General features: G+C 36.5%; 1 protein-coding gene across 2 annotated transcripts; it reads left to right on the top strand.

The window, feature by feature from the left end:
- The first annotated feature begins 1,751 nt into the window (after window positions 1-1,751).
- LOC132118509 (nuclear factor of activated T-cells, cytoplasmic 2-like) lies at window positions 1,752-43,856 on the top strand. Of its 2 annotated transcripts, none has more exons than XM_059528393.1 (10): window positions 1,752-2,168; window positions 7,232-8,153; window positions 9,053-9,221; window positions 18,714-18,916; window positions 19,013-19,185; window positions 21,212-21,352; window positions 28,163-28,218; window positions 28,357-28,489; window positions 29,192-29,920; window positions 43,415-43,856. In XM_059528393.1, exons 1-10 carry the CDS (start codon window positions 2,111-2,113, stop codon window positions 43,468-43,470), a joined length of 2,640 nt encoding a protein of 879 aa, XP_059384376.1. In that variant the 5' UTR covers window positions 1,752-2,110; the 3' UTR covers window positions 43,471-43,856. The 2 variants fall into 2 exon arrangements, with proteins under 2 accessions (XP_059384376.1, XP_059384375.1); XM_059528392.1 differs by lacking the exon at window positions 1,752-2,168 and adding an exon at window positions 3,813-4,386.
- The last annotated feature ends 17,961 nt before the right edge of the window (window positions 43,857-61,817 follow it).

Here is a 61,817-nt window from a genome sequence, read left to right as displayed (position 1 = left end):
GTCAGATGTGCTGCTGTAACCCAGACGGCACAGCGCCGCTTCACACTGATGGAAACCTGGAAAAAGTGTGTCTCTTCAGCAAAAGATGGAACTGCAGATCCTGTCTTCTGGAAGCATGCGTTTTTCCGTATTAATTTACTCATTCACATTTTGGGTTGCATAAGAGTGCTGTAACAGTGGAGGAATGTGCATCTGCTAGACGTCGCTCTCTGGCAAAAACTCCTTCCAGGCTGCATTCGTCTTCCTTTACACCTCCAAGAGTCAATCTAAAGCATCGGATGCTCACAGTTTCCTATGCACATCACATCACTGATGCAACCCTGTAGGGGAAAATCTCTAGTGGAGCATTTTAATGTGAGATCCATAGATATAAAAAGGATTGAATTCAATTAAGAAGTGATGCACAGAGTGGCTAATGAAGGCCTGTGTCGAGATGTTTTCCAGAGGGATGCAGTCAGTGAGAGCAGCACTTCATTCATTCGAATGTTTAAACAAGTCAGTGTATCATATCACAGAATTTTCCAGGATAAACTTTACAACAGAGTTTAGCCAAGCAGGCTCACTCGACAGCCCTGTGCAGTTTATTTTGGCATCCTTCGCCTTCCCAGAATGCTTCATCTTTTTCATCTGGGCAGTGGGAGAAGCTGTTAATGTGCTACATTAGATTTTCTTGAAACATTTCCTGCTTAGGTTTACCGAGTCACGCTTATTTGACGTAAGCTGGTATTTTTGAGCATTTCGACTTTCATTAAGCCGGAATACTTGTGGTTTAGGAGTGAAACGGAGTTGATGGTTTCTAAACACACTGATAGGGTTGAGGGAAGTACATCTCGCATTATCTGATCATAAACCCTGATAAGCGCACATTGATAAATAAACCTTATTTTATGTCCTTCTATTAAAATGAAAACATTGAAAAACATTTAAACTTTTCACTGCTGTCCAAGTTAGGCATGTCAAATAAACTTTGAAATCTTTGGATGGATTTCAAAAGTAGCCCGATATTTGGGATTAGACGGGAAAAACTTCATAAATAAACCATGTTATATTTTCCATGGTGCATTTTCTGAGTCTTATTTAACCATAACCTTAATCCACGTCCTTTCTGTTTTGTGTGTGTTTAAATGTGTGTGGTTTTTTTAAATATATTTTTCTGATCCATTTATATATAATTTATTATATATATAATATATATATATATATATAAAATGGTCTGTTTAAATATCTAAAATAAACCTATTTAAAATAATAAAATAAAATATGGATTTATTTATAGCTTCTCCCAAAGGTAATATTTTGTGAGTAATTAATTTTATAATTTAAGAAAGAATGTAGGCTACTATGTATAATAAAAATGAATTAATAATTTTCTAAATTAAAATCTGACTTCTTTTGAAGGTTTTTTTCAGTGAAAATGTGAGTTTTACTATCTTCGGTTAATGTCATTCAAATATTTTAAGCGTCCATCCACTCTCTGTGGCCGTTTTACTGTATTTGAGCCCCATAAGACTCTGCACTCTGTAGGTTACTTAATGAGCCCAGTCCCCTCACAGCCACGCTGTGTGTTCATGCATATGCTTAAACATCGCTCCTGTTTTCATTTTCTCCCCCTCCTCTTCCCCTCAGAGCTCTTTTTTTTTTCAAGGCCACAATGAAGTTCTTGTGCTCAACTGTCTGAGAGAAGCCGCAGAGATGCCTTGGTGCAGAGCCTGGAGACGTCATGGATTCCTGAGCGCGCGCTCTGCAGGAAAGCCCTGAGTCTCTGAGATGGAGCCGCTCCAGGTTTCCATGGCAGAGCGCACAAACAGGAGGAAACACTGAGGGAATCCCGTTATTTTACAGCATTGGCCCATTATAAACACCCAGAGCCGGGGAAGGAAGCCGCTCTTGATTCACAAGTCATTCCTCAGAGCAGGCAGAGGAGTTCATACCACACAGAACCACTGCTGTTGTTGCGCAGCGCTCTTGTTTGCACTTATAACGGAGTATTTGCTTTTTCTTTCTCAGCTTTCTCCATCCAGATTTTTTTTCTGCTATGAACTGTACAGAACGGCTGTTTCTGGACTGTTGAATTCATTTTTTATTTTTATTTTTTTTGTATATTTTGCAAATGTTTAGAGAGTCTTGGAGACTGGTGCCCTTCCACAGCATGAGGTCGATGGATCAAGGTATGGATGGCGCGTGCTGAAGTGTTGTGAATTACTGGTAATCAATAATTTGATTTTTAACGTTTTCTTATAGCTGAACTGTTAATGCTACATGCAATGTAAATGGAATGAACGTAATTAGTGATGTATTAAGAAATGAAAGATGTACAGTATATTACAGTATGTACAGTAAAGGGCAGTTACGTCATGAGGGAACTCTCAATGACAGATGCATGCAATACTGAGACATGAAAATGTAATCGTTTATGCTTCTTAACATATTCCTTTTTTTATTAATGAACTTTAACACTTATTACTGGATTTAGAATTATGATTTATTCAGACTACTGTCATGCATTTAACAGACTATTTAGTTTTCAAAACTTTTTTATATGAAATTGTTTTAGTTTGTCAAACACATGTAAAGTTCTGTCTCTTTGATTTTTATTCCGATTCCGATGAGTTTATTCCGAGAGAGGAGATGCAAGAGTCCAGGTGCACTTGGGTTTAAATAGCATGTTGGTGATGCACAAAACATGAAATTATTTACTACTACTAATAAATGGCCAGCTGAATTTGGATTGCCATACTATACGATGTGGCAGAAATAGTAAGGGTTTCTTATCATGACTCACCACGAGTATTGAATATCATTAGTTATGTAAAATTCAGACTCCTTAGCTATTCATAGATCATGCTGCAATGGAAAGTTCAGGTAATGTTGAATAACCCTAGATACTGCCACCACGTAAATAATCATATCGTGTCATTTCGGTCTATAAGAGTCTGGATTTGTCTGGAAGAACTGTGGGTCTTAAATTGCAGGTTATTTTCCACCTTCGTTCCAAAAAAACTCTCAGGTCAGAGTAAGATTGCGAGGTGGAAAGTGGTTTGATAGTTTAAGGAATCTAAAATAAGTGACTAAGTTTGATAACTGACCAAAAGATAAAATTACTAAATAAAATTAAAGATAGATAGAGAGAGAGAGAGAGAGAGAGAGAGAGGGAGGGATGGAGGGAGGGAGAATGATTAGATAGATAGATAGATAGATAGATAGATAGATAGATAGATAGATAGATAGATAGATAGATAGATAGATAGATAGATAGATAGATAGATAGATAGATAGATAGCAGACAGACAGACAGACAGACAGACAGACAGACAGATAGATAGATAGATAGATAGATAGATAGATAGATAGATAGATAGATAGATAGATAGATAGATAGATAGATAGATAGATAGCAGACAGACAGACAGACAGACAGACAGACAGATAGATAGATAGATAGATAGATAGATAGCAGACAGACAGACAGACAGATAGATAGATAGCAGACAGACAGACAGACAGACAGACAGATAGATAGATAGATAGATAGATAGATAGCAGACAGACAGACAGACAGACAGACAGATAGATAGATAGCAGACAGACAGACAGACAGACAGACAGACAGATAGATAGATAGATAGATAGATAGATAGATAGATAGATAGATAGATAGATAGATAGATAGATAGATAGATAGATAGATAGATAGATAGATAGATAGATAGATAGATAGATAGATAGATAGATAGATAGATCGGATTGTGTTGTGATGAACACTCGGGGGCAGCAGTTCTTACTGGAGGAGGACAGAATGCTCTTATAAAGTGAGAGATCAAGGACTAGAGTTGGTTTTGTTGTCGCAGTTATAACTAGTATCTGTCAACAGGAGGCGCGTGTCATCCATTCTATCGCGTCTGTTTGATTGACAGATAGTTTTATGCCACCTGTAGTACGACAAACATTCAGACAAACCTGTTCAAACCATCACTCTGTCACTGACTCGACGCAGAAAACGCGTCCTGTCCGTTCTGTCGCGTCCGTTGGATCCACTCCTGATCACTTTCTTTGATAGTAATGGTCGTGTTGTGATTTTGTCGCCTCTAGTGTAAATGGGGGTGTGAGTGAAGTTTAAAGCGGAAGTTAAACTTGACTTGAGCGCGTCGGTCTCAGATTCTCATTCATGCGTTTGGCGCTCGGACCCCTGCGTGTCAAACAGCCGGCGTTGTCTCGACGCGTTTAAAAAGTTGCTGTGGTGTCAATAAGTCAGATTAAGACAGATGAGCTCTTTTTACGACGAAAAGGCTGCGTTAGGACTGGCTGAGGAGCTTGGTCAGGTGGACTGTCAGGATGAGCTGGAGTTTGACTATCTTTTTGAGTATGGAAGCACAACGGGACTTCAAGGTTTGTTTTACTAAACTTCTGTATAAGATGTGTGCTGAAGACTATAAATAGCAGCATAACAATGTTCAGCTGTTTAAACTATTGCAAAGAACTCATAAACGTTAAATACAGTATGTATCCATATGTATGATAATGCATATTAAATATAATAGGCTACATCAGTAAAAATATATGGGGTACAGAAACGGTCCCCTGGGAGGATGTTAAAACGTATTAATGATATAGACCTATTAATAGTAGAATGTGATGTTAATATAATAGCCTATATAATTTTTTTTATTTTTTTTTTATTTTTATTATTGAGTATTCTAGTTGTTGTTAAGTAAGCAATTATTTATGTTTATTTACTATTTTTCATTCGTTGGACCCTGTTCCCCGTCCACATAAATATAGCCTATAAAAATGTTAAAATCAGTGATATTTTAATTGGTTTGTTATAGTAAAAACGTATATGATTTTTTTAAATTAATTTGTGATTTATGTCTTGATTATGATTGATTGTTATTAAAAAATCAGACATAAATCTTAAATTATGAGTATGGTATGATCGTGGTAATGACATCAGATTGATCTCTGCTCACAATACTGATGTCATTACCATTACATCAGACAACGATTGCACTTTTCGAAACACTTTAAAATGACGGGAGGCGCGTCTAATCCAAGACATGACACTCTGGACATCAGAAATGTAATACATTTTTGTAACAATGATGAATGTACATTATAATTTCAAAGAAGCAGTAGTAGTTGCTAACACAACATCTCACATTACACAAAAATAGCACATGTGACAGAATGCAAATTTACACAAAAATGTGTAGAATACAGAACCCATTATGCAGAATACTGTATCCCATAATGCAGTGCGACCTTTTATTTCCAATGTGATGAACCAGAACTAACCAAGAGTTAGTTGACTGGACTGCCGAAAATAAAAAAATAAAAAACTTTGTGTCAATTAATACACAGTATTTGATTACAAATGCAAAACAATTGTATTTATTTCCACAGAGTGCAACAGTCGTGATACGGAAGTTAAAATCCCATTAATTTTCTCTATAGGGGAATTGATTGTGAATCATTCCTTAACGAGAGACACCTACTGAGAGCTACAGGGTTGTTAATCGATGGTACATGCTTCTGTTGAAGTCGCACATGTGAACTTATTTTTTATAATAATTATGTTTAACAGTGTAATGAAAAAATATATAGCTACATAAACTACGGTACATAGGAAGTACAGCCAATGATGGATTTGTGTGCAATGAATGTTGTAATGAACATCTTGTAATCATGATTATGTCACAAAGTTTCATGGCATTAGTTGTGAAAGCCTTCGAGAACAGTCCTGTACCTTGGACATGTTGTCCTATTTTCAGATACGCTTCACCACATAGCTAGTTGGTTTGATTCATGGCATTTTAAAAAATCCCTATGGGAAAATTACTTTCGAAAGCAAGGCCGCTGGTAAAGGACATGCACCGTTTCCCGAATATATTGTTGAAACAGAATTGAATTGAAAATAAACACTTGAATTTAACTTGTTTGAACTTTCCACAATTATGGAACACAGCTGGATTGACTTGAGCTGAATAATGACAATATTATCTTCCGTAGAGCTACTTTATAGTTGAATTTAGTTTACTAATGAACTTTGCAACATTCACACTCATTGAGCTAAATTAAAGCAACACTGAACTAAATAGTGATAAATAACACTCAGTGCTGGACAGATTACTTACAAGGTGTAGTCTGTTACTGATTACAAATCAGTGATGAGAATTGTAGTTGCTAATGTAATTTACATTACACATTTTAGGTAATGTATATTCAGACTACTTTTGGATTACTTTTAGAGTACTTTTGACCTAACTTGTTTATAATTTTGTAAATAAAAGAAATACTATATTCCATTCTTTGTTATCAATATGGCATGAAAGGTATTAAAAATTACATTACTCCAGGGTTTTCCAAACTGGGGTCATTTTTTGTTGTTGTCATTGTCGGCAGTGTTAGTAATTAGTAATTTTTTGTCTTATACATTGTATAATTGATTTAGAGGTGCTCTTGTCCCTAAGCTCAGAAGAATGGATCGCAAATTAATTTACATGACATTTACATGTTCAAAGCTAAACAATATAACAGTATAATTTTTTAGAAAGTAGCATTTAATATTTTGGAGAATCAATGAATAATTGACTGTCATTGTGTGAATAATCTGTAATCATGTAAATCATGTAAAAAAGTAACCATAATCTGATTATGAACATTTTAAAACGTAATATAATCTAATACAATACTACATTTTTGGAATCTGATTACGTAAACCAGATGACATGAAATCAGATAATACCCAGCACAGATGACACTATTGTCTTTTTATAGCTGCTTTATAGTTGTACTGAATTTGCTTCACAACGAATGAATTTTGCCATATTCACAGTACTTTTGAACTTAATTGAGCTGAATAATGACACTTTTGTCATCTGTAAAGCTGCATTATAGTTAAACTGAGTCTACTGCATATTGAATGAACTAGACAACATTCCAAATTGGTATTGAACTTAATCTAATAAACTTTGAAATTCAACTAAAAAATGACAGCTGCTTTACATTGGAAACTGTATTTGTATCATAAATTTGAGGAACCTTGCCACATTCACAGTTATCGAATTGAATTGAATCAATACTGAACTAAATTAGGTTGATATAATGACACTATTGTCTTTTAGAGCTACTAGAACACAGTTAACACAGGTGATTTGATTTTAAATAGAAGGCAGCATACATTGGGATTTTGGACAGTCTTACTCATTTTGTGTTTGTTGTTTGTTTGTTACAGATGAGCAAAGCATCTCCTCGCACAAAGACCTCATCTCTCCTCCCAGCCTCTCCTATCCTGTGGAGGAAGCTCAACCATACGGCATCAAGCCGTGTGTGGCATCCTTCGCCAAACTCAGTGCCGAAGGTCTCTCAGGCTACACTCAACTGGAGCCCAAGAGCTTCGTGGGGAACTCCAGACCCAACAGCCAAGCGCTGAGCCCCCGGATTGAGATCACACCCTCCAGAGAGCACTATAGTCACGGTCGAGACTCGCTCCAGAACCATCTGGTGAACATCAGCCCCAGTGCCGGTCTCACCGTGCCCGGTCAAGACCCTCTGGCCTATAGGGAGCCGCAGTGCTTGAGTCCCGCCAGCAGCAATTCATCCACCTCCTGGCATTCGGAGAACTACTCGCCTTGGGCTTCCCCTTGCGTGTCGCCCAGCAACAGCCAAGCAGCTGGAGAACTTTGCCCACGACTCCAAGGCATCCACACGGGTTCCCCTCGAACCAGTCCAGGAACTTCTCCGCGAAGCAGTCTGGCTGAGGACGGGTCCGTGGGGCCACGCTCTCCATCGCCCCGGCCCGGCTCGCGCTCCAACTCCCCTCTATGCAAACGCACCTACGACATGTACAGAAACCTGGTGCCGGTGGCCCGTTCACGCAGCCCATCGCCCAACGGTGGCCACGAAGAGCATCACGCCTCCCATTATGGCTCCAATAACATCTCAGGGGTCATGAATGGGTTCGGCGTCGCCCAAGCTAGTTCAATTCCTACCAAAATCGTGAAGACCAATCAGCAGGCCTACTCGCTTTACACAGAGAACCACACTGAGAGTTACCTGGTGTCATGTGACCAGGATGTAAAGACCAAACATGGCCCTGAACCATTCTTCGTAATCCCTCAAATCTGGCCTAAACAGCTGGTGCCGGCAATATGCAGGTAAATATTTGCTCAAGTGTCATCATTTTAAGCACTAAGCAGACTTTGTTATTGGCCTATACCGATAATCTTAATAAAATAAATAATTTCAATATTAAACCAAAACATTTTATGGATATAAATTTGATATCAATATTAATTTCATATAAGAAATTCTTCTACTTTGTAAGTCGCTTTGGATAACAGCGTCTTCTAAATGACTAAATGTACATTTAAGAATTAAAAATAAATAAAGTTAATAGTCAGTTAGATATTTTTTGAATGTTTTTGAAAAGCATCACTTATGCCCCCAAAAGACTATATTTATTTTATATGAATACAGTAAATACAGTATATACATATATATATATATATATATATATATATATATATATATATATATAATTCAAATAACTACTTTCTATTTGAATATATTATAAAATGTGATTTATTTCTGTGATCAAAGCTGAATTTTCAGCATCATTACTCCAGTCTTCGGTGTCACATGATCCTTCAGAAATCATTCTAATATGCTGATTTGCTACAAGAAACATTTCTCATTATTATTAATGTAATTATTAACAGTTGTGATGCTTTATATTTCTGTGGAAATTGTAATTCTTTGATGAAAAGAATGGATATCTTTTGTAACATTGTTACATTGTAAATGTCTTTACTATCCCTTTGATAAATTTAATGCATCATTGCTTAATGTATAGTACTGTTTAAAAACAAAACCAAAATTCAAACTATAAAGATGTTTCCAGTTTGACCTGGCATCAGTGCCACAGTCTTATTACTTGTATAAAATGACATGTTCTGCAAATCCCTCTGTGGGTCATGCACCTGCTGCTCTTTTCATGCTACGAATCGGATATGTGAAGCAAATGAGCATGAATATCATCTTTCATCTGTCCCAGCATCCCTGTGGCTTCCCTGCCGCCGCTGGAGTGGCCTCTGCCCAGCCGCACCGATCAGTATGAGCTCCACATCGAGGTGCAGCCCAAACCGCACCATAGGGCTCACTATGAGACCGAGGGCAGCCGCGGGGCAGTCAAAGCCCCTACTGGAGGTCACCCTGTGGTCCAGGTGGGTGTTCATTCTGTCTCTCACCTCACTAGACATGCGTGTGAAGGTATTTCCTAGTCATTATGCAGCGCGAGGTGATTTCGCCCCAGGTCAGGGCTATGAAAATGTTCTTCTGCTCTTCTGTGTGTTGTCTTCTTTTATCAGCCCTCACACAAATGAATGCACTCATTCATTAGTAGTGTGTTTTCAGACAACGAGCATCACTCTTGTTATTGCTTATGCTTATGGTCAGGAATTGTATTTAAATTTTTCTCCTTAAAATCCCTAACGCTAAATATTAAAATGTAACCTCATAACTCATTCAGATACAGAAATAAGACCTCAAATAATGGTCTTATAACACCTTATAAACCTCCCAGAACACCTAGCAACAAGGCTTATTTTATTTTATTTTTATTTTCATGTATTTTATGTTATAATGATTATATAAATATATGTATGTATATTAGGGGAGGCACAGTTCAACTTTTTCACGGTTCGGTTTGTTTCACGGTTTTAGAGTCACGGTTTTCGGTACCGTTCGGTATGTGCTATGTTTATAGAAAAACTATACTTTCTAATTTTAAAAAAAGAAGAAGAATATTCTATCCAACTACAAGCAACAACACAAATAAATACAATAAAGTAAAGATACAAACAATAAACAGTGATTTTCAGTTTGTTTGTTTTTTTGTTTTTTTTAGGCGGGTCTAGCATAAGTTTTTAGGTACAGAAATTGAATAAAGTAATCAAATGTAAAACAGCATTGCATATTGGACTGTATAAATTAAAGATTATTCTTTATCAACGTTATAAAAGCTTTTTAATTTAGAGCAGTGAGTTATTTCTCTGTTGTTGCTGTTCGATTAATATAAAGACTGTCACTTTAAGATAAAGCACTGATAAAATGGCCTGCGTTCAGCCGGCTATGTCTGCTGTAGGATACTTACCAAAACGGGCATTTTGACATAATTTTTGTGTGAATTTGTCCATTTAAACACAATACTTCAGAGAGAGCTTAATATTTGCACGCGTTCTGAGGCGCGGGTTTGCGCGCTTTGGGTGAGCGCATTCACAAATCTTCTCACTGCGCGCGCGAGCTCGCGTCCTTTGGCTCCTATATGTTTAAACTGACAAAGCTTAAATACATATTAACGTGTGCTGTTCATGTCTCATCTGTGCGCGCGCGCTGTCAGCAACCGGATGATGGCGAAAGGACTGCTCATATTACAGCATAAGTCATTAACATTGATCAAGAGTGAATGATTTGTCCAGGGTTTCTTTAGGGTTTCTTGTGCCACCCCTAATATATATATATATATATATATATATATATATATATATATATATATATATATATATATATATATATGTATGTATATGTATGTGTATGTGTGTGTGTGTGTGTGTGTAAATAATTTTTTTGCGAAATGCTATTATAAAATAAAATATATAATAAAAAATAGTATAAATTTAAATAAATGTATATGTATATACAGTATATATACAGTGTTGGGGAAAGTTACTTACGTCTGATCCATAGTCTGATCCAGGGGCGTAGCACCAAATTTTGGGCCCTGGGTACAAACCATCTTGCTGGGCCCCCAATACCATAGTGATACCAATGGGTAAGGTATTGCATTTTTATCATAAAAACACTTGTAAACAAAATAGGCCACACTCTGATTAATATATTTTTGTTTTATTGTCGAAAGTACTACTTACTGAGATGACAAAAGGTCTAGCAGGTCCAAACCTGGACTAAATCAAATATACTGTAAAGCAGTTCTGAAAATGACCATACCAAATGAGAAAAACTTTGGTCTGAAACACAAACTAAATAATGTCAGTTTTTACTAAATGCCCATTGACGGGTCTTTGCATGCGCAAATTTGCTGATCAGGTCTTTAAAGTCCAGTTTTTTGCTAGCATTTGAACAATAGTTTTCCTGTGCTTATCAGTAAGAGTTGTTGGCCATAATCCTGGGTCCTCTGCCAATCCCTCTCCAGTATCCCCTAAGTCTCTCATTCTCTTCTCTTTCCTCTTCAGCTCTGTCCTCCTGCTCCTGACTACCTTCATCACATTCTTCACTTTCCCTCTGATCACTTATATGAATATCAACCTCATCTTCTATTTCTGCCTCTGCTACAAGAGGAAATAAGCAAAATGGGTACATTGTTATTGTACACATTTAAACTTTAAACTGTAAACTTTAAACTGTAATTAGTAATTACACTTTAAAGTTTAAATGTGTACAATAACAATGTACTAATTTTGCTTATTTCCTCTTAACACTTAATTACTAATTACTAAGTGTTAAAAAGCTCACCTTGTCTCACTGTCACACTCACATCCACCTCACTGTCACTGCTTTCACCTAGCCATGATGAGGGGCCTGCTGCTGCAGGGTCTGACTCTGAAACTGAAATATATGGCTTCAAATGGTTGCTAAAATATCCTTTATTGTCACAATACCTTTTTTTTAAAGTGTAGGCTAAGTACAAGATAATTGATGATTATTTGTCTGTTTAAAATAAATGCAGACTAGACTATAGAATCACAGGGTAAACTAATCGCCAAACTAGAGATTCAGTCTTTGAATTATGTTTTAAAATAAGTCATTTTTCAATCATTAAGATGTGCATTATTATACTGAGAACAATCCTGTACTTAATGTAAGAGCGTGTGCGAGCTAATTTGCATAACAATGCGGTAAAATAGGCGCTAACGATCGGTGTTTTCGCGGGTGTTAGATTTTGACAATGGAGGGAAATATACAGTGTTTTCATGTAAACTTCTGACTCTGAGAGTGGGGAGAACTGCAGCAGAAGAGGAGACAAGCGTTTAGGCAGCTGCCTGGAGTGGCAGTGTGTTGAGCTCCGTCTGCTTCTCACTCCCTGTTATTTACGTAAGGGATAATGTATAATGTTAGATTACATTATCCTCCGCTTCGTGTCGGGGTCCTGTTCAGCCTGTCGGGGTTGTTATTCGCTATAACGACCGCCTCTCTATACATTATCCCGCTTATTACATGGCTACCCACAAAATAAATAAATAATTTGCCACGAATTATTGATTTAAAAAGGAGTTTATTGATTTAAAAACGATTGTATTGCTTCCGCCAAAGAAAATAGTCCGTTCCGCGTCCATAGCAACGCGCTGTTTTTCATGGCAACGGTCTGTTATACTTCGCAGCGGTCTGTTATCAAGAAATAACAGACCGCATTCTACATTGGAATTCAGCCAAGCCATGTAATAATCAGAAACATTGTTTGCTCGCTATGAAGGGTGTGATACTATAAAGTATTGGTATATTATTCATAAATGCAAACATAAATGTATGCTATTCTACCGGGAGTAGATATTTATGTTAAAACAATGTCAATGCTTGATGATGCATTTGGAGCTCACCTCTCTTTTCAAAAAAATTTGTGAGCAACTGCTTGCCCTCATTTGCCCTTCTCTCTTTATTCTGCTTCTCTTTTCGTTTTTGAGCAGCCCCTGATATTCCTTTCTTAAGGAGAGACATGACTCTTCACGGCTCACTCCAGCTCCTGTCTCATCAACTGATTCAATCACCGCGGGTCCGCAGCAGAAGCACCTGACCTGCAGGTCGTACCATTTGCATTGATTCGAGAGGGGTGTGGGGCCCTGCACAGCATGAAAATGACTTTTTTATACCAAACCAGCGCCTAACTACAAGTTTAGTTTTGCACAGGAACTTTTTTAGTTGTACATAAATGCTATACAAATGTTAGTGCATGTATATGTATGTATAGAAAACTGACTTCTAAGGGCCCCCCCCCTGCCTCGGGCCCTGGGTACTCGGTACCCTTTACCCCCCCAGTCCGACGCCCCTGGTCTGATCACGTCTTTGCATTGACTTTGTATGTAATCTACTCGCGTTAAATCCATGATTTATCTTTCCGTCTGATTGATGGCCGTCAGCGTTTGGGTAGAAGACAACAAATCCCATCATTCCACACTCCTTCTTAGCTTCATCAAACCACGCGATTGTTATTGTTATAGTAGTGTGCCCTCTAGTGGCAGGTCCTACAAACTGTACCTTTAATAAAATGGGATTCAATACGAAAAAGATATTTGTATTATTTAACATATTTAATTGTAGTAGCTTTGAGTCATATTCTTAACTGTTTTTCTTTATTGTGAGGTAAACTAAATCAGGTTTTTTTTTTCAAAGGGACAAGAGATCTTTCAATCGATAAATGGGTTAAAAAGTAACTGGCATTACTTATTTGAAAAAGTAACTCAGCTATTGTCTTGTAAATTAAAAAGTAATGCATTACTTTACTAGTTACTTGAATAAAGTATTATACTGTACACATACATACTAAGCTTTTTTGAAAATGGCATTTATTTCACAATAAAATCAGATTTTTTTCTGGTCGGTATTGAAAAGTAAATTTTTAATTTTACGCAAAATGCAATATTCACCGAGTTATAAGGGCAAGTTTTCTCCCTTTTTTTCCAAAATGCGACAAACACCAGAACGCAATATATCTGCTCAACCAATCAGAGCACACCATTCCATGCACTGTAGATAGTAACAACCAATCACAGCACACCATTCCACGCACTGTAAACAGTAACAACCAATCACAGCACACCATTCCACGCACTGTAAATAGGAACAACCAATCACAGCGCACCATTCCATGCACTGTAAACAGTAACAACCAATCACAGCACACCACTCCAAGCACTGTAAACAGTAACAACCAATCACAGCACACCATTCCACACACTCTAGACAGTATATTTTGTGCTGTGAATACACCCGGCATCCTAGATTTCCTCATCTACTTTTTATTTTGTGATCAACAAACAAGGGCTGCACGATAAATCGCATTTAATTGACATGTGCAGTAAAGCTAGTTCTGTGATCAATAGTATCGGTAAATCTCCATCACATGCTTTCAGATGGAAATTATTCAGATCCATTTAATACACCAAGCGGTAGATCACTGATAAGCTATGCAATATCGCGTTCAGTAGATGAATCACATTCGATTATGAACGTGATATTGCGTAGCTTGTCAGTGTTAGTGTTTTGATTAATGCCCATGTATTTTATTATAATATTTCTAATGATTGTATTATTTTTCTTCCTTTTTTACATTTTACAGAGGGTTTTACTGCTTTACTGATTTGCGTTTAGGTTGCTTAACTCTGTTCAGGAAGTTGTGTTTACCTCGAGCTTTTACAGACGCAGTAGTGGCAGATGTATTCTGAAGACACATGATATTGGTCAGTTTGTTTACCACTTAAAGTTTGAAGTTGCTCGGGTAACAGTTTATATGAAAGGCCTCTTGTTGCTTTTTGCTCTCTCAGTGTAAACCATCTTTATTGGTCTTGTTCGCGGAGCGGCCAGCATCCTTCCGATGTCAGTGCTCTGCTAAAGATTGCAGACTGCCTTGGCAAAGTCAAAATGTTTCATGTTTTCCATTCCCTGGCGCTGGCTGTGGTCAGTGCAGCGCGGCGCTGGCCAATCACGTGGCAGGAGTTACTCGGGACCGCTCCTTCCTCTACTTTACTTTTCCGACCTCACCACTGACTCACCGTTCGCCCGCTGCCATGGCAACCAGGTTCTCAGATGGCCCATGGAAACGGCTGTGTTTACTCACTCACCTGTACCTTAAAGAGACACATTTAGATGTTTCCTGCAGAATGACAGTATTTATAGAATTCTGCTGTCAAAATAGATGAAACCTTATGTTATTAGTAAAAAGTTTCAGTCACGTGTTGCTTATTAAAGGTCACGTTTCACTACAAAATATTAATTATATATATTTCTTATTTTTTTAAACATTTATTTTTATATTTAAAATAATATACTAATATAAAATATGTTCCCCACTATATATATATATATATATATATATATATATATATATTTATTTATTTATTTATATATAAACACACTAAAAAAGGAATGCAAAATGTTTGAGTTCATCTGATTTTTGACTGCAGACTTTAGTATGTTGACAAATCTGAGCACAGTTTGAGATGCTTTAGAAGAGACATTATCGAGTGCTTTTTCTTAAGAGAAATGTCTGAGAAGCAGAAGACTTTGTAAGAATGGGTTGCTATCAGTCAGGATTTGGCCCAGAAGTTGATTGAGAGCATGCCCAGTCGAATTGCAGAGGTCCTGAAAAAGAAGGGCCAACACTGCAAATACTGACTCTTTGCATAAATGTCATGTAATTGTCGATAAAAGCCTTTGAAACGTATGAAGTGCTTGTAATTATATTTCAGTACATCACAGAAACAACTGAAACAAAGATCTAAAAGCAGTTTAGCAGCAAATGTTTTGAAAACTAATATTTATGTAATTCTCAAAACTTTTGGCCACGACTGTACATTTAATCTCACTGCACTTTAGGAGGAGCAGTTGTCCAAATGGTTTTGTTCACCAGATATGAGATGAAGTGTTGACACATGCCCCTCTCTGTGCTTTTGAACTCTAGAGTAAATTTAGCTGCATCTTCATGCTCTGTGGTTTCTGCATGCTTCCTTCCGATCTAGACACTTTTTTCTAAGAGTGCATGTCTAATTTGTTACTTGCATTTTGTGTCATCTGTTTTCAGTATTCATATGGCTCTGCTTGTGCAGTCATGTCATGCTTATTTGAATATTTTCAGTATATTCACAAAAGGACACTAATGAAGGTCAGTTTTTCCATCAGTTGCTTGGAAGGAAGCAGCTGAAATGTAGTCATTTTGAAAGTGTCTTATATTTTCATTTGTCATATAATCTGTCATGTGTGGTTTTGACACAAACTGAAGACTGTTAGTTATTTAACAAAACGCAAGATCTGTAACATGTCATGATACACACACACACACACACACGCACATAAAATTTTTTCTATGTATTAATAGGTTTTTTAAATAAAATAAATATAAAATATATACATACTGAAAAATATTCACATATTATTTTTTTACATATATTTTTGGGATGGTTGGGATTTTTTTAAGGACATTTGGACAATGCTTGACAATTTACAAGGCTTGTATGTTCCATACCAAGTAAATGCTAAGTTTGTGTTTGCAGAAATCATCAAAGTGCCCTTGAGCAATGCATTTAATTGTAGGGATTCTCCCTGCATTTAGTTTATTACAAGTAGTTTGAATGGCCATGTCCATGCTCTTTAAATGATTAGGCAGTTTTTTTCAGCCTTATATTATATTAAAACTGGTCTTTTTCCTGCACAAAGCCCTTAAATTCCTCTTTAAATTAGAGCCTCCAAAATCTCCAGCCATGAAATACGTATAGTTATAATGTAGTTAGATATTGCCTGTTTTGTTGTGCACCATATCTTGCTCATCTACAACAAATGACAAGGCTGGAGTTGTTTTTCTCATTGGGCTTGCCATGTTTTGCATATGAAAATGTGACCCATTTGCCTCCGTGTCGGTCTGGATTTGAAAGCTCTTCTGAATTATTAACCTTCAGTGCAGGAATTCAGACAACAAACCAAGATGCATTTGTGCAGTGTCAAATCCGTCTGCATGTGCATAAACCCAATTTAAAATGTTTGCACTCAACATTGTACTGTATGATTTCCCAACTGCCGCACCAAACTCTTTCAGATTTTGGTTTGAATTTGAAATCTATCTTCCACGAGTGACGAATTGGTTTTCTACAGAGTTTAAGGAGATGAGAAGATGTTTGCAGATGGTACACGCCCTTCTGGCTCAAGTTCAAGGTTTCTGGAAATGCTAATGTTTCCAGCAGGTCTCTGCTTCCCAACCAGGAGAGCAGACCTTCGATAAAAGAGCTGCTAAAAAAAGCGTTTTGCGTGTGTGCATCTGAGATACTGGTGATGTTCAGTTGCTATGATAGCATTTCTTCTCTGCCGTTTTATCATTTTTGGGGCATTTATGTGCAGGTATTTCACAGCTAAGTATTGAATAATTAAAATTTTATCCAGACACAATGTTTTTTTTTTTTTTTTTTGGAGATGAGTTGAGTTTGACAACAGGCCAAAACATCAACAAGCATCAAACAAAAAAAAATATATTACATATATATTTTTAGATATTTATATTTTACATTTTAAAATATATTTAAAATATATTTATTTTATTTTATACATTTTATAATTTTATACATTTAATATATATATATATATATATATACACTCTGTACAGATGGAACACCTGTTCAATTTCTCATTAATGCAATTATCTAATCAACCAATCACATGGCAGTTGCTTCAATGCATTTATGGGTGTGGTCCTGGTCAAGAAAATCTCCTGAACTCCAAACTGAATTTCAGAATTGGAAAGAAAGGTGATTTAAGCAATTTGGAGCGTGGCATGGTTGTTGGTGCCAGACGGGCCGGTCTGAGTATTTCACAATCTGCTCAGTTACTGGGATTTTCACACACAACCATTTCTAGGGTTTACAAAGAAAGGTGTGAAAAGAGAAAAACATTGAGTATGCGGCAGTCCTGTGGGCGAAAATGCTTTGTTGAGGGGAATGGGCCGACTGATTCAAGCTGATAGAAGAGCAACTTTGACTGAAATAACCACTCGTTACAACCGAGGTATGCAGCAAAGCATTTGTGAAGCCACAACACGCACAACCTTGAGGCGGATGGGCTACAACAGCAGAAGACCCTACCGGGTACCACTCATCTCCACTACAAATAGGAAAAAGAGGCTACAATTTCCACAAGCTCACCAAAATTGGACAGTTGAAGACTGGAAAAATGTTGCATGGTCTGATGAGTCTGGATTTCTGTTGAGACATTCAGAGGGTAGAGTCAGAATTTGGCGTAAACAGAATGAGAACATGGATCCATCATGCCTTGTTACCACTGTGCAGGCTGGTGGTGGTGGTGTAATGGTGTGGGGGATGTTTTCTTGGCACACTTTAGGCCCCTTAGTGCCAATTGGGCATCGTTTAAATGCCACGGCCTACCTGAACATTGTTTCTGACCATGTCCATCCCTTTATGACCACCATGTACCCATCCTCTGATGGCTACTATATATATATATGGATGTATTTAATTAAATAAATTGATCAGCTGTGACATTAAAGCCATTTATAATGTTACAAAAGATTTGATTTCTGTTTCGAATAATTGCTGATTTTTTATTTATTCATCAAAGCATCCTGGCAAAAATATGTCATGGTTTCTACAGAAATTTGAAGCTGCACAAGAGTTTCCAACATTGATAATAATCAGAAATGTTTTATTAGCAGAAAAGCAGCATATCAGAATGGAGCAATGACGCTGAAAATTCAGCATTGCATGACAGGAATAAATGACATTTGAATATATATTTAAATAAAAATAAGCTGTTTCAAATTGTAATAATATTTTAGATTTTTTGTTGTATTTTTGATCAATTAAATGCAGCTTTGATGAGCATAAGGGAACTTCTTACCAACCCCCAACTTTTGAACAGTTTTAGTCTTACAGTTTAACATTGAACCATGCTAATACATATCTCTTTTTGTGCTTTTCTGTGTGCAGTTACGTGGATACCGAGGCAAGGAGCCGCTGGGATTGCAGATTTTCATTGGCACAGCAGACGAGCGCATCCTGAAGCCTCATGCTTTCTATCAGGTCCATCGCATTACCGGCAAAACCGTCACCACCACCAGCTACGAGAAGATCATCAGCTGCACCAAAGTCCTGGAGATTCCTCTTGAGCCAAAGAATAACATGAAAGCAATGTGAGTAAACCATGATGATGTTGATTCTTCCTCCTCCTACTGCAGTTTTTGGTTTTAAATATGCATAGTAACATGATGCTTCTAAATGCTTCTCAGAATCGATTGCGCTGGGATTCTTAAGCTTCGCAATGCCGACATCGAGCTGCGAAAAGGAGAGACTGACATTGGACGGAAAAACACTCGAGTTCGACTGGTTTTCCGTGTTCATATTCCCCAGCAAGGAGGCCAACATGTGTCTCTGCAAGTTGCTTCGCATCCCATCGAATGCTGTGAGTAAAATTAATCTACAAAGAGGTGAAATCAGAATGAAATCAAAGCTAATATCTTTCTTGGTGGCTTCAGCTACCTAACAGGTTTAGCGGCTGGATGTTGCAATATCTGTTTTGGGTCAAGTATTCAAACACCTTGTGTGAATATTTGTCATGCTCTTATCAGATATCAGGTGGTTTTGAGTTGCATGAAATTCTGCAGCCATGTCTCTTTGCTCTGCTTCCTCCTCAATTAGGTTTCGTTTGATGCGAACCAAGGTAAACTGTGCAAAAGAGGAATGAATTTTAAATGAGCCTGATAAATTACAGCTCCCCAACCCCCTGTTTCTCTAATAGGAAGTTAAATCTGTTGTGTCAGACACAGAGATATCGCAGACGTATCTCAGCCAGTTTTCAGATAACATGCTGTATTATTGAAGAGTTGAGCTTCACATGCTTCATTAATTCAGATTACAGCACGTCGCACATCTGTCCAAAGGTCACTTGTGTTTGTCTTAATCACAGTAGCTGTGGCGGATATTAAATCACTGATAAGTTTCGCCATTGTATGTCCTTAATATCACAACGACTTTATCACCATGTAAAGTAGGATTTAATGCTCCTTCAGCCTAAAGTAAATAAAGAGGGCATTTAATAAGCCGGATAATCCTGTCTGTTTGTTTACAATGGCGTAATGTTAATTTGGCTGAAGCAAATTAATTTCATCTAATTTTTCTAGTTGAAAAGCCTCTTTATTTCAATACAAAATAAATAAAACATTAATTTCCTGAGCTAAATTATGATTGCTTTCTAATCTGTTGAATTACTTGCATACATAAATTCATAGTTTAAGATTATTAGTGTTAATGCTTGTATTACATTTACATTTATGCATTTAGCAGACGCTTTTATCCAAAGCGACCTACAGTGCATTCAGGCTATACATTTTTTTTACCAGTATGTGTATTCCCTGGGAATTGAACCCACAACCTTTTGCACTGCAAACGCAATGCTCTACCCCTGAGACACAGGAACACTACGTATTGTATCATTCAATATCAACCCATGTCAAGCAATAATTACAGCATTTTATATATATATCATTTATAAAATGTTTATACACACACTAGTGCTGTCAAACAATGAATCTTGATTAATCGCATCCAAAATAAACATTTTTGTTGGCCAAATATATATGACCCTGGACCACAAAACCAGACTTAACTGTAAATTTTTCAAAATATATGTTGTAATGATTTTTGGCATAAAAGAAAAATTATAATTTTGACCCAAACAATGTTTTTTTTGGCTATTAAAGACTTAAGACTTAAGGTCCAGGTTCACATATGTGTGTGGTCTGTGTATATCTATTATGTATATATAAAAACCCACATACAGTATATATTTTTTTAAATATTTACATGTATTTACAAGTCTATATTTACATTCATATAATTTATAATATAAATATATTTAATATAAAAACATAACATATTTTTCTGAAACAAACATGCATTTGTATGTATTTATATATACATAATAAATATACACAGCACATATACATATATTATGTAAACAAAAATGTTTATTTTGGATGCGATTAATCACAATCGTTTGACAGCACTAATATACATATACAGTATATATTTATATATATATATATATATGGGTGTACAAAAATTTCAATACATTTGTGTACCCTTTCCTTTATCAATCTCATAAATATGATATTAAGTGTCTTTTTGTTAAACATTTATTAGTGATTAGTAATATTATTACTGATATATTGCATAAGTTACTGATATTTTTCACACATAAATATCTACTTTTTTAAAATATATTTTATAAACATTAGATTAAGTGTCTTTATATATTTGTTTTATCTTTGATTTGCAAAATTGATAAGTTGTGGAGCAAGGGGAAAATTGGAATAGGTCTCAGTAAGTCTCTGCTTGATGGGCCTTTCTTACTAGGGTTCAAACCTGTGATGTTTAATTAAATCCAAACATCTGAACTTTCTCTGTTTGCTCCCTGTTTGTCTCTACAGCCCAGAGGTCTGCCCACGAGCTGCCCATGGTAGAGAAGCAGGACATGGACGCCTGTTCGGTTCTCGGAGGCCAACAGATGATTCTTATCGGCCAGAACTTTAGCGCAGATTCAAAGGTGATCTTCATGGAGAAAACTCATGGTGAGTGCTTAAAAAAAATTTTAGACCCACTTTTTCTGAGCAGATTTTGAGATATAATCACTCCAAGAAATAGTTTATTGCAATTGTCCCGCCTGTGTTTACATAATATGCATTGAAACAAGAAAGCGGGGCTGGACATACATGTTAGGGTTAGGGTTATGGTTAGGGGTTAGATAAAGACAAAAAAATTATTAATTGATTTTTATTTTAAATATTGTAAAAAAAAAAAAAAAAAAAAAGTGTCATAGAGAGCTGGGAGTACTACACCTTTTTTGTAGCTGAAAGCATTAACATTTCAGCCACTAAATCGAATAAACAAACAAGCTAAAAAATTTCCTTTAGTATACTTCACAGCAGTGCTTTAAGTGGCCCAAAAGAGGTGCCGGTACTCTATTATAGCCTATATATATATATCGTTTTTTTTTTTTTGATGACTCCCTTCATCCCCTGAGGTAACAACAACTATATTGAAGGGGTTTTATGTACAGCAGTCAACAGACGACCTTATAAAAAATAATAAATCCTTTTATTAGTTTGTGGATTTGCTTGAGCTAGAAAGAGCTACTGAACATAAATAAAATGTGCAAAAGGATTTTGAAAAAATACCCTTAGAAAGAGCTACTGCATTACTTCATTAGCTTGCGTCTGACCTGCAGCGATATCATTCAGGCTTGGTGGGGTGTAATCCAGCCAGTCATCTGATTCTGACCGTGTTGTTTTAGTACTCAGAGTCTGAAGCCAGGAGAGCATATTAAGTGTAGTTGACTGTATTTGTATTTTTACCGAGACGAGTGTGTGCGTTTCACACACCCTCTCCGGCCACGTTGAGTTGTTGACACTGACAGCGGCAAAAGCGGCGCATGCGCTTTTCACTTGTAAATCTCAAGGGTGTATGGGTATTGTAGTCTCTGCTCTCGTTGGGACGAATTAGGAAGCTTGCATTGTGAAGGGCGCTTCCGAAAAGCGGCAGGGCAGGCAAACGAATGAGCGTACCGGTACGCTAAAAGCACGTTCTTGGCGCACAGAGAGGTGGCGGTACGCTCAAGAGCTATATTTGGAAGTGGCGGTACTGAGTACCGGTGCGTACCGGCCCACTTAAAGCACTGCTTCACAGCGAAAACAACACGTGACGCTTTGTACTGAAAACGTAAGCACTGAAGCCCCTTAATTCAACTCCTGTCAACTTCAATGCAGCCAATACGTTGTTGGGAAAGGAAATAAGTTTAGAAAGGAAACACGGACATTTTATTTAACAAAAACTTTGTTGTGTACAATTTAATGAGTGTTTATCAGGATTATTGTAATTAACTAAAACTGAAATATAAAACTAAAATTAAAACCATAAAATAAAATAAAAGAAAAGAAATTGTTAACTGAAAACATTAGAAGTATAAAATATTATTTCAGCTAGCTAAGCAACATTTCTCATTTTAGTTTGATAACTTGATGTACCAAAATAGCAAAAACTAAAACTTAAATAAAAAGTAATAAAAACTTTATAGACGTGTTAAAAAAAAACTAAAAAGGACAAAAACTATGAAATTACTAAGAAATTTTAATAAAAATGAATCCTAAGTATTCATAAAAACTATAGCAGTATCTCTTAATCTGCTAAAAGTGAATTTTGTTTTGTAATAAATTTTATAGACGTGTAAAAAAACTAAAAAGCACAAAAACAACGAAATTACTAATTTTTTTTAATAAAAACTAATTCTAAATATTCACAAAAACTATAGAAGTGTCTCAAAATCTGCTAAAAATGGATTTTGTCAATGTTTAGGAGTACACTTATACAGATGACCTCAAAGCGAACCAAAAATTTTTGATTTCAGTAGGTTTTTAATAACAGGTCTCGCCATTTTCTTTTCAAGCAACACTATTTATTTTTGTCATTTCCACTATTGCTTTTATAAGGCTCCTGTTTTTGTGCTTTGTGTTTGTTTTTTGTGACTCACACTGAGAAGCAAACTACGCTGACAATTTACCCATCAACAATTTGCATTATTTCACAGATAAGAGGCAAGCGTCATTGTCCTTTCTTTGTTGTTGTTTCAGTGTGCGGGTGGCGCTTCTGTTGAAGTGTGTGTCGCCTTTGTGTTCAGTGACAAACATGGGTAGAGTTGCTCTTGTGTGTTGTCTGGCTTAGCCGATCAGACATTATTCATAGTGCACAAACAGTGTAATGGGAAATAGTTGTTTTGTCATTCTGTTTCTATATTCATGATCATTGTTTTAATAAATACTCGAACTGAACAGCTGCTAAAACATCTTTGCACACACACACAAACTGAACTTTATGAATGACAGCAGACTGCAAAAGACCATTAGGCTTTCATTTGAATCGTGACCTTTTCTAATCTGTTTCATTCGCATTTGCATGAAGTTTTAGATTTCTGACCTGAATACCGTGTCCGCTTTATGTACAAACACTGCAGCGTCTGGTCTACGTCGATTCTTACCAGGTTCCAGTTTCACTGTCATTATCAGATGGGTTTACCTGTTTTTCCAGTCTTTTTTCAGTCTACATTAAAGTTGCATTTAGTTCATTTAAAATGGGAGTTTTTTTTTGTTTTTAGTTTTGAGGCCTTCAATATGCTAGTGCACTCTTAAGTTGACAAAATAAACTTTTAGCAGGTACAAGCATCTTACAGTAATGATGACATCATCATCTACTCAGGACATGATTTCATATAATTTTTGTCCAATTAACTGCTTTCTAGAATTTCCAGAAGCAAGTAGCATATCATCTTTAGACCATGCATTTAAAAACAATAGCATATCTCTACAAATTCAAAATTAAGGCAATACGCTACAGGCAAATACATTTCTTTCATGCATTATTGGCGATCTGGCTTTACATAACACGTTGCTTCAGACTAGTGGAACAAATACATCTAAAATACACTTTGTCTATTTGTGTCTGTATTTTTATTACAAAACATATCTATAAAGGCTGTTTTTTTTTCTTCACTTCAGTAGTACTTATTTACAACTGAAGTTTTTTCTTATCTATATTATGAAGGTTTTTATGGAGGGGTTTCTTCATATTATATAATTTGTCTGATTTTATACAACACATTATTCCTAAAAAAATAAAAATACAAAATTAAGTGAAATATATATATAAAAAAAATCCTCCCTGTAAAAACCTTACACTCTAATATGTTGACAAAATGGAACATGAATTTTGAACTAGTGTCCAGATTTCAGTTCTGGAAGTGTATGCAAATTAGTACATATTTAATTAGATAATTTAATTGCATGTTTAAACATGATATTTACATATGCAAACCTGCAATATGCAAAAAAAAAAAAGAAAGAAAAAAAGATAAATCAATTTAATGAAATCAATTTTTTTCACCTGCAGTGTCTTTCCTTCATCCCAACAATTTTAATGTTAACCATTTACCATTTCCCAACTTGTTTATCTATTAATATCTATCCATAACAGAACAACTTCTGATCCTGGTATTACTGTGAACATTTTATCAGTACAAAGAAAAAAATGGCTTAATTGTTGTAATATTACCTTACTCTGCCTCTAATTAGTTTCCATTTAGCTTCTATACATTTTCTTTGCCCAGTCTGTACAGTGATTTCCACTACAGTATTTGGGAAATGCATCACATTATTGAATTAAAATGTGTTGCAAATGCCATTCTGTATTGATTTTAATCAGATCTTGAAGAGTTTAGTGTCCTTAAAGACTAGAAGGTATCATAAGAAGTGCATTTAGTGTGTGAAACGTGTGTTTAGATGTTGTTGTGGTGTTGGTGGCAGAGCCTTTTGCATGCAGGTGCCATTGTTATGGCACTCCCCCACACTGTGCTCTCTCATGCATGCTAAACGGCAGATGGATTGTGTCTGTGTGTGTGTGTGTATGTGTGTGTGTTTGCTATGACTACTACTTACTCTTATTGAAGCTGCTTTTTGCCTCAGACAGGTGGCACCCGACAGTTTTGTTTGCAAATAAAATCCAGTCACAGCTGTGTGATTAGAAAGTGCTCCTTCAACCTTCAAAGTTCCCGTTCCCGTTGTTTTTTTTTTTTTTTACTGCTGTTTATATTCTGTTTTATTGATGTCCGCAATGTGTCGTCTGCTTTTTGTTTGTTTTGATAGAATGAAAAGTTCTGTTTATTGATCTTTTAAGTGTAGTCGACTGGTAGAAGCCAATGTGTTTAGTCTGTCAGAAAAGAGCTGTGACTCATCAAGTGCTCTTTTAGGTAACTTTTTGATGTTAATTTTCAAGGGTTAGCCCCTCTCTCTCTCTGTAACTAACACATTAATTTTTTTCTAAATAAACAGTTTGCTCACAAAGTATTTAAACACTCAAAGGTCTTATGTATAATTGACAGGAGGGTAAGAATAGTCAGATAATTCAAGATCCTCTCTCTGTTTAATTTAATATCCCGAAGAGCATGACACAACGACAGTTTTACATTAAAAGATTCTAGGTTTAATAATTATTTATTTTAAATACTAAAGTGAAAGATTTTACATAGCTTTGTAACGTTGTGAAATTAATTAAATATATTTGTATAATAATATATTGTATTATTTTACATTTTATATAATAATTATTTTTATTATTTTTATTGTATAATTTTTAGCAGTTGGTGTTGATATGATATTTAAAAAATTATAATTTTTAACAAAAAAAATATTATTTAATTAAATTAAAATGTAATTTTTATTTAAAATTAGTTTTTTTTTTGTTTCTATTCAATATTTAACTGAAATATTTTACATAGCTTTGTAATACTGTAAGGAGTTAATTTTTATATTTATAATGAATTGTATTATTTTACATTTTATATATTTTTATTATAATGTAGTTAACTATAATGTTGTATTTTTGCCTTTGATATAACGGTTGGTGCTGATTATGGCATATTATAATATATTTTTATTTATTAAAAATAATTCAATTATTTTTAATTATATAGCTATTATTTTACAATTCCAGTGCCGCAGAAATGATACACTTAAACTTTGGATTGGATGACAAAATGTCAAAACAAAAAGGTAACACAAGCACACCTTTTCTAGCAGAACATTGCTTTAAAAGAAGTATGTTAGGTTTTGAATTACAAAAATATATATATTTATTTAAAATGAAAAATATTCATCATTAAAAATATATTCAACATTTATTTTCAGATGCCTCCTGCTTTGATGTTTTGTTATATAATGCAGTGAAATTTGTACATTCAATTTCAAGAGTTTTAACAACAAAAACAGTCCAAATACTTTTTGGCACCATTGTATGTGATTTTCCATTTGCATTTCTACTCTAAATGTGAAAAAGAAAAATAGAAGTGAGTATTGCTTTTGTTGGGAAAAGATTCACATCTTGACAGAGCATTCTGAACAATCATGACTCTGAAATCCCTCTGAAATGGAAGACAGCTGTCTTTGGCTTGAATTTTGTTGGCTCTTGTCGATTTTGCTCTGTACGCCGAGCTGGGCTTCCACTCTTATAGCTTCTATGGCTAATTATAAGAAAATGTAATAAAACGAACCCATGGGATCCTGAACAAGGAGCTTTGGAACAAACTGCAAACAAACAGAATGGCCAAGGACAAAGCACTCATCACCTGTCATAGGTGAAATGGAGCAGTTTGAACATAAAGCAGTTTTAAGACGTTGTCCTGGCACTGCTAGTGGAATCCCCCTCACTAGTGCTGACTCATTTGAGCCACACGTCTCTCATTTGCAGCCCAAAGAGGGGTTTCCCACATGCTGCTGTGATACGGAGCAAAATCATTCCCGGTTTAGTGACTAATTCGGTAGGAATGCTATTTTCTGTTCTGGTTTAAAAAAAAAAATTTTCTTTTGGTGAATGTTGTTTACTTTCTATTACTATGGTTTTTGGATTTTGTGTAAAAATTCAAGCATGGAAGACAGAATGCAACGTGTGCTGTTATGTAATTCCTTTTGGAAAAGATCCTTGGGATTAGGAATTCACAACTCAGATCATTTGGTCTCAGATAAGGTAGAAGAGAGTGCTTTGAGTTCATACTGAGATCTCTGACTTTCGATAGGGTATAAGTCTCTGAGATCTTTTACTTTTGATTTCAAACTTTGCAAATTTGAGCATGTAGTGTTTTTGACTGTCATTAGCTCAGTAGTGATGTCTAAAGAAATGGGTAGAAATTTGTGTATAAATTCAAACACTGAAGACCGAATGCAATGTGAGCTATTATGTAATTAGCCTACTCTTTTACTCTTGGGATTAGGGATGCACAGTGGAGACCATTTTGTCTTACATAAAGTTAATGAGAAAGGTTTGTGTTCGTACTGATAACTCAGATTTTTGTTTGCAGACTTTGCCAATCTGAGCGTGTGTAGTGAGGTCTGCATTAATGTCTCAGGAATGGGTGTGGGGTAGAACTGTGGGTAGAAATGTAACTGACTTGCACCACATGCAATCTCCATAGTATGGGAAACAGTCTGTAGGCGAGGAATTATCTAAGATACTTATGATCTATGGATATGACAGATGTACCCACAACTCATCACCCACTTTACCTGCCAAACTGAGTTGAGTCATTAAGAACTTAAGGGGAAGAAGCAATGTTTGCCAATTAGAAAGGTCAACATATTGTAATCATGGATTTTCCCAAACAACTAAATAACTTTGAATCAAAGCATGTGAGATGCTAAACTGTTTGTCTCATAGATAGATAGATAGATAGATAGATAGATAGATAGATAGATAGATAGATAGATAGATAGATAGATCTAATATCAGCTTTAATTGACAACCCAATTTGAATTATGAATTATCAACAATCTTTCTATTTCCAGATGGACAGCAAATCTGGGAATTGGAAGCCACAGTTGACAAAGACAAAAGTCAGGAAGTAAGTCCAACGCCTACATTACATATATAACTGTATATAACTATATAACTTTCTGAACATCTATATTCAGTGCTCTTCTTGTACTGTATACTGTCTATACTATAGATGCGCCAATTAAAACAATTCTCTTATTCACAGAGCATGCTGTTCATTGAAGTTCCTCCATATAGAGACCCATCCATTTGCAATCCTGCCAAAGTCAACTTTTATGTAATAAATGGGAAACGGAAGCGCAGTCAACCACAACATTTTACCTACACACCTCTACCAGGTGCGCAGAGTCTTTTTGCTCTTGTACCTTTAAAGCGGTTAGGGGTATTATTTATTGTACCGCAGTTGGCATTTAGTATATTGAATAACATTTACATTTTTCCATGATATGAATGTTAAATGGATAGTTCAACCAAAAATTTAAATTCTGTCATTAATTACTCACCCTCATGTCGCTTTCTGACCCAACATAGACAGCAACACAACTGAAATGTTTTATGGCCCAGAAAGGTAGTAAGGACATTGTTAAAACAAACAGAGGAATGCACACGCATACATTGTGGTACTTTCATGAATGGCAGTGGAGACTGACCCGGAAGAGAAGAAATCGTTGAATAAAGTTGTTATTTTAGTTTTCTTTGTGTATATAGTATTCTCGTAGCTTCATAACATTACAGGTACATCACTGATGTCACATGGACTATTTTAATGATGTCCTTCCTTACTACCTTTCTGGGCCATAAAACGTTTCATTTGCGTTGCTGTCTATGCAGGGTCAGAAAGCTCTCAGATTTCATCAGAAATATCTTAATTTTTGTTCTGATGATGAACAAAGGCCTTATAGGTTTGGAATGATGTGAGGGTGGGTAATTCATGACCTAATTTTCATTTTGGGTGAACTATCCCTTTAAGTTCAGGTTCAGAACAGATTCAAAGTACACTTTGAATACTCTATAGTTATCTTCTCTTTATACTTTCCCAGTTCCGTCTATTAAGACAGAGCCATTGGATGAATATGAAACTGGTCGGATGGGTTATTCCATGTCGCAGATGCTGGGGGTGTCTCCCCAGCAGTACTATAACCCTCGAGGGGTCATCACCCCAGAGAGCAGCCTGGTGCCTGGCCTTGTCCCCTGTCAGCAGGCCCGCCTGTGTGTCTCCCCTCCAGACCACCGATTTCAGCAGCAGAGCCCAGCCATAATGTACTCCCGTCCTGGAAAAAGCTTGTCAAGCAGTCCTATTTACTCTCAGACGAGTGCTGCCATGATCCCAGACTCCCATCGATCAGTTCTGGTCCACACGGGTTCCCCAGCCCAGTCCACTCACCTGGCTGGCCAGCATCCTTCCAACCATCATCCCTCAATCATCCAGTTCTCTCCCACCAACCACCACCTGCTCAGAGGAGGAGATCTTCCCGTGCCACCACCCCCAGAACATCAGCACATCATTTATTGTGAGGGTTACAATCAGCACAGTCCTCAAGCCACAGGGGAAAACCATTCACCAGCACCAGCCCATGCACCTCAGCATCCTCAGAATTACCCCACAGTCATCCAACAACAGCCCTTCCTCCAGAGGGTGGCCAAAGACAGGTCACCTCCCATCCAAGTAGAGCCCCAGAGATGTTCCTCGACGGAAGAACAAAGAACCAGCGTTCCTGGACGAGTCACAGTCAAGCAGGAGAACTTGGACCAGGCCTACCTTGATGATGGTGAGTAGCTACAGGTTGACCAGCTGCTCTTCTAATGCTTGCTAGAAGGCGTTCATAGTTGTAGGCTGGTTGGGAAATGTTAGAAACTGATTCTTACATAGTGTGTCAATCTACACAGTGTCTCAGAAGCATCAGTGCATGAAGAGACACATACTTTCAAATGTCCGTAAAAATATGTGGTCATAGGAATGCATTATCAGGAGCCATTCTGTCACATTCTTTGTCCCTGTCTGCTTTCAGACAATAGTATGAAGAGTGCTTATCAAGTCCATCTCTTGTTGTCTTACCATTTAATTTTTCATTTTCTCACACATATGACTCAAGGACAGTGAGACGCTAGCAATAATGTGTATTATATAAAGTGGAATGAATGAAAGATCTATTTTGTACCACTGGCTTTGGGGTATATACTTTCCATTACTCAGTAAGAATGAAATTAATTATCTAGAATGAATTGGATGGATATGGCTGCACGTTTCCTTGCACACACCCTCTGTTTTGTTTTTCAATTGTGTCAAAAAAATCATGGGCAAGATATAATGACTTTGAAAATGGCCAAACCACGATGTGGCAGAATACTGGCAAGGGAAGACTTAAGATTCCAGTGTCACTTTTCTGAGGCAATTTGGGAATTCAGGGGTTCTTGTGGTACATTATGTCTTATGCAGGGGGTTCCTGACAAGGAAATGGGTGCTTTTTTAACCTCACAAATAAAAGAAAGAAAAGAAAAGTACACAGCTCCAAAACTTCTTGGACATGTTGACAGTGTAATGATTTGCAAAACAAGTGCCATGGCAACCCATTGTCAAACAGTGGAATGGGCTGCCTTGGAGAACTGGGGAAAGCCTTTTTGTTTGTTATACTTGGCCAAGGCTTCCCCTTGGCCCCGTGCCCCCCAATATTGCGGGGGGAACCCACGAGAGGATTTGCTTTTTTTCCTCAGGTCGCAGTCTTGCCAATCTGAAGGATAGAACTCCTATTTGCAGCTGCTGCACTTATCCAGAAAGGCAGTCTGATCTGAACAAGATAGTGATGGGTGGGAGTACGCAGGAAAGGGAAAGGGCCATGTTGCATGGAAAAACTGAAGCGGATGGGTCCAGGAGCCAAAGATGGAATTTCTTCTGCATACTCTAATAGGGTTTCCCTGAGTAAACAGCAACGCTGCAACTGTAGACACGTCAATAGAGAGTTACTATGAGATTCCCGGGACTTTAAACCTTTGATGTTTTCATAACAAGATGCTGTTTTAGAACCTTTCTAATGAATCCCTGTAGACCCCCCCCCCCCTCAACTTTAAGTATAAATATTTCTGGTAGCCCCATTAGAGTTTAACACCACTCTGATAAACCCATAAAGGTGTTAGTGAATTTCCTCATTAAGGCCCCTTAAAGCAAGACAGAAACTGCTGAGATTTGTAAACACCTCAGAGAATAACAGTGGCCACACAGAATTCATGAAGCGGTAAAGTGACGAAAGCCCAAGGCTGGTAACTAGGAAATTACCACTTTACCACTCCAACCCAAAATAGTTGGAAATGCTGAATCTCACAAGGTGCGAGGCAGCTGTTTTTGTCATTCTACTAGGGGTGTAACGATTCACTCGTTTTCTCGATGCATCGATTACAAACCCTGACGATTCATATGCATCGATCTTGAAACATGATTTTTGAATCGTGAAACGCCGATCTCGGACAGTAATCAATTTAAAACACTAAGAATCGAATGAATCGCGATTTCTATAGTGATTCAGTGCTTTCAGAATATATACACATTAAATTACTACATGCAAAATTAATGGAGACCTTGAAGAGTGTTTGTGAATCGTGCCTCTAATCTGTCCTTCACACGCTCCACTGTTTAGCACCTGTGACTGTCACAGGATTGCGCTCACGCTCCGTTCCTCTCTGACGCAGCAGACCTGCGATCTATAGAACTCATGGACCGTAATACTAAAGTGAAGTAGTTTTACTTTTCTGTAGTTTGTTAATGGCTCTCTGCATACTGACGACATTACCTGAGCAGTCGAAAGCTGCCTATTTATTGCATGGACGGAGCAGAAAGTGTCTAAATCATATGCACAGTTCCTGTTAATGATAAATGTGTTTTAACAATGCTGATGAACCGAAAATATGAGGGAAACACTTAAAATTACCACATCATTAACAAGAGCGCAGGTTTATCTGATAATCAGATGCATGAAAGTAGCGTTTGTTGCTATAGAAACAGACATCGAGCACATTTTCTCTCAGAATCATTCGATGATGGAGAGGAAAAGTTACAACAGCTACTATACCATTTTATTCTGTATAAATGAGATAAAGAAGTTTACACACTGAAAGAGAAGTTATCTCGCTCTCATAGACGTGCCAGGCTATATCTGCAGCTAAACTGAATAAAAGCAGAATGAACTGATGAAACATTAAGAAAAAAAAACACAATAAATAAAATTTATGAATGATGCAGTGCTAATTGACCTATCATTTATTACAGTACAGAAACTATAAAGTATATTTTCTGTGCAGAAAATTAAAATAATAGATAAATGTAGTAGCCTATATAAAACAATCATAAAATTGCAATTAGGAAAAAATTATCGATTACAAAGTATTATTGTCGAGCAGTATATTTGATTTCTTAAAGCAAATTAAAAGTAATAAAAAAAGAAGAGAATTCATAAAAAAAAATATGAAAATACATAGGCTACATACATAAAATGATTTTATTTGACATTTTTCACTTCAGAAATGATGGCTACGCCCCTGGTGTGACAAAATGTTAGTTGATACATAATACTTTTAAAGCTCTTTTTTTAAATCTTGGCTTACATACATTTTTACTTATGCCATATCATGCCATAGCACCATTAAACTAGAATTTAACAATGGACAAAAGTTTTTTTTTTTGTTTTTTTTAAGGCTGTTGTGTAATTTGCCCCCTGACTAAGCATTTAAAGAATTTAGGGGGAGCATTGAAATAATCCTGTGAATGCACTTAAAGAACGCAGAATTGAATCTTTATAATCGAGTGGAATTGAATTTAAATGTGAATCGAATCGAATTGAATTGTTATAAATTTGCAAAAATTTTCTTGAATCGAATCGAAAACCTATGAATCGTGAATAGAATCGAATCGCTGCCTACCGAAAGATTCACAGCCCTACATTCTACTCATGAGCAAGGCTGTTAACCTTGAGTTGCAACGATGGGATTGACCCTGCAACAAGTCACTTTAGCTTAGTGGATTCAGCATGGTCTTTATAGTAAACCTGGCTGGCCTAATTATAAACCAGTCTAAACTAGTAGGTTAAGCTAGTTAAGAAGCCTGGTGGCTCTAGTTTTACTTTGAAAAAGTGATTCTGGTAGTACAGACAAAGTCCAGGTCACTGAGAGCAGGAAGGACGACGACCACAAAAAGTCCCTGTTGCTTCTGCTTGCAGAGGTGTCAAGGTATAGCGATCCACCCACTAACATATCACCGTTTGATGTCTGCCAAGACCTTCACACACATCTGGATATAAAATGACTCATGCAGATACATCTATCTCACTCAGAATTTCGATGGTGGCTTTTGAAGGGTTATCAGGGTTTCTGTGGTCGGCAGTCTGTATAGAAACTGTACCTTCATCTATTTCGTTATGAACATACATGTTTTGCATTTCTCAATAGCAAGAAAAGGAAGCTAAGTACATCTTTTGTGTCATTTCTAGAGTTTTCATTACCAACGGCTTCATTACAAGCTTAACCAGCAAGACTTATCAGTGGTGGTCCACCAGCTTGCCCAACTAGACTGTTACCAGCCTGGCTCTCATAGAAATGCATGCTAGTCCAAACTAGTCTTTTTTTTTTGGCAAGGTAGTTATGTTCTTTTTCTAGTTGTCCTTGACTGTAAACCTTTGATTTTTGCTAATCTCTTCATTGGCCATTAACAAGTGTTACCCTTATATAAACAGCCAAACTGGCCTAGAGTGTTCAGGGTACGACACTTGCCAATCTTCCTGTGCTCAACTGGCTTGACTTAGGCTTCCCAGGCTGGAAATGAAGCCTGAGGCAACAGAGTTGAAGTTCTTCCAGCTGGAGTTAGCAGCAGGAATAATTTAGATAGAGCACGTAAGCCGTGCACATTAGTTTCAGATCACTTGCATCCAGTTTTGGACCACGTGTGTGCCAAGCCATTCGATTTCTGGCTGTGAAAGCAGAGACCTGATAAGATGTAGCTTTGTTCTGTAAAAGCGGTGTTTTCGAAGTGAGCAGCAACTGTAGTTTGTAGAGTTGAACATCGCACTGAAGGCAAAGTTAAAAGAAAAGCAGATATTGATATTCTTTCTAAACTGGTCTGTTTTGGAGGGCAAACAGTCAGAACTGTGGTGTAGACTCTTCCTGTCCTTTACGCTTACAGTATGCGCTAGCCAGTACACACACACTTGTAGATCATGCACTGTATGTCCGTTCACATTTTTTTCAACAAACATCACATTTCTTGCTCTGCTGACTAGACTTTAGTCAGGGTTGGCCATATTTTGGCACCAGTTTTTTGTCCCCAAAAAGACAAATTTTCAGTGTTGCATTAAACGAATGACACCTAGATACTCTATACGGTGTCTACTGTGACTAAGGTCCTTACACATATACCTGAAGTCAATACAAGATGTCCTGTCATTTCATGTTGTCATATGATTATTTTTGTTTTTCTATTGTTGAAGGGTCTTTCCATTGTCTTTCATTGTTTTAATAATGAGCAAATAATTTTGATCACCTAAACCTAACCCTGCATTTTTAAATTTCATTAAAATACTTTACACCGTTTTCATCATAGCGACTGGTCCCCATAATATAGTGCATTACATACTTTTTGAGACATTTGGTCCCAACAATGTTGGCAAAACCTGATCCACATACACATGCAGTTCTAGTCCACATGAAAGACATACTTTATGTAAAGCTAATAGCAGTGACTACAGCCTAAACCTACACTTAAAAGAAACCCTTTCAAATTTTTTGTCCCAAAGTATATCTAAGTATATGCATGCACACACACACACACACGCGCACACACACACACACATAGTAGAGACTGAGTCATCTACTATGCTCTGTCTTGCCCTCCACCATTGGTTTGTAAACAAGCTTTCTGATTGGCCGCGGTCTCTCCAGCCAGACACTCACCTATTATACAGCCCAGTCTGTACACTTCCTTTACAGCTCTAAACCCATCAGTGTGTGCCAACCTTTCATTACTTTCCCTATAATCCCTCTGTCCTGTATAGTGCATATGGACAGCAAGCATACATCATCGTGGGGCTTGTTTAGAAGATATGTGTTATGTTTCAAAGGTATTTTTTAGGTCACTACGAACCACCTAGCAACCAACCTAACAACCATGTAGCGACGTGCTTAAAGCCACATCAGCATGTTTTGCTTAAAACATCCAGCTTCTCTACAGTTGAGTATTTTTAAGCTGTTAGTTAGTAGGATGGCTGCAGTGCCTCGTATTCAGTTTTTTTTACTCACTAATAAAGCACCTCAGCATCCCACTGCTACCAGTTTATTCCTCTCTCATCTGTTCTTCATTAGTCTCGGAAGGAAAAACAGATGTCATCCACGTCAAGCTCCCATACTTAGGATTATATGATTGAAACCGCAAGGCTTTCTTGATTGCGCTGTTATAGATTCTATTGAAGGAAAAAAACTGTTTTAATTTGAGCCTGATAACAGTAATTACACATTTCTTGAATAATACATTTTAGTATTGTTTATAAAAAATCTGTATTTATTTATTTTATAGGGCTGTTTAGTGATTCAAGATGATTCATTAGCCTTTATTGAGTCTGAGCTGGTCTAAACTTTTCATGCTGTTTTTACGGTGTTTATTTTCAATTTAGACTTTTATATCTGTGTCATTGTGCTTCTTACACAAGCCAAGCTTCAAATAGGGAAATCAGTTGAACATTAAGTTCCTTCTCCTCTAACGCAAGCTTTGACCACAACAAACGCTGTTTTTCAAAATATTTCAGTGTTTCATCTAATTCTTGGCTGGCTGATGTTTTTCTTTTGCATACATTTTGCAAAACCTGTGCATATTTACCGGTGCACTATACAGAGCTACAGAGCACTTGCTGGTTGCATGTTTGCTACTATATAATATTGCATTATTCATTGCTAATAATAGAATGCAACTTGCTTTATTGGGCTTCATTATTCATTTTAGGCTAAATATTTAGACTGGCCATCAATAAGTCAGTCACAAATATATGGCTCAAGAGAATCTACAGATGCATCTCAATAAACTAGAATGTCGTGGAAAAGTTCATTTATGTCAGTAATTCAACTCAAATTGTGAAACTAGTGTGATAAATTCAATGCACACACACTGAAGTAGGTCAAGTCTTTGGTTCTTTTAATTGTGATGAGTTTGACTCACATTTAACAAAAACCCACCAATTCATCTCAACAAATTAGAATACTTCATAAGACCAATAAAATAAAATAAAAATAAACTTTTAGTGATTTGCTGGCCTTCTGGAAAGTATATGTTCATTTACTGTACATGTACTCAATACATGGTAGGGGCTTATTTTACTTTAATTACTGCCTCAATTCGGCGTGGCATGGAGGTGATCAGTTTGTGGCACTGCTGAGGTGGTATGGAAGCCCAGGTTTCTTTGAAAGTGGCCTTCAGCTCATCTGCATTGTTTGGTCTCTTGTTTCTCATTTGCCTCTTGACAATAGCCATAGATTCTCTCTGGGGGTCAGATCTGGTGAGTTTGCTCTCATCTGAAATGAGGTCTTTGGACCACTGGGCAACAGTCCAGATCTTCTTCTCCTTAGCCGAGGTAAGACGCCTCTGACATCGTCTGTGGTTCAGGAGTGGCTTAACAAGAGGAATACAACTACTGTAGCAAGCTGTGTGGTGGCTCTTGATGCCTTGACCCCAGCCTCGGTCCATTCCTTGTGAAGTTCACTCAAATTCTTGAATCAATTTTCCTTGACAATCCTCATAAGGCTGCGGTTCTCTTGGTTGGTTGTGCATCTTTTTCTTCCACACTTTTTCCTTCCACTCAACTTTCTGTTAACATGCTTGGATACAGCACTCTGTGAACAGCCAGCTTCTTTGGCAATGAATGTTTGTGGCTTACCCTCCTTGTGAAGGGTGTCAATGATTGTCTCCTGACAACTGTAAGATCAGCAGTCTTCCCCATGATTATGAAGCCTAGTGAACCAAACTGAGAGACCGTTTTGAAGGCTCAGGAAACCTTTGCAGGTGTTTTGAGTTGATTTGCTGATTGGCATGTCACCATATTCTAATTTGTAGAGAATTGTTGGGTTTTCGTTAAATGTGAGCCAAAATCATCACAATTAAAAGAACCAAAGACTTAAACTACTTCAGTCTGTGTGCATTGAATTTATTTAATACAAGAGTTTCACAATTTAAATTGAATTACTGAAATAAATGAACTTTTCCACAACATTCTAATTTATTGCGATGCACCTGTAAACGTTCCTCCTGTTATTCCTGCTCATCCATCATAACAAACAGCATGGCACTGCATATTGTGGCAGTGATGATTTGTGCTCTGGGTTTCCAGGCCGTAGTGTCTCGTCCTAATAGTATACAGCACCTAGGTTATGGCCAATCAGGTTAAACCACATTATCTTTATGCTGTAGAGTTTTTAAACCAAAGTCTGCATGACTGTGTGTAGTTCAGCTGCTGAATATGTGAAAGGTGATCGATGGATATATAACAAATGGAATCCTAAACCAACATATTTTATTTATACCACATGTCCATTTTTTTGGTCATGTACCATGGTAATACAACCGCAATTCCAGAGAAGTTTGTGACGTTTTGTAAAAAATAAAATAAAATCAAGTATCTGATTAGTTCATTCTCTTTAACTTTTATTAAATTGAAAAAGTACAAAGAAAACATTTCCAAAGTTTTCACTGATCAACGTAAATGTATTTTGTAAATATGAACAGATTTTGAAGGCTACAACACACTCCAAAAAAGTTGGGACAGAGGCATGTTTAACACTGTGTCACATCAACTTTCATTTTAATTAAAATGTTTCATTGTTTGGGAATTAAGAATACTAATTGTTAAAGTTTGCAAAAGCAACATTTTTGCCAAGTCGCTCTTGAAACAAGGCTTCAGATACTCAGGAGTCTGTGATTGTCGTTGTCTGATTCTCCTTTTCATGACTGGTCATACATTTTCAATAAGAGTCAGATCTGGACTACAGGCAGGCCAGTCTAACACATTTAGTCTATGAAACCATGCTATTGTAGCACATGCAGAATGAGAGCTGGCATTGTCTTGATCTAATAATCATGGATTTCCCATGAAAGACATCATCTTGATGGCAGTATGTTTCTCTGTACAACTCCAATACACTCATATACCATGACAGATGTTTGCTTTTGCATCTGTCACTCATGAAAATCTGCATGGTCCCTTTGGTCTTTGGGACTGAGAACTCAAAACCCATTTTTCCAGAAACAAGTTGAAATGTGGACTCATCTGAGTACAGCACACCTTTCCACTGTCCTTTTGACTATCTAATACGAGCTCTGGCCCAGAGAACCCAGCGGCATCACTGCATAGAATTGATGCATAGCTTTCTTCTAGAGTAACAGAGTTTCAAGTTGTATTTCTTGATGCAGCAGCACACTGTGTTCAGTGACAACAGTTTCCTGAAGTACTCCTGAGCCCATGTAGCTGTTTTAACACCGCAGCATGACTGTTTCTTATGCAATGCCACCTAAGGGCTCAAAGGTCAAGCACATTCAACTGAGATTTCCTGCCTTGCCCTACATGTACTGAGATTTTTCTGGATTCCCTGAATCTTTTCACTATTACATGTAGTAGTTGGTGAAAGACCTTAATTTTGTGATTTTGCATTGCAAGATGTGATGTGATGAGCCACGATTTGCTTGCAAAGAGTGAAAAGCTCTTTTTACATGATACCTTGACCTACTTTATTACCAATTCATTTGCTTTCTGTGAACTGTTTCAAAACAGTTTAAAGTGGATAATTTTGCCTCTGTTCCAACTTTTTTGGAATGTGTTACAAAATACATTTATACATTGGTCAGAGAAAACATTATACTTTGTACTTTTGTCATTTAAATAAAAGTTAAAGAGAATGATCAAATCACAGATTCTTGAATTTATTGCACTTTAACCTTTAATCACTCCTAAAAAAGGACAACACTTAAAGTCTTTGGGGTCATTTTTACCCCAAACTTTTAAAAAGCGATTGCATAAGGAAATATACATTTTTTATATGGAAAACTATATATCATTTTTTTTATTTACTTCTCAACTATACATTTATGCTGTGTTTTTGTGGAAATTTTGAAGTTTTTTACCTATTTACTGCACAATTACATAACTAGGCCATAAATTGGCTCATGAAAAATGATTTTTTAAAGAAAAAATCACTTAAATGATGATCTTAATTAAATCTAAATAGTTTCTGGACATTGCTCTATGTGTTAGGGATAGAATACTGCCATCTAAAGGTTAGTCAAAAAACTTTATTTCTTATGGGTTAGGAATTAAAGTGCAATGGCCACATGTATCCACTAGAGTGCTATAGAGACTCATTCATTTTCACTTCATTTTTCTTGATGCTTCAACTTCTCCTCACAACTTTATGATATATATTTTGTGAATATTTATTTAAACATTTTGAAATACATAAAAAAATCTGTAGTTTTGTCAGAGTTAGAATTTGTTGTTGTTTTCTAATATATTTTGAATTATCTGCTTTTGCAAATTATTATACATACATTTGAAAAAAACAAGTCACCACTATGACATGATTGTAATCACACACTATTTATTTCAGAAAATTATTTATCAACAACTATTTATTTTTTTAGAACAAGAGATTTTAGAACAAGATGAATTTTAAAAGTAAATAAACCAATATAATACAAAACAACAGCACCAATAAACTGTAATGAACAGGAGTGAAGGGTACACAGAACAACTTTTTTTATAAATCACATGGCTAATAAACATGTGAAAGAACAAGCAGAATATTATAGAATATATATTACAAGCTTGTTCCATGTTGCATATGTGACATTTTTCAGATTTGTGCCAGTTTAGTTGATTTTATTTGCCAATTTCTATAAAAATGCTCTCTGTTGCAGTGGCATACGTATGTTTGTGTGTGTGTATGTGTGTGTGTGTGTGTGTGTGTATGAGATAGAAAGTTTGTTCCACTTTGGGTTTATGCTCTAGGACCAGACCTTGAATTAAATGTAAAAATTTTTAGATTTATGCCAGTTTAGTTAATTTTATTTGCCAATTTCTATAAAAATGCTGTCTGTTGCAGTGGCATACGTATGTTTGTGTGTGTGTGTGTGTGTGTGTGTGTGTGTATGAGATAGAAAGTTTGTTCCACTTTGGGTTTATGCTCTAGGACCAGACCTTGAATTAAATGTAAAATTTTTTAGATTTATGCCAGTTTAGTTAATTTTATTTGCCAATTTCTATAAAAATGCTCTCTGTTGCAGTGGCATACGTATGTTTGTGTGTGTGTGTGTGTGTGTGTGTGTGTGTGTGTATGAGATAGAAAGTTTGTTCCACTTTGGGTTTATGCTCTAGGACCAGACCTTGAATTAAATGTAAAAATTTTTAGATTTATGCCAGTTTAGTTAATTTTATTTGCCAATTTCTATAAAAATGCTCTCTGTTGCAGTGGCATACGTATGTTTGTGTGTGTGTGTATGTGTGTGTGTGTGTGTGTGTGTATGAGATAGAAAGTTTGTTCCACTTTGGGTTTATGCTCTAGGACCAGACCTTGAATTAAATGTAAAAATTTTTAGATTTATGCCAGTTTAGTTAATTTTATTTGCCAATTTCTATAAAAATGCTCTCTGTTGCAGTGGCATACGTATGTTTGTGTGTGTGTGTATGTGTGCGTGTGTGTGTGTGTGTATGAGATAGAAAGTTTGTTCCACTTTGCGTTTATGCTCTAGGACCAGACCTTGAATTAAATGTAAAATTTTTTAGATTTATGCCAGTTTAGTTAATTTTATTTGCCAATTTCTATAAAAATGCTCTCTGTTGCAGTGGCATACGTATGTTTGTGTGTGTGTGTGTGTGTGTGTGTGTGTGTGTATGAGATAGAAAGTTTGTTCCACTTTGGGTTTATGCTCTAGGACCAGACCTTGAATTAAATGTAAAAATTTTTAGATTTATGCCAGTTTAGTTAATTTTATTTGCCAATTTCTGTAAAAATGCTCTCTGTTGCAGTCACATACATGTGTGTGTTTGTGTGTGTGTGTGTGTGTGTGTGTATGAGATACAAAGTTCGTTCTACTTTTTATTTATGCTCTAGGACCAGATCTTGGTTTATTTGTAGAAATTTTCAGATTTATAATGGATTTAGTTTTATTTTTTTGACAAACAAAATTTTAAAAAGTCATTTTTTGCATTTTCCCATTCATTTTCAATGTGGGGTCATTTTGACCCCAAAGACCTTAAAAGGTAAATTTTTTTTTACACACCTTTAGAACAACCAAATCAAGCCCAGTTTTTTTGTGCATGTTTAGATAGATGATTTAGGAAATGTCACCGAGTTTCATGCCCCTGCGATGAAGGTAACACTTTTAAAAAATGAAGGAAAAATCCATTGGGGTCATTTTGACCCCAAAGGATGATTAATTAATAAAATGTCCCAATTGGGGTTATACTTTTGAACAGTACCATCCAATCATAATATCAATCTGTTCTTGGTCTACTATGTAATTGTACCATCAACCTGTGAATTTGTCATCATTTTTCTCCATGCTTAACTCAAACAGCATTGGAGGTGTTTTCCCACATTCATTTGATTTGATCTTACCTGTGACCTTTGTTCATGTCAGAGTTGTGGCTAGACTAGAGTTGGTGTGTGGTGGTGTAGTGATTGAGTTAACAGCCCCACGCGCACTGCTGCTATTCTTAGAATGAAGAGGCAGTAAAAGTTTCCATTTATGCCCCCCTTTAAAAAGAGTAACAGCAGGAAGTAATGGCCATTGCAAGGGCTTCACTGAATCTGTTCTGTCAGATGGTTCCCTTCCACCTAGTGCCTGTTCAGTGGCACTGTAACATGTGAAAATTATTATACATCTACAATAGCTATTTTTACCAAGTGACAAATTAACACACACACACACACACACACACACACACACACACAAATGACTTATTCAAAAGTAATCTAAAAGTAATCAAAAAGTAGTCTGATTATATTACCTAAAATGTTTATTGTAACGGATTACAATACTAACTGCTATTTTTTTTCCATGCGATTTTGAATTAATCTACCCAGCTCTGTGTATATATATCACATTTTAATATAATTATACTACTACATATAATATCTGCTGTTTTTACATTTAAGTAAAATTCAAGTAAATTGGGATACTTTGCCATTTAGTCTCATTGTTTAATATTTATCTGGAAATATATATTTAGTATGTTAATATTTAAAATGTATAAATTAAAAATATGTATAATTACAAATATAGCCTATTATAAGAACTTACAAATAATTACATATATATGCTAATTTAAATGCATGGGAACATATTTAATATACTTAAATTAGCATATGTTAACATTCAATATATAAATATGCTAATTTAAAAATACATATAATTCTATATATATTGTTATATATTTATCTATATTATAAAATAATTAATGAAATATATAACTATATATTTCAATTAAGTATGTATTTAATTATGAATATATAAATATTTCATTATATTAAATAACAAAAATAATTAAAATAAATTTTTAGAGTTTTAATGGGATAGTTCCCCCAAAATGAAAATTATGTCATTCATTACTCACCCTCATGTCGTTCCAGACCTGAAAGGCCTCCGTTCATCTTCGGAAATTAAGATATTATTGATGGTATCCGAGAGCTCTCTGACTCTCTCATAGACAACAAGTGTCCTTACATGATCAAGGTCCAGAAACGTAGCAAGGACACAAAGCTACGAGAATACTTTTTGTGCGCAAAATAAAAAAAATAGGAAACAAATTGTTGAATAAAGTTATTTTTGTTGCTTTTGTGCATAAAAAGTGTTCTCGTATCTTTGTAAAATTACGGTTGAGCCCCTGATGTCACATTGATTACTTTACCGATGTCCTTGCTATGTTTCTGGACCTTGAACGTGGTAGTATCCTTGCTGTCTATGGAGAGTCAGAGAGCTCACGGGATGCATCAAAAATATCTTAATTTGGGTTCCATAGATGAACAAAGGTCTTATGGGTTTGCATCGACATGAGGGTGAGTAATCAATGACAGAATTTTCATTTTTGGGTGAACTAACCCTTTAAGATATTTTTTGAGGTATGATGTTATGGTGTGTGTTTTCTTTTCTTTTGAACCCCACTGTGCAGTTGCTCATCATGCAGTTCACTTGCACAAATGTTCAGTCCTTTCATTTTTAAACCCGTTCTTCTTTTCTGTTGTTTCTCTAGTGAATGAAATCATAAGGAAGGATTTGACAGGGGTGCCTGGCAGGGGTCAGACATAGAGAAACCCCTGATCGGGAGTCATGCAGGACCCCTGGAGTGCCCTGCCTTCAGCGTCACACGTGAGACTGGTCTACCAGCAGCGAGGCCTCGGCCCGGTCAAGCGTCACCCTGACAAAAACTGGATCATGGACCACATTTAACCCAACATCCATCTCAGTCAACTCCAGGAACAGCAGCGTGTTGATGTGCAAACGTTATTGAATTTCCCTGCTATTATTTGACTTTTGAAACTCATCCAATGTTGATCTCATACGTCAAAGTTGTCAGAGCCTTGAGCCTTCATAAACAGTTTGTATTGGACAGGTGCAGTCAAGTAAATTCTTTCCTTTTTATGTTTTTTTTAAATTCCATAGCCATTTGACTCACATTAATGAACTCACTCAGATTAGTGCAGTCCATTTACCATTTAGTGTATTTCGAGCAATAACCTCATGTCATATTCCCCAAAACAAGAGGTTTGCACATACTTCTAATTGGAAAGTGGATAAATACTTTACACCACTGCTAATGATTAATCTACGAGTCTAAGAATAGGTTGTTTTTGTATTAGATGAACCATGTGTACAGTACATCAATCCAAATTTTTGAATGAAAAAGCCTTATTTTAAATTGTTATAAGCAAATGCACTGTTCGTGAAGGGAAAACAGTGTATGCACTTTCTTGTCAACTAATTATATTTTATTTAAAGTATGTCAGCAAAATTAGATTTGTTTGTAATCATGTAGATGTTGAGCAAATACAGCTAAAAAACCAATGAAGTGATATTTTCTTTTTTGTGAAACTGTTTTAACATCTGTGCCTTTTCCTAAAGAGCTGTCATTCTAGCAAAACGTAGAACAAGCAAACCAAAAATAAATGGAAATGTGCCTTGTCAAGTCAGAGCCCATAATGCCCTGCACTACATTTAGGTTCTGAAACGTCTTTGTGCCGAACTAATACTGAATGGTTATCATATTTTATGATTCTTTATTTGTGTATGATGCGACTTTACCAGTTCCATCTCTTCTATGAATAGAAAACACTTGAAATATTCAAGTCTTGTGCCCAATGTTAATATTTAGGTTAGCTGTATTACAGATCTTTCTCCTGGAGGATTTTATTAACCATAACTGCTTTGCTTTTATAATATGCATTTATATTTTGTGTGTAAAACATTCAGTGTCTGTATTTATACTTAAAGTAGATACGGTCTGCATGCCTCTGTAACACACTGTCACATTCATTTTCATATTTGAATACAAACTAACAAAAAGTGCATTTACTAAAGAATCAAACTAATCAAGAAGCATCAGTTTGTATTGAGAAAATATTTTTGGAAGCGATCCTACCCTCTTAAAAAATGCATAAGCAATTATGCAGGATATATTTTTCTATGTCTTTACAATTTTGGCTGAATAATTAAGAGAGGTATAAATTAATAATTCATTTGTATGTATTATCTAAAATTTATTTTGGAACACATTGTAAAAAAAATTGATGCTAATGTTTCCGTGAATCTGTTGTTTCAGTGTACTGTGGGCATAACAAAACAACTATATTCAGAATGTAAACCTTTTATTTTTACTGTAAATAGACTGCCTCAAAAGTGTAAAGACTGTTCCTATCATTTTTCTTTTTTAGAATCAGTCATAATAGGAAGAGACATTTTATATGAACTGAATCAGTTGAATCACTCTTGACATTTAATATCTTATAACCAAGGCTCTGGGAATATATGAACTGCCAAACCTTTGCTGCATAAAGACAAATTGCATTTAATTTTTTTATATATATTAATGTAAGACTGCCAATGCCAAAAGAGATAGCAATTCAATTTTTTATTCCATTAGCTTTTCATGATCATATTCATGTTTTGGCCTAAGCATGTCTAACCTAATGTGTTTAGACGTGTTAATGTTGTTTGTCAAATAAAGCTTACTAGCTGAGAACATGAGCAATAAACCTGACAACTTTAAAGAGATTTTCTTTGCTTGTGTGAATATTTATAAGAAGTGATTCACTCAGTGTGAGATACTTCCTTCAACTTCAAGACTCTTCTTTCCCAGTCTTTGTTATTAAAATAAAGTCTATCTAAAAACATAGCTGCTACAATCAAATAATTAAGAACTTCTCAGAACATCGCGAAGAATGTTGACACTGTTTATTTCAATGAATGAATCATTCTCGTTCACTGAGTCATATTTCTGATTCACTGATGTTTCTATCTTTTGAAGCCAGTGAGCTGTACTTTGAAGTACAAACTGCATTTGTGATGAAAATGCTTAGAAGATTTGTAGATGCGCAAAAGTTAATAAAGTTGCTTAGTAACGAAACAATTCGATGACTCGCTCACAGTACAGATAGAAAAGACTCGAATCGCTGAATCCACCTCTAGCGATTCTCGAATGAATGAAGGACCGAAGGCCGATGAATGGATTCGAAAATGGTAAAACTTAACTGTTTAACTCTATGGGGGTTGTAAAATGTGCCTAGCCTATTGTCCAAATAAATAAATAAATGGAGTGTTCCTTTAAAGGGACTTTGATCGAAGTCACGACACGAGTATAAATCAACCGGAGCGGTTAATGACTCGGTTGAATTGAATCGGTTTGTCTGTTCCTCCACCAGCCTTCGCGCCTTTTTCGACACTCAGTACTACTTCTGGCTTAGCTCGCTAGTTTTATGAAATTAATTAAATATACACGAAACAAGTATGATGTTTCCAAATCAAATACCCATATTTCGCCTTCCAAAGATAACTGCTTTCCTCGTCGAAGACATCCAACACAAATCTATAAACATATTCAGGTGAGGTAAGTTAACGTCAACTAGTTTACTGCTACCCTTAGTGAAAACTCTGCATTAATTTGACAAGCTGCATTTCAAAATACATGTGGAAACATTGTGCATTATGATCGAGTTCATAGCTTGATTATGTATATTTTAAATAGTTTTGACCACTGCAATTCAGTTGGTGACAGTTCAATAGGTAAGTTAAAAACCATTGAGTCATCTCCCATTGAAGTGAATGTTAAATTTATCAGTAAGTTATATATTGTAATAAATGTTGATGAAAATAAAAACACAAGTGGTAGAGCATTGCGTTAGCAAGCGCAAGGTTGGGGGTTCGAATACCAGGGAACACATGTTAGGAGAAAATTGTTAGCTTGAATGCAATGTAAGTCGCTTTGGATAAAAGCCTCTGCTAAATGCATGAATTTAATTTTAATTTTATTAAATATGTTTACATACATAAGGCCTATATCACAGTTGACCTCTTGTCTTATTTGTAGCCAGCTATTTTTGTATGTACAGCACATAAGATACATTCCTGTTACTGTACCTGTTACTCTACTGTAAACTATTTCAGAATATAGGCTACTTCTAATACATGATGATGGAAATGTATTTTCTTTCCCCTTCAATACATTTAAAAATATATTTTAGCATATGGAGGATGAAACTAAATATATTTTCGATTTCAAAAAATATATTTTATTAAGCTTAACATATAGTACTTTGGCCCCCGCCCAAAAAAATGAAGCAGTGTGATTCAGAGCCTTGCAGGTGTTCAGAAATCAATTAGCACCAGTTTTGTGGATTGTGTTTATGGCACTGTTGACTCTATGAAACACCTGTTCTCTTTATGTCTCCCAGTTGCGCTGAATCAAACCAGTTAATCATTGATAGTCTCAGTTAGAGTTAGCTCCAAACGCTGCCGCTTTGATACGACAGATGCCTGCTTGATATTGCAATCATTAAATCTGAGCAGAAACGCACAGAACTTTGTGCCTTTGATGGCATCGGCCCATGTGGCCCTTTGTGACTCCACAGCTCTTCGCCTCTAAGACAAATAAGCATCTTGTAGCGGTTCCCCGGTCGCTAGGCAACAGCTTGTTTGGGCCCTAACTGGGGCGGATGGCGTGAATGAACCCAGTGTTCAGGAAGTGGCTTGGTATGACATCACTAGCTTTGAGCAAAATAAATAAATAAAGCCGCACGTGGGGCGCGACACAACGCAGATACATTTCCCCGCATTTATGTTCGCTGTTGCAGATATGCAGTGAGTCATATGCCCTTTATCTCATATTAGATAATCAAATCAGATCTCATGCACAAGGGCCAGAGAACAAATAACGTGCATGTTTTCACTGGATGGGAATTTCATTCAACATTGTGGCACTGAAGAGTCTTTTCAAAGCAGTTTTCCTTGAGTAAGATTGTGTAAAACTGGAAAAGCGCCCAGCGAGTGACTTAACCAGAGCGTTTGATCTGCAGAACAGCATGTAGTTTGGAAGTAGTGAGTGACATCATAGTGCAATAATAGCCGATGAAGGTCGATTTTAATACGTTCCTTGTATAATGAAACATTGATGGACATAAACAGCTAATTACTATGACCTCAGACTCAGAAATGTGACATTGACACATTGTGCACGAATGATCTGGCTGCATATTTTTCACGGTAATCTTGCTTTCCAGTGGGCTTGGGTTCGAGGAAAAGGCCACCCGTTGTATTGCAGCCTGCCTGCGTGGCAGCAATCGCTGCAGACCTCGTGTAAAGAAGGCCTGTTCGAATAGAAATAACATGTCACACCCCTGACGAACAGTAAATACTTGTTTTGACTGAATAATGCTGCATTTGTACAGTAGCTGGGACGACTGCATCATAGAGCGGGAGACGTTAGTCACCTTCCCGGGGTTCAAATGCATCACTTTTACCTCATCAAAAAGCTAAAATGTTTAATAACTCAATCAGACTGAGTAGCACTCATCAATGGCATTTAACTGGTGCTAAGAGAAAGTAAACAACATGCTTCTCAAATCTGTCTTCTAATGGGTTTTATCCAGGTAAAAGTTCACTTTTAATCCTAAACTCAGTTTAGTGCTCTGACAGAAATTCTGATAAAGGCCTAGAAAATGAATGTATGCATTTATATAAACAGTACTGTTCAAAAGTTCTGTAAGGTTTTCTTTTAAAGTAATTAATACTTTTATTCAGCAAGGATGCATTAACTTAATCATTTAATCAGATTTCTATTTTAAATAAATGCTGTATCTGATTAAACAAATGCAGCCTTGGAGAGTGTAGGAGGTTTCTTTCAAAATGACATGGAACTAAACCATTTAAAATACAATATAAACGGTTTCCTATTGTAGTATGTTGTAAAAATTAATTAAAAGCGAGATTTTTTTTTTAAATCAAATGCAATCATATTTTTATTCCATTACTTTTTTATTTTACTTTTGAACATTTAAAATGAGCCTTGGGGAGCATAAAATACCAATATAATTAGGAAATGAATTGGCATGTATTACGGTGCTGTGTGCATGAACATAATATTACATAGAATAAACAACTGAAGCGCCGTAGAGTTAAAAAAGTAAGCTTCAATAAGGTATTGTCTGTCTGTTATGGTCAATTATGATGAATGTGATTGCTTGGTGCTTTCGCCACCTGGTGGCAAAAAACACTGTTCATATGTTTGATTGTCTTCAGATGCAGTCATTGAAGCCTGCGGCTGTATTTGTTCTGTTTGTGTCTCTTTCAGTACAGTCTATCACCTCTCCATGTGGTAAACGAACCTCAAATTACTGCTGAGATCTACCTGTTGCTGTCATTAACTTAAATAGTTCAATCAAAATGAAAATGATGTCATTATTTCCTCACTCTCATGTCGATTCCGAACCAGAATGCTGTTCCTATTTGAACACAAATGTAAATTCCTAATGGCTTTTTATACAGCTTTAGAAAAAATAGATTAGAGTAGATTAACTATTTCTTTATAGGTTTTATCTTAATTGTCTGGTTGTGTTTTATAGGATTGAATCAGTTTTTCTTTCCACTTATGAATAATAGTTGTCATTTTGTAGTCTCGAGAGGCAAAGGAATAATATCTGACATCTGTAGATTTATTATTAATAATGCAACAGTTGGTAGATGTTGAACTGAAGTGTGCATGTTCCTCTCACAGCCTGTAGAGGGATGTCCAGTCATGGACAATTTTCAGACAGTATGTCATAATAGTATAGAAATCTCTGGGATAATGTCAATGTATAAAAATGTACTTATTTGACATGTCTTTAAATAATGAGTGTTTGATTTGAAATTTAACTCTTAAGATGCATCCATGTAAATCCAGATCCATCAGTATATATTTCAGAAAAACAAAGCAGGTGTTCTGCATACATATCCAGTTTAAGTCACAGAGAGTGGACGAATCGCAAGAAATGTACAGATCAATGTACAGCACACCATTACAAATCAGTTTCACCAGCAGCTGAAGCAATGAAAAGTGCAGCATAACATGAATCACTCAGCTGGAGACTTTACAGATCTGCACTGAAGAAGGCCGTTACTGGTCTTTGTCTGCTTTCTCTCACATGGGGTCTAATTGGACATCTCTGTCTACATACTGACAGCGAGGGGGAAATCTAACTAGCAGACAGTGAAATGGATTAGTACTAATCTCAATACTCATTATAGGGCAAAAAGTCTATATGTCACACACAATGGGGTCCAAAAGTCAGACAGCAAAAAAATCTTCTCTATAAAGGGCGATCTCAAAAATCCGATCTCAAGCTGATGACGTGTTTGCCGTGAGAGGTTTGGCAAGATATGCAGTGGCACTGTCTCAGTTTCTTTCCGGCTAAGGTTAGTAATTGTAAGGCAGAAAGTGAAGTACGATTCATATTTCTTCATTTAATAACCTATAAAGTATTTGCAAACTAAATTTCATTTCACTAAAAGTTTGAGTAATCACTGCACACATGCTCTCTCTCTTAAATTGTGCAAATGGCCTCAAATCACATTGTGTCTGCACTGTAAATGAGTTGACACAGGAATTGTAACTTGCACAATCGAGGAAGTGTTGCATCGTCACAAAAGTTTATAAACTGCATTAAGTGGCAGCGCTTTGTTTGCAGTATATAAAACCATGGATTGACACAGAAAATATAGTAATAACACCGTAAATGCATATGATTAAAATCTACTGTGTTTCAGTCAACACATAGGTTATGGCTTTTTGGCCAGGTTTAAAGGAAAAGAGCACTTTTAGATAAACAAGGCAATAATAGATGGCACTTGTGGAGGAAGGAAAACAAAATTCTTTATGAACCGCAAGATTGCTTGTACTAAAGAATTAAATGCAAGAAAAGGCAGTAGAGCTGACTGTTTCTGTCACTGGTAAGTTTTAATTTAGAATGTTTGTGAAAATGTAAGAAAGTAGTTTACGTTTTGCTACTTGCTTGAGCAACCTAATATATCAATCTAGAAGTACATGCAAAAGTAAAAAAGCCTTGAATAATGTGTTTCTTATATTTATAGCATTTGAACACATCTATAAAAAACGGTGGGGGGGGGGGTGGATCACAATGCTGAAAAAGCATTTTAAGTACCAATGTTTGGATTTGAAATCAAAATAGTGGATAAAAGTTGTATTTGTAGTAAAAAAAAACCCATAGACCAGGAGCAGACTCCTGTGTTAAAGCACAGTCAGTGCTGCTTCTGCACACACAAAGAGTATGTGTGAACCTGGCTTAACACGCTGAAATTTATATGATCTCGCACTGACGCCCTGTAGAGATAAACATTATGTAAAGTAAACAGGCAGGAGAGAAGTGCAGCATGCATGCAGGTGGGCGGAGGGCGCATGTGCGTTGGGAGTTTGGCCTGTCGATAATGAGCGCAGCTATTCTGTAGCTAGAACTACATCAAAGCTGATGAAAAACGCAGCCTCACAGGCCATGGCTGTGCACTAAATGGTAGAAATAATGACCTGCAGAGGGCAAAAAGAGGACAGAGAAACATCTCCAATTGCAATATTCATCTTTCACTTTTGTACAATCAGCATGATTTAAAGAGCTCTTTGATGTTCTGCATCATCAGGTTTGCAGGTTACTGAATATATATATATTTTGTACAAAATAGGGCTGTAGCTATCGAATATTTTAGTAATCGAGTATTCTACCAAAAATTATATCGATTAATCGGATAAAATGTGTTTTTGCTTAATTAAAGTGCAATATTAATTATGCAAGAGAAAATAAGACTCCTGGGTCTTGTGACGTTCAACATAGTTCAACATAGACGTTAATACGCACAAACACACACCGAGACTGTTTGGTGATACAAGAGGTTTATTGTAATTATTGATCAGAGAGTGAATGAAATACCTGTAAACTATGTGTATTTTTATCCTGTGTAGCGTTTGTCCCGTGATTTTTTGAGTCCTGGTAAGACACAATGGCAGGAATTATTGGGAATCTACCATGTATTAACTGAGCGTGGGGGTTTTTAGGGGCAACGTGGCCGAGTTGTTGCTGTTATTTCCTGTTTAATGTGAACAAATTAATAACATCAAAGTGGGTTTATTAAGTAGAACATCATGCCAATATGTTTCTTTCAGACTCTGTATATTTAAGGGAACATGTGTAAAGTGTTTTCTGTGAGTTTGTCCCTCCACATGTGGTAATGGTGCTGGCCACCAGTATAAATGTGATTATCTTTGTAATGGAAGGTAGTCTGTGTTTGTTTCTGCAGTGGAGAGTGTGGCCGGAGGGTTGCAGGTATTTTATTCACTCTCTGATCAATAATTACAATAAACTCTTGTATCACCAAACAGTCTCGGTGTGTGTTTGTGCGTATTAATGTCCATGTTGAACGTGCGGTCCCTCCGTGACCGTCACAGGTCTCTTAAAATGAACAACTAAGTTTCCTTTTTTAGAAAAAAAAAATTATTTTTAAATGCATAGAATGCAATGCATACATCAAAAATAAACATTTAATTATTACCCATTGTTTCTCTGTCTGTACTTGTACTGTGAACAATGACAAGAAAGTTGGCAGATAAATTAAGTGCATATAAGTGCCATTCAGTTGGGGTTTTAAATAAAGCATTTTCTGAGATGCACATTAAACACATAAAACATTAATTTAATTTATCTTTTAATTATTGAAAATTAACTTAACTTTTTGGTAAACAAAGGGGATTTACTATTAAAAATAAAACATGGAAGAAATGTTTTGTGATTAAACCTTTAAAAAAATAATAATAATAATGTTTTTGTTTTTTTTTTAGTGGTAGGCTATGAACATTCTGCTGAACAATAGTCTTTAACCGGACTTTTATTTTGACGGGTTGACGTACCTTTACAGTTCTGTGTATGTGATGTGACGCTAGTTTTACTCAAATCAAACGGTCAAATGCTCATGAAGTGACTGTCAGAGCAGTTCTGGAGATGTTGTTCATGTATTCACGTCCTTATTTAGTGAGACAGCAGACGCTGAAATCACCGGAGCGTCACGCGTGCTTCAGTGTGTGTGATAAAGGAAGACTCGCTTCTGCTCCATTAATTAACAGAGACACGCAGAACATGCAGGATTCATATTTAAATAGACTGGATTTTTATGACTGGATTCCGCGATTCCCTCCGCGTTTTCTGCATCGCGGAAATCATAGGGCCCTAGTTGTGGTATGCCAGCTCTATCTTGCAATGGATCCACGCCACGACGTTCTCTTTACATTTGCCCGCGCCCTCAAATCAAACACTGCTGACTCCTTGCAGTATGCGACTTCGGACGCAGCGTTTGTGTCTCCTTCTGCTTTGTGGGTGACGTAAACGCGTTGTGTCACATTAAAAAAATCATTGCGAAAGAACCTGACGTGAGATTTAAAATAAATTAAAAGAGGCTTCGAGGCAGAGGAATTTGCCTCGATCATTTTTTGTAATCGAGTTACTCGAGTTACTCGAGGAATCGTTTCAGCCCTAGTACAAAAACAGGTAGGCATACCCTATGATTTCTGACAAGACTTGCTTAACTAGTACAAATTTCCATCCTGGTTTGGTGGTGGTTCAGATAGTTTAACCATGATACATTTACTTGGAATAGGTTTGTGTGATATTTAATGTCTGCGATTAAAATTTTAATTTTTGTTTTAATAATATGCAAGCATGGTACTGTGATGCATGTGTGTCAAAGACTGACACAGAAGAGAAGAAATTGTTGAATAAACTTGTTATTTTTGTTTTCTTTGCGCACAAAAAGTATCTTCATAGCTTTATAAAATTAAGGTTGAACCACTGATGTCACATGGACTATTTTAACAATGTCCTTACTCCCTTCTGGGCCTTGAACATGTCAGTTGCATTGCTGTCTATGCGGGGTCAAAAAGCTCTCAGATTTCCTCAAAAATATCTTAATATGTGTTCTGAAGATGAACGGGTTTGGAACAATATGAGGGTGTGTGATTTATGAGAGAATTTTAATTTTTGAGTGAACTAACCCTTTAACCAGTCAAGGTACCAGCACAAAATATTAAAATATTAATTATCGTTATTGAAAAAATCCTTTGAATATTGAATAAATATCTAGATATCTTTTTTGTTGTTGTTCACAATATTGCATACCCCTAATTTGTAAATGAAACAACAGTTCTCCCCTCTCATCTGGAGGATTCAGTCTGAGCATTTGATAGACTCGCTAGCAAAACAACCTCGGTAAAAGACTCCCTGCGCTATAAACTACAGTGCAAACATTTGGAGGGAAAGACCGGATGATCTCTACACACTTATATGTTGTGCACTGCCAGTGCCATCTGTGCTGCCATCATGAGCTCCGCCATCCACATCTAACACCTGCTACATTTAGCAGTAAATAATTGTAAGTACCCATCTTTGAATAAATTCATATTCAAATGTGTCAGGTGTTTATAGTATTTAAATGAGATTTTAGCTTTTTCAGTGTTGTCTATACAACATTTTTGACTGAAAAGAACATTTTTGTTAGAAAATTTACTCACCCTCAGGCAATCCAAGATGTAGTGTTTGTAGAACAGATTTGTAGAAAGGTAGCATTCCATCACTTGCTCAACAATGGGTCCTCTGCAGTGAATGGGTGCCGTTAGAAAGACAAGCTGATCCAATCAGCTGATAAAAACAGCACAATTATGCACAAGTAATCCACACCACTCCAGTCCATCAATTATTTTCTTGTGAAAAGAAAAGTTGTGTTTGTAAGAAACAGAAAATATAAACATAAAATCAAAAAAAAGAAAAGAATTATATAATATTTATTTAAATACTGCACTGTTATTGGAATGAGCTGCTATTTTGTTGAATACCAGTTTATCCCAGTAGCATCAATTTCAGATTTAATAGCATGAGATATAAAAAAAAAGAAGCTTGTGGCTTTCCATGTCGCTTCCTGTCTAAATCTTTTTTTTTTAAGAATACAATGATAATCTGATGTCTGGTGTTAAATATTTTAAACATTGTAAATTGGACCGGCCTACCTTGTTTGCCAGTATGAAAAGTAAAGTGTATTTAATTCATATTTATTTTTCATTTTATTGTGGTGCAAATTTTCATTCTTTTGCCAATTTTGTTTCAATTTTTATGTTTTCGTTGACAGTTATTTAAGTATTTTTTCACAATAATTTTTTTCATTAGCGATAATAACCTTGCTTCTCCTGATGTTGGCTTCTCAGACTCTTGTTGTTTTGTTATGGAGGCATCATCACAGTCAATCCTTCGGGATTTCCATCGGCTCATACATCAACAGATCAAGCAGCTGCACAGTGACGGATCTGCCAAGTCCAAATCACATGTTTTCTGACTGTTCAAATTGTCGTCCATTGCATTCGTTGGGTCTCTTGACACACACACACACACACACACACACACACACACACAAAGTGAAGTGAGTGGGAAGCTTAATTATACAGGCTCTTATCTATTTTTTTTAACACAGCCTTTTAATGTGTGTAATTAGTGGCGTCCCAAATCATTTCGAACAATCAGCTGTCCCTCCAACAGTGAATAGTCGTTATGCTCTTAATAAGAAAAGAAGCATGGCTTTTAGAAAAAGCAAATTAATAAGAAGTATAAGAAGTTCTGCTTTAGGATCCTAAAGAGTTCAACATTAACCTCTATTAGTATAAAAGATCTGTGATATTTGCACTAATAATGCGCCAAAGTAGCTTATTATAAATTCCCATTATTGCATGGTGTTTTATTATTATTATGGCTGTTTTCTGCGTTTTCCATAATCAATATGTTGAAATTACCATTATAGCACATGCATAGAAAACAGTCATAATAATAGAGCATGATCGTGGGCAGCTTGTTCTCTTTGAGGAAAGCAGTGAACATGATCTCATCAGTAAGAGGAAGCCAGTTTAATGGCATGTTGTCCAGTACGGATGGATCATTGTGGCTTTTTCATGAAGAGCTGCTCCAGTGGACAGTTGCTGGATGTCCATCACAACTTCAGCGCTCCTCTATAACGTGTCCTCCAGGGCCATGACCTTTCCTCTGCCAGGCCTCACTCTTAGTGGTCTTATTATTTGTGATCCTGACTTTATTAGAAGGAAGAGAGCATTTGTCTGCCATATCTAGCTGAGGCATCAAGGGATGTCTGCTTTTCGAGACTAAAATAGACACATAAACTAATAAATAACTAAATACAATTAGCTTTGTAAGCTTACTGTATATTGCATGTCCAGGGTAGCACAGCAAAATGCAACTACATAAGTGAGCAATTTGAAACCGTTTACCTAAGAAACACCGCAACAAACTTGGTATTTACATATTACAAAGATAATAACCTAATAATGTAATCATCACAGAATCACACAGCACACACAAATGAAGAGTAAATTAGTAATTGTATTTGGACAGAACTATATGATTTATTTCACCTCGCAAATAAAAAATAGTAAACTATTAAATAAGTCACACTGTGTGATATAAATATATATAAAGATTTTTATAAAATATATTGAAATAAAACAATATCCTTTCATTATTTATTCATTTATTTACAGCTTTCGGTAACACTTTGAGCCTATATGTAAAGTATTATTAACACATTGTTTGCGCTATATTCTGCGCTATATTCTAGCGATTTTGTCAGTAAAATAGTTTAGCACCTTAAAAGCTACAAGACATTTCTCACTGGTGAGGTAACAATGACACTGTTCTTGAAAAAAATGAACTTAAAGTTTTACTGTTAGTAGAGACGCTGCTGCGAAACGCTGTTGAGAGACACAGACGTAAGCCCTATTCGGACTGGATTAGTTTTACAGAGAAAGATAGGGTAATGTAATCTTACCACTGGATGTCTGTAATATTAATAGCCGATTTGCATGGGATTAGAAATCTCAGTAAAACTTTCAGAAGTGGGAGGGGTAACTCGATTTACCCACCGCGGTCAACTGCCTGTCGCCATGTGCATTTTAGGTTCCTTCCTGAATGTAAGTGCTCTTCATCGTTCTTTAGCAGTAATAATGTTTAAGGTGATTTAGACAAGACGAGTTATGCGCTGAGTGACTGACAGAAGGCATGACTATGTATGACTGCTGTGTGTGACATGAACTCACTGTCAGAGAGTGAAAGCGTAGCTGGTTTTGTTTTAGCAATCCTACACAGGGCCGTCGCTAGTGGGGTGAAAGGTGGTGACGATTATAGGGGCAAACGCGCTGAGGGGAGGCCTCCAACGATCTCAACCAAATGGCTGAGGCCAGCCTAAAAAGATGCTCAGGACAGTTAATGGGACACTGTTGCGCATCGTCACGAAAGCTTATCTTTTTCACGTCTTTTTAAGCCTTACCGCTTGTCAATTTATACATTAAAGCATCTAACACAAGACGCGGAAAAGCTTAACATAGTAGCTGGTTACTCGCGCGCTGTGCTCGGTGCGCACGCAGAGAGAGAGCCGTGTATCATGGACAGTAGCATTGAACCGAGCTCTCTTCTGAGTTCTCCTCGAAGTCCCTCCTGCACCTGAACGAACAAATACAAATCGCAATTTGAACAAACAAAAAGTTCAGTATCGCAGTGTTCTGGTGTTCAGGGCTCACGCAGAGAGGGGCGTCTCTCAAAACGCTTGAACACCGAATTTGCTTCTTTTTGCTCTTGTGCCGACAAATACAAAATATGTCAAAATACCCGCCTTGGAAAGTATGCTCGAAAAAACTGTCAGTTATTTCTTAAGTGAAAGTAAACAGTTGAGGAAAAAAATATATTTTGGATATTTATATTTTCGTTCATCGTCTCTTAAAGTGACTGCGCCTAATTTAGCTATAGCTGCTGTAATGTTAATCCAAGAAAATGAAAGAAAAACACACTGCTCTTGACTGAATTACTTTGTAGTTTTAACATGAATTAATGCACAGTCAGACCAAAAACTATCCAGACACCAGGTTTAATTTTATATACATAACATATATACATAATATACATAACAAAAAAGTGTGAAACAACTGAAAATATGTCATATTGTAGGTTCTTCAAAGTAGCCACCTTTTGCTTTGATTACTGCTTTGCACACTCTTGGCATTCTCTTGATGAGCTTCAAGAGGTAGTCACCTGAAATGGTCTTCCAACAGTCTTGAAGGAGTTCCCCAAGAGATGCTTAGCACTTGTTGGCCCTTTTGCCTTCTGTCTGTGGTCCAGCTCACCCCCAAACCATCTCGATTGGGTTCAGGTCCGGTGACTGTGGAGGCCAGGTCATCTGGCGCAGCACCCCATCACTCTCCTTCTTGGTCAAATAGCCCTTGATGACTTCAGTGTGACTCTACAATTTTCATAGTCATGAAAATAAAGAAAACTCTTTGAATGAGAAGGTGTGTCCAAACTTTTGGTCTGTACTGTATATATATATATATATATATATATATATATATATATATATATATATATATATAATTGGGACCAAATTATTCAGCAACTTATAAAGCACCATGTATTGCTTGTGTTTTTTCTGAATTGCTAATGCAACCTTTTCACACCACAGACTGAACAAAATGAAGCATTGCTTGGTAATTGGTCAACAAAGTATTGATAGTTGTGTAAATATTGTCATAATAACAGTTGTCTGTAGTTTTGGTTGATTGTAATCCATTACGTACATTTCTATCAAAGTTATGACATTATGAAGAGGAATTTGTTCTGACACAGTTTAACTCTAAGTTCTTATCATATTTTATAACCACTTTACAAGTGATAGCAAATAATCTGTAATAATGTGAGAAATGTTGAATGTGTCTGAATACATTTTGGTTTGATTGTATATTTCATTTTTACATTGAAGACTATCCAGTGCAATTTTACATTTAATTATTCAGTTTCTGTACCTGGACACCTACAAACTTGAAAAAAACTTAAACGTTGTGTAAATAGCACAAATAAATAAAAATGAACGAACATACATTTAAACAGGGCCCACTGGTACATCCTTCACCGGGGCCCCACAAACCCCAGCTACGGCCCTGATCCTACAGGAGAACGGTATTAAACCATTTAAAATATTTCTGTATGAAATGTGTTGAAAAACATTTGGGGCTGGAGCCCCAGAAGCCGCCAGAGTTAGGCTATGTTTAACAAGAAAATACTATTTCTTTCTACTTTGAAAATGTCGTTGTTGTTATTATTTGTGAAACTTGCTATATCTGAGTTAAAATTATGTCCAAAAATATTTTGAGTGTAAATGAAAATGAGCAATGCTAACTTGTCAACTAGTTGAGTTATAAATAAAATGTTTTTTTTTTTAATATTTATTTTATTTGAATAATTCTATTTTTAAAGTTTTGAGAATAACCCTACTGTACGTAATGCATGTCTGTAAAGAACATAAATGATGCTGCCTTAGAATATGTTCAAATTAAGGTATTTTACAATACATTATCCTTTTGTGTTAGCCTTTGCTTTGGGAATGTAGAGTATTCTAGTAATCTATATGTGTTGTGTATGTGCTGTTGTTATTCATGAAAATACAATCAACATAATACATTTTTTGTTACAAGCTCTCTGCTGCATCCAACTGTTTGAAGCATCTTTGGTAGTTTCATGTCTTTTGCAGAGCTGTCCATCAGTGCAAATAACTGGCTGAAGTAGCACATTTTTTCTCATGCAGGAATGACACAGATTCTCTTTGTGGCGTAGAGCTCTGTTACAGAGACGTGTGATGGTGACAGGTCATGCATGTATGCGCTGTAATGATCATGTTAAATAAATGAACGTATGGAACATAAGACCCTTATTTAACAGAGAAAATAAGCCTTTATTCAGCATACTGACACATACTGATGGAGAAAATGGTTGTTCACATTTAGCTGGTGTGAATGTAGAGCACAGGAGAATTAAAATTGGATCTGAACTGCTTGGGAATTCTGAATGGCATTTTTGTCCAGACTGAAGGGGATGAGAGACTTTCTGCATAGCAAATAATCTGAGTAATTCCTCTCTGTCTTTCATTTTTGTTCTGTTTGTGTAATTGGTGCAGAGTGCTTGTAAATAGCATGCAGTGGGACTGATTTATATTTACATTCATGCATTTACCAAAGTGACTTACAATAGAGGACTGATGATGATTTTGTTAGTATCTCTTCAAGAGAATATCTGAGGTAAAGAAGTATTCACAGTCGGAGTGTGTGACAGCTTCTTCTCCAAAGCCATCAGACTCCTCAACCCCAGATGACTGAGGGGATAAGAACTCATTCACACACTGGACTATGTCCCTGCATTCCACCATGCTGCCCCACTATGGGTATGTTGATGGTCCAGCTGGTCCAGCTTGTACAGTATCTGGAAGCTTGGCTAGCGCGGTCCAACCCGTTTTGCTGGCTCCTTCAGTCCATCAGACTTGGCTATGCAATTCAGTTCGTCCCCCGGCATCCCCTATGTTCAGGGGCATCCAGTTTACATTAGTGAAGGCAGACGATGCTCATATCTTGCATGCGGAGGTTACAGTCCTGCTGGCAAAGGTTTGCGTTCATGGGACGGGCATATCAGTACAAGGTCCTGCTCTTCGGGCTGTCCCTGTTTCTTCACGAAAGTTGCGGAGGGGACTCCTGTTCCCCTGAAAGAGCAAGGTATTCGCATTCTCAACCGCAATTACTGGCTCATATTAGCACAGTCTCGGGATCAGTTGTACGAGCGCAGAGATTTGATGCTCAGGCACCTCAGCCTATTAAGCCTCAACTGTCCCTAGAACAGGTCTCAAGCTGTGCTGTGGTTCACATGGATACCTCACCACCAGCTTGGGTGCCACATACAATGGGCAAGCAGTCCTGGGGGTGTGGACGGGCCCCAACTGCAGTGGCATATCAGTTGCCTGGAGTTGTTAACAGTGCACCTTGCTTTTAACCATCTCTGAGGATGCTTACAAGGCAGGCACATACTGGTCCGTACAGACAACACTGCGACCTTGCATACATCAAATGACAAGGTGGTCTGGACTCCTGACTAAGAGAACACTCGGCATGGATGCACTGGCACACAGCTGGCCTCTGGGCCTTCACAAATATGCAGGATCTTGGTACCGGTCTCTGGTTCTCAAAACACTACAGCGGGTCCCATTTGAGCCTTTGCAATCAGTTAAGCTGAAGTTTCTTTCATAGAAGACTCTGCTCCTGAATGTAATGTAAATGAATGTAAATTGATTATATATCTGTTGTTGTTGTTGCATTTTGTCCTGAATGGATGGTGTGATGTTATTTGTTACTGTAAGAAAAGAAAAAAAAGAAAAGTTGATCACAAAAAAAGAGGGAACCTGCATGCATTTTTCGTTAATGAATTGTGCCTAGAGTTTGGTCTGGTTGACTCCCAAGTAATCCTGAGGCCCCCACTGGATAGTGGATGCCATGACCCTGGCTTATCAAGAACAAAGTGTGTCCTGCCCATTCAGGTTGCAAGCTCACTCTACTAGAAGTGTTGCATCCTCCTGAGTGCTGACTCTTGGTGCCTTGCTGACAGACATTTGAAGACACTGTAGACACCGAAGTGGATCCCATATGTGTAAACTCCACGTCCCGTCGCCACGGCTGCTTGTACCACCGCTGTACCACCACCTATTTATTCTCGGGCTGCGATCAGTGGCAGCTGGATGCAATCATTGCATGCCAATGTGCATTTGCTTGTTTTGTGTACACTCAAAGTAGATTGGTCTCTCTAGTGAGATTCCCAATTCGTCAGCCACATTCGTGACGTCTCTGTTCCCTCCTTCAGGGAACGATGTTTACAATACTTAACCGAGACGTTAAGTTTATTATCAGTTTGTCTTGGTCTTCATTATAAACTTTTACATTTCATTACTTTCAGAACTGTGTATTGAACTATATATAAAAACAAAAACAGAGACTTTAGTGTACTTATTATTGTGAACAAAAATTAAAACCATTAAAAATTTTATGTGAATTAAGTTAAATATTAACTGAAATAAAATAAAGTATTATTTCAAGTAGTTGGCAAGGCAACATTTATAATTTTCTTTTAATTGAACTCGATGTATTAAAATAATTAAAACTACAATTTAAAAATGAATAAGAACTGAAAAGTAAAACAAACAAACATATAGACAAA

The sequence above is a fragment of the Carassius carassius genome, chromosome 37, assembly GCF_963082965.1.
Source record: "Carassius carassius chromosome 37, fCarCar2.1, whole genome shotgun sequence".
NCBI classification, from domain to species: domain Eukaryota; kingdom Metazoa; phylum Chordata; class Actinopteri; order Cypriniformes; family Cyprinidae; genus Carassius; species Carassius carassius.
Note: the sequence above shows the minus strand (reverse complement) of the source record. Positions and strands in the feature narration are given on the sequence as shown.

Excerpts from the sequence above, each read along its gene's own strand:
- LOC132118509 (XM_059528392.1), top strand. The coding sequence starts at position 4,263 with ATGAGCTCTTTTTACGACGAAAAGGCTGCGTTAGGACTGGCTGAGGAG. Across the intron at positions 8,154-9,052 it reads CTGGTGCCGGCAATATGCAG|CATCCCTGTGGCTTCCCTGC; the intron begins GTAAATATTTGC and ends CATCTGTCCCAG. Across the intron at positions 18,917-19,012 it reads AAGAATAACATGAAAGCAAT|AATCGATTGCGCTGGGATTC; the intron begins GTGAGTAAACCA and ends AATGCTTCTCAG.